The 72,089-nt window shown below is 36.0% G+C and overlaps 3 protein-coding genes and 4 pseudogenes across 4 annotated transcripts; 5 read left to right on the top strand and 2 right to left on the bottom strand.

The window, feature by feature from the left end:
• Positions 1–6,423: 6,423 nt before the first annotated feature.
• LOC104607328 (pectinesterase inhibitor 7-like) lies at positions 6,424–7,245 on the bottom strand (annotated as a pseudogene).
• Positions 7,246–13,700: 6,455 nt separating this feature from the next.
• Positions 13,701–16,806, top strand: LOC104607262 (purple acid phosphatase 8-like). The gene is made up of 7 exons (XM_010272864.2): positions 13,701–14,015; positions 14,566–14,722; positions 14,829–14,936; positions 15,554–15,681; positions 15,814–15,942; positions 16,042–16,109; positions 16,204–16,806. The coding sequence occupies exons 1-7, from the start codon at positions 13,818–13,820 to the stop codon at positions 16,415–16,417; spliced, it is 1,002 nt and encodes a 333-aa protein (XP_010271166.1). The 5' UTR covers positions 13,701–13,817; the 3' UTR covers positions 16,418–16,806.
• A 9,857-nt stretch (positions 16,807–26,663) lies between these two features.
• Positions 26,664–27,351, top strand: LOC148792205 (protein NEN4 pseudogene; annotated as a pseudogene).
• Positions 27,352–33,660: 6,309 nt separating this feature from the next.
• On the bottom strand, positions 33,661–34,296 carry LOC148792204 (kunitz trypsin inhibitor 5 pseudogene; annotated as a pseudogene).
• A 3,141-nt stretch (positions 34,297–37,437) lies between these two features.
• Positions 37,438–41,961, top strand: LOC104607330 (purple acid phosphatase 3-like). The gene is made up of 6 exons (XM_088903747.1): positions 37,438–37,594; positions 37,676–37,783; positions 37,890–38,023; positions 38,127–38,255; positions 41,597–41,679; positions 41,736–41,961. Exons 1-6 carry the CDS (start codon positions 37,438–37,440, stop codon positions 41,959–41,961), a joined length of 837 nt encoding a protein of 278 aa, XP_088759873.1.
• Positions 41,962–58,100: 16,139 nt separating this feature from the next.
• On the top strand, positions 58,101–62,045 carry LOC104607331 (purple acid phosphatase 3-like; annotated as a pseudogene). Its single transcript, XR_016085641.1, has 7 exons — positions 58,101–58,674; positions 60,545–60,701; positions 60,819–60,926; positions 61,012–61,139; positions 61,338–61,466; positions 61,541–61,608; positions 61,826–62,045. The product of XR_016085641.1 is annotated as a purple acid phosphatase 3-like (transcript).
• Positions 62,046–65,896: 3,851 nt separating this feature from the next.
• Positions 65,897–68,005, top strand: LOC104607263 (purple acid phosphatase 4-like). The gene is made up of 7 exons (XM_010272865.3): positions 65,897–66,180; positions 66,581–66,737; positions 66,836–66,943; positions 67,043–67,170; positions 67,265–67,393; positions 67,508–67,575; positions 67,668–68,005. The coding sequence occupies exons 1-7, from the start codon at positions 65,980–65,982 to the stop codon at positions 67,879–67,881; spliced, it is 1,005 nt and encodes a 334-aa protein (XP_010271167.1). The 5' UTR covers positions 65,897–65,979; the 3' UTR covers positions 67,882–68,005.
• The last annotated feature ends 4,084 nt before the right edge of the window (positions 68,006–72,089 follow it).

The following is a 72,089-nucleotide window of genomic DNA, read 5'->3' as shown; positions in this document are numbered from 1 at the left end:
GAGTGATGTGTCATGCATGCAAAATTGGTCAGTGAGAACGTCTCGCAGGTTGCCACTTGGACATCAATCAGGTCGGCAAGCCCTCGAGAGAGGTTGCTCCTCATATCGAGGTCACTTCGGCTAGTGACGAGGTGTTATAGGTCAGCCCTGGGCGAGGTGCTACTAGGTGCCCTAAGTTGTAGTCAAGGTCGCTAGATTGGTGGAGGAGGCAGGTCTTCACGTCGGCAGCAAAGGCAGGTGGCCAAGTCGGTGGTGAAGACGAATCACAATCTAGAATTCCATCACTTTAGCTAGGGAAAGTCATCGCTTAGGTGGTGCTTGGGTGTCATCCAGCTGTTCTGAGATACCATGTGTCATGATGTCACTGGAGGGCCAAATCAACCCTCATCAATTATCCCCCACTCCCGAGATGAGGGCAGCTCAGCGAAGGGAGTAACTTGTTTCTTTGGCTTGGAATGACTAATTCGATGAGCTTGAAGCCATAGATGTTGGTCCAATTTTTCTCCCCAGGTCAGAAGAGTCTAAGTGCTGAATGTAGCATTACGTAGGACCTCGCCGTTTTGATCGTTGGGGCACGAGAGCGAATTCATCTACTCGAGGAGAGGTGGAGCATGTACCTCGAGGACATCTAACTTATTAGGGATGCAACCGTCAAGGAGTTTTGCAATCCGGCTAAGTACCTCAAGAGCGAAGCTCATCATGCCATCCTCAAGAACAGCATGAATCACTCATCAGGTCACTCCACTCAGGTAGGCTACAATACAATATCTCTCGAGCTGGTTCTCGAAAGAGTAGGCGAGGTCGATGCGGAGCCTAAAACCGAGGTAGAGGTCGGCAATTTTGCGTATCTACAATGGTGTTGAAAGCGAACTGGTTTTCCCTTCCTTCGTTTCTTTTTCTCTCTCTCCTTTTTTTGGTTAGTGGCAAGATGTTGACATCCTTTGAGATCGACTTAAGCATGCTTCCAAGCTAGATAAATGGGGGGGGGGGGGAGGCCGACCTTGTGAGGCTGGTCTTCCTGTTGTTGATGTGCTTCAAGGTCAGTTTAAGGGCGCCTTAGCTAAAAAGCGGCATGGCTTTCCCTTAGAACTCAATTTGACTAGATCGTCAAGCGGATGGTTGTTTTGTAGTAGCCTTAAATGTGGTTTCTTCTATGTCGTCACTTGGGATTGGCTTCCCCAGGTAGGTGCCTGCGAGATCATGGCTTACATGTACCACCTACTCCTGAAACTGGTGGTTGCTCGCTCCTACTAGAGTCATGGGGAGGCTCACCTTGAGGGGGTGGCTCTATTGTCTGCGAACCGCCTACTCTCATGGGAACCACAAAGGGTTCGACCTGTGAGGCTGGTTCCACATCTAGTTCGCTTCCAACTCTCACAGGAGCCATACATAGCTTGATCAGTAGTGAGGCTTCACAGTTTGGGCTGGGAGACAATCTGGGCCAAATCGCTGAAGCTCGCCCACGCTAGTCGTTCATGTTTTGCCCCCTTGTAATGGCTACTGATATGTATGTTGCTGCTGACTTTGGCCGGTGGTTCAGTGCCGTGGCTACACTGGATCAGCCCTCAGAGACGCTAGTCGTCTACTCCTATGAGAAGCCATAGGGAGCTCAACATGCGGGGGCAACTCTACTAACTGTAGGTCGCCAACTTGCATAGGAGCCTTGAAAGGCTCGACCCGCAAGGGCGCTTACACAGTCCGTAGACCACTGACTCCCACAGGAGACGCGAAGGGCTCAACCTGTAGGGGAGACCTCGCGAAGAGGGATGACGAGGCTCATCCGGGCTGAATTGAGGTTGACAAAGCTGTTCAGTCTGTTGCCCATCAACTCCCATGGGAACTACGAAGGGCTCGACCTGCGGGGGTGGCCTTACTCCGAGGTGCTTGTTGCCAAATTGCTAGTCATTGAGGTCATTCTGTTGCTGATTATTCTGTGGTAGCATGAATGCACCAAAATTCTCCTCCCATGCCCACATCTGGAGATTCATACTTCAGCTCATAAAACTGCCTCACTTCAATCCCGATGGGAATCGCTGATGGCTCTACCATGGGGAGAGGGGCGTTCTCATGAGGTTGCGAGGTATTTGTCTGGGGTAGTCGAAGTGTTGGGTTCAACACGGTCGCTACTCTAGGAAGTGCTAGGGGCACTGAACTTACTTGATTGTCATGAAGTGGTTCCCAAGGTTCATCACGGATGCTCTTGCCCCCCAGTAACTGATACTTTGTTCTTGATGTTAGTGCTGCTCAAAAATATCATTGAGTTATAAAAGTGAAAACCAAAAGGTGAGAACTTAGCAAACTAGAAGGTGAGAACTTAGCTTTTTGTTGCATTCCCACAGATGGTGCCAATTGTTGCGTTCCCACAAAAGGTGAGAACTTAGCTTTCAGTAGCTCCCTGGCTGGCAGGGGACTTGGATGCCTAGTTGAACGGTTCCTACCTAGAAGATGGTCAGATGCCTGGCTGAATAGTTCCTACCTAGAAGGTGGTCGGATGCCTAGCTGAACAGTTCCTACTTGGAAGGTGGCGAGTTGCATGCTTATTGGGGAGACCTAAAAGAAAACAGTGTAAGAGTGCTCGGGCTTCTCTACCCGGGGCGGGCACTCCAATGCTTAAGTTAGCGAATGCGGAGATTTTTCGAGAGGGCTGAAAGTAAGAGATCTAGAGAGCTACGCTTCGCATCTCCCTTGTGAGGTTGGAGGTGAGGCCTTTATATAGGTATTGTTTGGCGTATGCTTCATGCATCACGTCCGAGATCTCCGGGAGGTCGTGCCTAACTGGCCTGAAGTCCTCGAAGGTATTCGTGCACGTAGACCAGTCTTCACACCTTGCTCGGTCTCCTCCGGAACATTTGGTATGGGGGCCAACTTTCGAGAGACCCGAGAGTGACGTGTCATACATGCAGAATTGGTCAATGAGCATGTCTCACAAGTCACCACATGGACCTTAATCAGGTTGGTAAGCCCTCGAGGGAGGTCACTCCTCACGTCGAGGTCACTTCAGTTGGTGACGAGGTGCTACAGGTCGGCCCTGGTCAATGTGCTGCTAGCCGCCCTAAGTTGTGGCCGAGGTCGCTAGGTCGGTAGAGGAGGCAGGTCGCTAGGTCGGCGGTAGAGGTAGGTCACCAGGTCGATGGCGAAGATGAATCACCATCTGGAATTCCATCACTTTGGCTAGGGCAAGTCATCGCCTAGGTGGTGCCTGGGTGTCATCCAGCTGTTCTGAGATGCCATGTGCCATGATGTCACTAAAGGGTTAAATCCGCCCTCATCACCCACCATCATGTCAAATTCAAAAATAATTTAGGAAAAACCAAAAAAGAGTATAGTAAAAAAGAAAAAAAAAGCCTTCCCCCGCCGAAGTGTTTCTTTAGTTTAGAGTAGTAATGGTAGTTTGGTTGTTGTTGTTGATGTTATAACTTGTAACTTGAATCTCATTGTCTCCTCTTGTTCTTGCTCCCCAACAACAATGCAAAGTAAAATAGAATCCTAAAGAAGAAGCACCGTGTAAAGGTCACAAACGAGCTCCCTATCCAAAAATCTCAAGAGGAAGGTCATGAACGAGCTCCCAACCCAGAACGTCCTAGCATAACCAGTGGGATCAAAGATCATCATGTAAAGCATTAGAGATGGACACAAAGCCAGAGATGTAGATGGAGCAGCGATCTTCTTCCTCATCTTCTTGAAATTTTTCATTAGCTGGGTTTTATTTTGAAAATTTGAGGAATAGTGGACGGAAAATTCGATATTTCGTCCTTCTCCACTAGTACTTACCGGCGACAACAATTGTTAGAAACCTTGAGGGTACTTCAAGATAATATGTAAATACTAATTAAGGGTAGAGTTAGGGGCCGTTTGCCTAGTCTTTTTTGAAAGATCTTCTGGAAGCTCTGACAATCTAAAGACTATGTGAGCTTTTGCATCAAGATCTTAACAGCTTGAAGACCGTTTGGTTAAGGTGCATCTTTTTGCACGAAGATGAGTTGAAAAAAGGCAAAAAACTCAATTTGGAGCTTCCTGAAAATAGCCTGAAATGGGCTTCCCGCATCTTTTCGAGGACGAGAAAAGACCAAAACACGGTCTGCCGAGCTTCTAAAAAGTTGACAGCCGGCGCAAAAAGACACACCATACGGGGCCTTAGTCAATTTCTTAAACCATATGTATAGGATAACAATTTTGAAATCAGACCTTCAAGGAAAAAGAAATCAAATGATGCTTATGATTACGAAACAAGGAGACTTGGAAATCAATCTAAAAAAAAGAGTGACTTGAAATTCAGACCGACACCAAAAACAATATAAGAATGAGGGTAAGAAAAAAAATATAAAAAAGTGTGACTAACAAGAACTATTTGTATTAATGATAGAAATAGAATACAAATTTCAAAATTTAAAAATACACTGAAAATGAAAATGTTTGTCTATTTAAGTGGCAAGTTAGTGATTCAACAATTCAGGTCAAATAGATCAACTTACGATATCAAAATTAAATAGAAAAATTAAAAAAATTGATAAAAATAAAAATTCAAAAACTTATTTGATATTATATGTTCATCATATTAAACAAAAATAAGTGTGATAAATAAGAATTATTTTTATTAATGATGGAGATGAAATATAAAACTTAAAACTTAATAAAATCAAGCATTTCTTTTTCATCCAATTTGTAGGTTAATGTTTCAATCGTCTAAGTTAAATGGATCTATCCATGATGTCATAATTCAAAAGTGAGCATTTAAAAAATAGATGAAATAAAAAATGTTATTCAAAATATAAAAAATTTGTAAAAATAATTTGGTGCATTTCTATTATTTTATATTCATCATAATAAACAAAAAGTGTGATAAATAAGAAATGCTTTTATTAGTTATAATTAAAAATAGAGTATAAAAAATGGATCAAAGCCTTTTTAGTGTTTGGCAATCTGTTATCCTAGGCTAAAGGCTTTTCTTTTGCTTTTCTTGTATACGTCTTGTATACCATCTTCTCATTAAATTATACTTTTCCTTTTTTCAAAAAAATAGGAGTATAAAATATAATAAAAAAAGACAGCTATTGTCTAAACTATGATCCTACAAATTGAGCCAAATGCTTAAATTGGCTAGGTCACCATCTTCTCATATTTGTACGTTGTCATTGATGGGGAGATGTTTCCAATATACTGTTGTAATGTACTATGGGTAGGGTTTGGATAATATCTTTTGGCTAGCAAATGTGGCCTCATAATGTTATTTGAGTTAAGTCTTTTTTTATTGCGCAAGCAGCTTGATGGGGAAATGAACTTGTAGCGGCTGGAGTGGACAAGGGGTGTAAGGGGTCTACCTTTTTTTTGCCAAAAATTATGAAAAAGAAAAAAAGAGAAAAAAATAAAAGTAGAAAAAAAGGAAAAAAAGGAAGAGGAAAAGGAATCTTTCAGAAGCATTTCTACAGAGAAAGAAGTTTTGATTTAAAAACAGCTAAGGCTGCGTTTAGAAAAGATGCATATAAGTGTAAATGCAAATATATATAGTGTAAAATGGTTCATATAAATTGCAAATTGGGTTAGTTTTGCACTGGCAAATTTATCTTTTTACCAAACAGACTTTTAGTTGTAATGAATGCAAACATGAATTCCAATAAAATATATATATATATTTTTTTATCAAAAACCCACTTGAATGCAAATTTACTTCTTTTTTATTGATGTAATTTTACATCTTACTATTAATGTAAATATGCATTAATCTATCATTTGTCAATGCATAAATGTGATATTGCCAAACACAGGTAAAAGTGAACCAGAATACAAATTTATCTTAAACCAGGATTTACACTCCATTTGCATCGTTTTCAAAGGCAGCCTAAATGACTCCAAACTATATCATCATGTGAGAACAACCTTTTTGAATTATTGTAATTTGTAATTATTTTTTGTGGATATTATTACTTTGAATCATTGTCCTTGAGTGTCCCTCGTTAGAAGCAGTAGCCAACTATATCAAAAGCTATTTTGAAAGCATTTATAATTGATAGCACCGTTTGATAAATATATATAGTTGAAATGGTGGCACATATGTGACATATGGCACAAGGTTGATCAGTTCTTCAAATTTTCACTGATTTAATTTTGTGTCTAAGTTTAAAAAGAGTATAAATACAAATATATAAAGTATAAATTATAAGATTTTGCAAACTACATATTTGTATTTATACTCCTTCCAAACTAAACCTTTATTTCACATATTCATAAATTAAGAAATGATACCAAAGAACGAGAGCGTGCAACTCTCGAATTCTTCGCCCTACAAATTTCCACTTGGTCCCACTTATATAATTGCATAGACTCATTGTGTACTCGCATTTATTAAGCGAGCCTTATCTTAGAATCGCCTTATCCTCTATAAACCTTATCCTTATCTCTTGTATGTTTTAGTTGTTCTTGATTTTGTTTTTCATTGTTTTTTTTAGGAGACTGTAATTACATTCCTAGTGGTGAGCCGAACTCTGCTCTGTATATAAATTCCCAGCGATCGTTTGCTGGAACAGGGATAGAAAGAAAACTTTTCCTTCAACTATAGTTTCTCATGGTATCAGAGCGGCACTCATCCACGTCTGCACATTGCTCATCTGGAATTTGAACGTCTCCTACGAGTTGATGTGCCGCATCTCGTTGATCGAACAGCGCATCTGGTCGACCGCATCTCCGAAGGTGGTGAAGCAGTCCTGCAGCACGGCCGCGGCTCCCTGGTCGGTGCCGGTTTCGGCTTCGCGCGAGAGGTTTGACAGGTAGGCGGCTGTGCGGTGGGCGTTGGAGAGGCTGACGGCGATGGCTAGGCACACCAGCTGGCCGGGGTCCTGTTGGACGGCGCTGCCGTAGCGGGAGAGCGAGGTGTAGTAGACGTCAGGATATAATGTTGTGCTGCAGCTTGAGCGGATGAAATCGGTGCCATTGCTGCTTGGATCAGTCAGATCGACGGCTGAGATTCCTAGGAGGAGGAAAAAAGCTATCGCGAGCAGAGGGGAGAGAAGGCGAAGGAGAGGAGTTGTCGCTGCCATTCCTTCCCGGTTTGGAGTTTCAAGGAGTTCGACCATCTTTGCCACCACTGGCACAAAGAGAGCCATCGGGCGAAACTGCAACAATGTTCACGTAACCTCCGTGACCGGTCAACATGCAGCACAATTTGCAATTGCATCCTGAATTGTGTACTTGCATTCTCCAAGTGTATTCTAAAGCTTGATAGTGCGGTCTCGAGGAGCAGAGACGATCTGGCGGTTGTCGATAGAGAAGGCAATGGAGAGGACATCCTTGGTGTGACCAACGAAGCGGGGAGTGGTAATGCCGGTATTAAGGTCCCAGAGACGGAGCTCGCTGTCCCAAGAGCCGGAGAGAGCGAACTGACCGTCGGTGGAGAGCACGACATCCTCCACGAAGTGAGAATGACCGGTGAGACGGCGGCGGGGGACACCATATGTTCTCTCTTCTTTGGTAAGATGCCAGACAAGGACGGACTTGTCACGGGAAGAAGAAACGATCATGTCAGAATTATCGATAGGAGTGGCGATGGCGGTCGTGGACGTGGAGGAGTACAGAGAGCAAATGCTGCGCAAGCGGTAGGGCAAACTTCTGAACCAATCCACGCAACAGAAGGAGATCGTACAACGTTCGGTGGATTGACTAATGAACAGTGGTCCATTTTTCTTAATCTCTTGAATTCTTGCAAACCCAGCACAAGTGAGAAGGTGACAGGTATGAATTGGATAATTGATACAGGAGCCTCACACCATATGACCAAGAACTTGAATCGCTTGCATGATACTGAGACCGTGACTGGTTGTCAGGTTGGATTGCCCGATGGAAAGCATGTCATGGCAATAAAGAAAGGGACCGTCATTTTAAATAAACACATGAAGCTTACTAATGTGCTTTATGTTCCTCGGTTGAATTGTAACCTGATATCTGTGTCGCAATTATTAGAGGAATCGAATTATAATATCCAATTCACTAATAAGTTGTGTTATACATGACTGCACTTCGAGGATGGTGATTGGTGCGGGTGAACTACGTGGAGGGCTCTACTGCTTCAAAGGTGCGTACTCAAGCAAGGTTCATAAAGCAGAAGTCGAAGCTTCACACGAGTTATGGCATAAGAGAATGGGTCATCCCTCCGAGAAAGTAATTAAGCTTTTTCCTGATGTGAACATTAGATGTGGTGGTGGAAATAGGATTTGTGGTGTTTGTTCAAAAGCCAAACAGACAAGAGGTACGTTTGATTCTAGTGAAAATAATGCTAAAGGGATTTCCGATTTGATTCATTGTGATTTATGGGGTCCGTACTCTGTACGAGCGTCTTGTGGTGCCTTGTACTTTTTGACTATTGTTGATGATTTCTCACGAGCTGTTTGGATTTTCTTACTTAATGACAAAAGTGAAGTGGGCAAAATGCTGCGGAACTTTTTCACTATGGTTAAACGCCAATATGAAAAGTTGGTAAAGATAGTTAGAAGTGATAATGGTACTGAATTTACTTGCTTGAAGGAATATTTTTCTGAGCAAGGTATAATACATCAGACCTCATGTGTTGAAACACCGCAACAAAATGAACGTGTCGAGAGAAAGAATAGACATATACTGAATGTTGCCAGAGCCCTTAGATTTCAGGCTAATCTCCCTATTGAGTTTTGGGGAGAGTGTGTTATGATGACTGGTTATCTGATCAACAGGACCCCCTCCACTCTCCTTTTGGGAAAAACACCGTATGAGATGTTGTATGGGTAGAAACCAAGCTACAAACATATACGGACGTTTGGGTGTTTGTGTTATGCGCGAAGCCTAAATCGTACCAGGGATAAGTTTGCTAGTAGAACCACACGTTGTCTTTGTTGGATACCCCTTTGGCAAGAAGGGGTGGAGAGTTTATGACTTAGAAAACAATGAATATTTTGTTTCCAAGGATGTGGTGTTTTCAGAAACTGAGTTTCCCTATGCTATTGAAGAAAAACAAGTTGAACACGGACACAATGATGGTAATCTTGATTATAACCAGGTGGAGACTGAAGTGTATGACGATGAAGATAATGAAAGTAAAAGAGATAGTACTTGTGAGGTCATAAGAGAGGGAGAACAAAGCGACAGGTGTGAAAATAATGAAGGGGAGCATGATGTAAGGGGGGTTCTGTGGAAGAAACGAATGCAGGGAATGAGCAACTTGAACGAGGCCATAGAGTGAAGCATCCTTCCAGTCGTCTCAAGGACTACGTCATACACACCACATGGTGTTCCAATCACAGTCTGAGCCCCTTTGCCAGTTCACCTCGCCGATCTCACTCCTCAGGTACTCCCTATCCTATAACACAATATGTGAATTGTGATAAATTTTCTTTGCGACACTGCTCTTTCTTAGCAGCTGTCACAGCTAGTCATGAGCCCCAGAGTTATTCAGAGGCTGTCAAGGACTCTCGTTGGAGAGAAGCAATGAGAAAGGAAATTGAAGCTTTAGAAAACAATAGAACCTGGACAGTGGAGAACTTGCCGCTAGGGAAGAAGGCTCTCGAAAGTAAATGGGTCTACAAGATAAAGTACAACTCAGATGGCACAATAGAATGGTACAAGGCGCGTTTGGTGATCTTTGAAAACAAACAGGTTAAAGGGATTGACTACAATGAAACGTTTGCACCTGTGGCAAAGATGGTTATAGTTTAGACATTCCTTGCAGTTGTTGCGACAAGAAACTGGAAGCTGCATCAGATGGATGTGCAGAATGCATTTCTCCATGGAGATCTGCAAGAAGAAGTGTATATGAAGATGCCTCCTGGATTTGCTTCAAGACTACCTGGAAAGGTGTGCAAGCTGCATAAGTCGCTTTATGGTTTGAAACAGGCCCATCGTTGTTGGTTTGCTAAACTCACGACAACCTTGAAACAGTATGGCTTTACCCAGTCACAATCTGATTACTCATTGTTTACGCTTCGACGGAAGCACGAACAATTAAATATTTTGGTTTACGTGGACGATCTTGTCATCTCTGGAAATAACGGCAATGCCATTTGGAGATTCAAGAAGTATCTCAGCCAATGCTTCCACATGAAGGACTTGGGAACTATGAAATATTTTTTAGGAGTGGAGGTCACCAGAAGCTAGAAAGTTATTTTTCTTTGTCAGCGGAAGTATGCGTTGGATATCATATAAGAAACTGGTTTGTTAGGCGCTAAGCCAGCTGGACTTCCCCTAGAACAAAATCATAAACTAGCTCTGGTAGATGGTCCTCTGATGATAAAGCCAAAGAGTTACAGAAGGCTAGTGGGTCATTTAATTTACTTGACCATTACCCGTCCTGAATTGTCCTATTGTGTTCATGTGCTCGCTCAATTTATGCAGAACCCCCATGAAGAACACTGGAAGGCGGCTTTGCGTGTGGTGCGATATTTGAAAGGTGACCCGGGATAGGGAATTTTCCTTCCAGCTGATAGTTATCTTCGATTGTATGCCTACTGTGACTCTGACTGGGCCGGGTGTCCACTGACACGACGCTCTCTCACAGGATACTTTGTTTTATTGGGCCGAACACCTATATCGTGGAAGACAGAAGCAACTTACAGTGTCCAGATCATCAGCTGAGGTGGAATACAGGTCTATGGCAACAACTGCATGTGAGTTGAAATGGTTAAAAGGGTTGTTGCATTCATTAGGAGTTGATCATCCTGACCCTATGTGATTATACTGTGATAGTCAAGCAGCCTTGCATATCGCTGCGAATCTGGTCTTCCATGAGAGGACTAAACACATTGAAGTAGACTATCACTTTGTCCACAGTGAAATCCAGAATGGGAATATACGGCCTTCCTACGTCCGGACTTCAGAGCAACTTGCCGATATGTTTACAAAGGCCCTGGGCAGGCAATAATTCGAACATCTTCTTGCCAAGTTGGGCATTTCCCATTTACATGCTCCAACTTGAGGGGGGGTATTAAGCGAGCCTTATCTTAGAATCGCCTTATCCTCTGTAAACCTTATCCTTATCTCTTGTATGTTTTAGTTGTTCTTGATTTTGTTTTTCATTATTCTTTTAGGAAACTGTAATTACATTTCTAGTGGTGAGCCGAACTCTGCTCTGTATATAAATTCCCAGCGATCGTTTGCTGGAATATGGAAAGAAAACTTTTCCTTCGACTGTAGTTTTTCAGCATTCCTCTCATACATCATATTCCAACCAAAATGTAATATTTAATTTGTGTTTCTTCTATACGCAAAATTGATTTCGTTCTCAATTGATATTGAAACTTCAAGCTTTCATAGCATTTGGATAAAGATGATTTGGTGAAGAAAAGAAGGGATATTCGCATTTTGTTCACATATGCTGATTCCATACTTTACCTTGTTTATATTCGGTTTTCTTTTTTTATTTTTGGAATGTTCTAATTTGGTTGGTATATTCTTATTAGGTCCTTTTCCTTTTAACAGATAAGCCCACGTCTGACCACTGATTTCTTTATACAAGGCTTTTCAACCTCAAACTTTATCTTGGCCCACCGTTTCTCAGGTCAAAATCTCCATCTCTCAATCTCTTGTGGGATTTCAGCAAGAATGTATCGAGGCATGCAAAAATCCAGTGACCTTGGATTCCAGTGGTCTCAGCTATTTTGGAGTATAGGAACTGTAGCCTCCCACAGAATTGGTTCTTTTGTATTGCATATATTTTATTAATTTAATTAAGAAGGAACTCATCTACATGAACAAACTAAGGGGGCGTTTTAAAGAATGAATATTTTTGTTTTCATTTGTTTTTTGGAATTTTTACATCAGAAAAAAAACAAAAAAAAATGTTCTTGAGCTCTTTTTATTTTCAAAGAGAAAAACAAGTTGGTCCTCTTTTAAATACATGTTTTTGGAATCAAGAAAATATTGTTTTTTAAAACAAAAAACAAACTTTCTAGTATAAAAATTATATGCTTTATGGAACATGATTCTGAATAATCAAATGTTTTTGGTTTAAAAACATGTTTTTGGTGTCATTACTTTTGAAAACAAAAAACACATACATAACCAAGACATGTTAATTTCTTGTGTTTTTATTTTAAGAATCAATCTGTTTTCAACTAAGATGGTTTTGATTTGTTTTTGGAACTAGCAACAAGAAAAACAATCTATGTTGTAGAATGCCCCCTAAAGTAATCCAATTAATTCATCATCACCTTCCATGTCTTATCCCAATTATATGGGGTCAGGTACATGAATCCTGTTTCGTCGATTCGTTTTATTTAAAGCCATATCCACCGTTAAATTATTAGTGCTTAAACTATTTTTTACTAATTATATACCCATGTCCTTATTGGTCTACCCTGAGTTCTTGTAGCCCCGTAAATGTGTAACAAATCACTTTTATCTGGTGTAGTCGGTGGTATTCTATGCACCTAGGTACCCAAACTATCACACTACTCTTTCTCATTTTATCACCTATTGGAGCAATTCCTAAGTTCTTATGAACATATTGTTTATTCTTGACTGCCCAAACACTAGCTCCACACAAAATGGCCTTACAATTATTTTATAGAATTTTCCTTTTAATCTAAGTGGTATACATTCACCTGATACATAAAACCCTATATGCACCCCTTCATTTACTTTGCCCATCCTATTCTAATTATTTGGATGGCATCCTCTTCAATCCCACTCTTATTATGAAGTATTAAAAGCCATAAATTAATTGCCAAGAACCACAAGGATGGAGACAGTAGTTTATATGTTTAAATGGCTGAGCTGTAGAGAGGTAGTTAACACTGCTTCATCTCTGGCTTCTACAACACACAGACATGGAAGGATCGACCAAAGGTCATAGAGACAAGACAAAGGTTGACATGGATGATGGATCCCACCGTGTCTGCAGTGATTAGAATTTGATGCATGGGAATTGTTGTGAGTACAAACTTAGTTGAAAATTGGCCTGAGAAGTTCAATGTTGTGTGCTACAAGCCTATGGATATCCCAAAGTAGCTAGTTACAACTTGCAGAGAAGGATTACAACCCAGAATCAACTAATCATCTCTCTCATTGTTGCGCCAAAGATAAAGTTCTTCTGGCCCACCAACACATGGATCTATTCTACCGAATACCCACTGTCTTTTTCTTCTTCTATACCATAAATAAGAAAAGATAAGATTCCTATCTTCGACAGCGGCACAGCGGCCGTTTGATAACAGTTAAAGTGGCTGAACTGAATTACTTACTGCTTTTTGTCTATTAGTGAAGAAGATATTCAGCTACGTACTTTCAGGCGTAGTAAAAGGACTCCAAGTTCCATTTGAGAAGGAAAAGGTTTGATGAACAAAGCCAAGATAACATTTTGAAGAGATCCCACCTCCATACATCTTCTCTTGAAAGCAATCGATCGATCGTCCTAACAGGTGGACCTAGGGAAGATAATAACCTCCACAGCCCACTTCCTGTGTATTCCCTCATCAACAGCTCCCTGTCCAAATCACTTTGTGGCTTTGTGCCTCAGATCACACTATTCGCGTGGATTCAACTTTCTGTGCCATTAATAAAATAACAAACTTCTTTTCCTTTATAATTGCTACGAGTTTTTATTTTTGTCTTCCTTTGATTTAATTTCTTCCCATTGTTTGGACGGCCAGAAATGAATATAATATGTTGCACATGGGTGTCCAGGTGTCCTCCTATATATAGGCTGTTGATGAACAAACCATGGGTGCGACCTGTTGCTTCACGTCAAGTAGTAGCTATAAATGAAGCACCCATCTTGCATTTCAAAGTTCAAACTGAGCTCTCTCTCTCTCTGGCTCATCTCTTCTTTGTTTTCACAGGTTCCTTGACCCTTGTAGTTAGTTATGGCTGCTGGTTTGTCATACAAATTCAAAGCTCAGTGCCTTATCTTCACAGTTATTCTGGGCTTAAGTTTCTTCTCCACGCTCGCCGAGCTTCAGCGATTTGAGCACCCAACGAACGCAGATGGATCACTTAACTTTCTCGTCGTCGGAGATTGGGGCAGAAAAGGAGCTTACAATCAATCTAAAGTTGCTCATCAGGTCCTTGAATTTTCTTTCTTTACACCAATTTCTTGGCTTGCTTGCATCTTCTTCCTTCTTTCTTGGCCTTCACTTTCGCATAATTTTTAAGTAGTTGTCTATTTGAGCAAGTAACCATTTCTGTGGAATATGCTTTCTAGCATCTATGGATTATTCCATGGTAACATATCCAGTCGTCCTTACTCTCATTATTGAATGGTCTGATTGATGTACGTAGAAGTAGAACCAATCAAAAGTCAACACAATCACAGCATCAAAGATAAGAATATAAAGATTGGCCTGACGTAATAACCGAGTTTTGTGGTTCGACCACTCATCATATCCTACCCTTAATCTCTCCTTCTTTGCGCATTTTTCACGATTTATCATTCCTGAATGTCTCATATATATCTAGTCCCCTACGCACCAACAAAAGGAGAGATTACGATCTTAGCATGCTTGTTTTTCCTTTTCCTGAATGTCTCATATCATGATCAACTCATCTTAGTATGCTTGTTTTTCCTTTTCCTTTTGTTGCTGCTACTTATGGATCTTTTATGTATTAATACAGATGGGAAGGGTTGGAGAAAAGCTTAATATAAATTTCATTATCTCAACTGGGGATAACTTTTACGAGGATGGATTGACAGGCATTGAAGATACGGCATTTGAGGAGTCATTTAGCAAATTATATACCGCTAAAAGCTTGCAAAAGCAATGGTACAATGGTGGGTTCAAATTGTAATAATGGGTACCGAATATATGATTCTAAAAGAGTTTTATTTTCTATCAATTTGAGGGTTTTTTTTTTCTTTTTGTTTTACTTTTGTACAGTTTTGGGCAACCATGACTACAGGGGCGATGTAGTGGCACAACTGAGTCCAATCCTTAAGATGATTGATAGCAGATGGTTGTGCTTGAGATCTTTCATTCTTAATGCTGGTGAGATAATTCTCCTTTTAAATTGACTTCTCTCTATAAGGGTGTTCATGGTCTGGTGTGGTTTAGAGAAGATCTCAGACCAAACCGGTAAATTACGATTTGAGAAATTCTCAATACAAATCAAACCGTTTTGCTGACATGGAAAACCAAACCAGACCAAACTGTGGTGCAGTTTCTAATATGGTTTGAGGAACTTTGGACAATTCTTTGATAATATTGGGCTTAGTCCAATTAAAAATCCCAAATAACACCCCTAAAAAATTGAAACTCAAAACTTTTATTTTATTATTTTATTATTTTATTATAAAATAAAAGAGCTTATTAAATATTTATAATTTTATACATTCAACTTATGGTTTACGGTTTGGTTCAGTTTATAAAGCCCATAAAACCAAACTAAAACCACAAATCAATTTAGCAAAATATGAAACCTAACCAAACTGTTTTCATGTGCTGACCGAATCATGCTACAAATTTGGTTTGGTTCAACTCGGTTTTGCGGTTTGAACCAAACCATGAACACCCCTACTTCTCCCTGATTAACTTGTCATGCTTGAATCAAAACCCAAGAAGCCTAATGAATAAGTTATCCTTTCAACTCCTCTCTTATTGGATAGATTTTGTGGAATTTTTCTTCGTCGACACAACTCCTTTCGTTGATAACTACTTCAATGATCCAAAGGACCATGTCTATGACTGGAGAGGTGTCCTCCCTAGAACGGACTACATCAGAAACCTTGTGAAGGTATAAGATTCTCATCTTCCACCACCATATATGATATGATTGAGACTCTTTTCCATGAGATCACACAAGAACCAGAAATTTAAGAAATGGGTTATCTGCCTGCATTAATTGAATTGATCTGTGAATATATAGGATGTTGATTCAGCATTAAAAGAATCAACTGCAAAGTGGAAGATTGTGGTGGGTCACCACACTATCAGAAGTATAGGTCATCATGGCGACACCCAAGAGCTTGTAGATCAACTTCTTCCAATCCTTGAGGTAATCAAGAGAAGCTAGATTAGAGAGGGTCTGTTATGAGCATTCAGACAGGAGAAGCTGTATTATTAGTAAATCACATGCATTATGAACAACATGCAGGCCAACAATGTCGATCTTTACGTGAACGGGCACGACCATTGCCTGGAGCACATCAGCAGTACTGTGAGGTACGTAATTAGTTCGTTTCAACTGTTTGATTATATTCGTCAACTGCTTCTTGAGAGCAATTAAGTGAAATTGGTTGCGTACTTGGGAGTGCAGTCCAATCCAATTTTTAACCAGTGGAGGCGGTTCGAAAGCTTGGAGAGGTGACATTCACATGGGTCAAGACGGAGTGAAATTCTACTACGACGGGCAAGGTTTCGTGTCTGCAGAAGTGACTGAGACTCATGCCAAGATAGTGTTCTATGATATTTCTGGCAAGGTTCTGCACAAATGGAGTGCGTCCAAGCAGGGCTCTTCTGCAGCCATGTAGAGCTAGGCTCTTATAGCTAGATAAGCAAATAGTTCTGTATTACAATCCTACACTTTGTGAAGAGAAATAGAAGATACTTGCCCAAGTTATGATACTTATAGTATTATGATAGATTAACCTGGCCTTTATGCCTCATGACTTTTTTATCTATAGGAAGACAAAGCAACAAGTCATTCAGTTAGGGGGTGTCGATTGGAATGGACTTGGTCCAATCCGATCCACTCCAATGTGAGTCCATTACAAATGGACTAGGTCCAATCCCATCCAATGAATAGTTTGGACCATTCAATTTGTTCAAATTCATTTTAATTTAGATTGGTTTCAACCCAAACCCGGTCCATTGACACCTATATTCTTATCTTATGTCAATGGACCGGATATTGGCTTAATCCAACCAAATCCAGTATAAATTTATTATGGATGGACCAGTCCAGTCCAATCTAATAAATACTTTGGACTAGATTGGTCCAATCCACTATGTCTTGTTGGTCCATCCAATCCGTCTAAATTGATTTTGGACTGTTACTTACTGTACTTAATTAATTATCAAAATCGGTCCATTGACACCCTTACATTCAGTTACTATTTGAGAAATTAATTATCAAACCACCCTTCAGAAAACAACAGGAAACAGCTACGTACTGTACTTAATTTGGTTACATGCATGTTATATAGGACCGTCAAGTTCTTTTTCTTTTTTTATGTATATGAGGTATCTCTCTATCTCTCTCTCTCCATATATATATATATATATATATATAAAGATAGATAGATAGATAGATAGATAGATATAGATAGATAGATAGATAGATATAGATAGATAGATAGATAGATAGACAGATATGGGCATGTAAGATTCTTGGGTCATCTAAATACCTTCTCTAAACTCTATTAGTTGGGTGAATGGAGAGCGTGAGAGACGTGCATGTAAGATTCTTTGGCTACCTATATGTGGCAATTAGTGGGGACCCGTGCAATGCATAGGAAAATCTGAAAGATTTAATTATTTTATTTACTATTAATTAAAATTAAATTAATAATCAAAATTTGTTGTTAATTAACTAAAAGTATTCAAAGTTATTATTAATATCTAAAATTTCAATAATTGTATTTTCATTTAATGTTGATTTTCAGAAAATAATTTTTCTAAATTTAATATGAAAAAAATATTTTTTAATAAATTTAGTTTTATTAATAATTTATAGTAATTTTAATAATTGTTATTATTTTTAAATGAAATTTTGATTAACTTTAAATAAATAAAAATAATTACAAAAGCTAACATTTTTATTAGTTTCACTAATAATTAAGAATTACATAGGAATGACAACGGGGTGGGTTCAGGGCAGGGCACCCCATCCCAGTCCCAACCCCATTGTCAAGACACTCTACCCCATCCCCACCCCGTCCATCCATTCACAACGTCAAAAGAAAACAGTTGCTTTATCTTATAAATTTATAGATCTAATAGTTGCTTTTGTCATAAATGATTTATTTCTTTATATTAATTATTAAAATATGTAATTATTAAATTACTGTATTTATTTAAAGTACAATAATTTCTAGAAATTATCATATTTTTAGAAATATTGCTAATTTATTGGCTAAAACTAATTAAACGTAATTTTCTAGTAATTAAGTATAAATTTTTGGTAATTCAATGTCATTTTCTACAACTTAGAGCTTAAATTATAACTACTATTAATTACAGTTTAAAAATAATTATTGTTAATTATATTACTATTACAAATTAAAATTCATTATTATTCAGTATTTTTTGCAATAAAATAAAATTAATTTATTTTTTAATTATGTTTAGTATATTAATTAAGCTTTAGGTTTTTCAGAATTTTTGGCTTTTTAGTTAATTTTTGGTGTTTCTTCATTATTATTCAGTCATTTTTGCACATGAATATTTTTCAATAATTTTCAGTATTTTCAACATTTATTTTTGCATATTAGTCACTACAAAATTAATTTGCATTTGCTTTCAGTAAAAATAAATTCAATAACTAAATAAATACCATAGTTAATAAAAAAATACAGCTAATTTTCAATATTTTTCAATAATTTATGGCTTGGGTATTTTTTAATAATTTTTGGTATTTTATAATAATAAAATATTATTAATTATACTTTTTAATTATTTTTTGTAAATACCCTTATTAACTCATAATTTGGTATTTTATCAATTTTAATGAGTTCATTATGCACAATAATGGTATCAACTCATAAAAATTATTAATTAATTAAAAAATGTATTAATACAAACTTATCTAATAATATTATTCAAATTATCAATTAATATTTTTATATCTAAATTTTTTATTTTTAAATAATTGTTGGCATTAATAACGGCTTTGGTTAAAAAATTCCCAATTCAACCAAGTTGGATCAGTTTCACTTTGGCCATTTGTAAACCAACCAAAATCGAACAACCTAACCAGGGATATATATTAATATTTTATATTTTAAATATAATTTTTAATATGAAAAGTGAGAAATTTCCCACATTTCCTAGTCTAAAATGTTTCATTTCATAAATCTAATTATTAAATTTATTTTTTAATAATTACACTATAATTTTAAAATTATATTTAATTTTTAAGTTTAAATCTTTTGAACCGACAAACCTTTTATGAAAACCGACTCAAACCGATACAACTTGAGTGGGTCATCTTTCACAAAAGGTCTATCAATTTCAACTAACCAACTCCCCAACTTGGCCAGGTCAATTTGGTTGGCCAAATAGCCTATGGCTGAATCGAACCAACTCATGAACACTCATAGTTTTAGCTAAATTAATAGTCTTATCTCCGATAAATAACAATAGTTTAATCTCCAATAATTATTGAAAATTTATTACAAAAATACACAATTATTAAAAATATATTGTTAATGATAAAAATGCAATAATTACAAAAATACAATAAGTACTAAAATAAAACTTTAATCTCTAATAAATATTAATTAATCAATAACTTATAACAAAAATACAATAAGTAAAATAAATTAAATTTAAAACATTCAATAATAATAGTTTAATCTCCAATAATTATTTAAAGTTTTCTGTTAAATAACAAAACAAAATAAATCTATACATAACCATTGAAAATGCATTTTTCACAAAAAATAATAATTACTGAAATACAATAAAAATTAATTTTATTATATATACTTATACAATAAATGCAGGTCAAGAGTTTAAAATTATTATTAATAAATATTTATTGTTTGGAAAATTATTATTTCGAATTATTACTTGATATAAGTGAAAATAGTTATTTATAATATTGTGTAAAATTATTAAATTATTATTAATTTCAATATTTTGTTATAATTTTTTTTCTACTTTTTAGATCTTTTGTTAAATTTATTACCTAATTTCTTTATTTTAACTATTTAAAATCTAGTTATGTTAAATATTTTGTTATTTAAAATATTTAGTTATTTAAATACTTAAATAGTATCTAAAATATTTAAATTTTAAAATATTAATTATTTATTGAATTTAATTATCCATAAAGTCATAATTTATTCTATTATTATATAATTTCATTATTAATTTTGTAATATATTAAATTATTATTAATTTCAATATTATGTTATAATTATTTTTCTACTTTGAAGACATTTTTAAATTTATTATATAATTCCGTTATTTTAACTATTTATTTAAAACTATTACGTATTATTAAATATTTGAAAAACATTTAAATTGATAATCTAGAAGAACATAATTTTAATTTTTAATACATAATTTTGTGATATGTTTTGTAAAAATATAAAATTATTCTTTGTGTTTTTGATAAATATTTTAAAGTTATTATATAATTTTGTTAGAATATTTAAATAATTCTTAGATTTTTTAATACAAACTTTCTTTAGATAGATATAGATAAAAAGTAGGGAAGAGGATAAATAGGAATTAAAGATAATTTAAGAGAGAAACTCTCTACTAAATTAGAGATAATTTTGAAGATAAATAGGAATTAGAGATAATTTTGAAGAAAGTGGGGGATAGTGGGTGAGGTAATTTAGGAGAAATTTTAGGAGAATAGATTATTTAGGTTCTGGGAAAGCGCATCTCATTGTGCAACCGTCTCAGGAACCAAATCAAGATGATTGAAATCGATCCTTGTTCTGCCGTGGTGACCCACATCATGGAATCGCAGTTGCAAACCATATAGCAATGTAATATGAAAATTTCAGTATTATAAATTCATAACTAATTCATAACTGTTCGGGTTGCTACTTAACCCAATCCGATATAACCATTTACATCGTCTTCTCTACCCAACAATTAACCATCATAGAACAACTGCTAGCATTCACAGTAAAAAAGAAAAAAAAAAACAATAAAGAGGACTTTTCTAATGTTAAGAACTCCGTAGACTTATTATCCAAAAGATGAACCACTTGGTTTATTTATTTATTTATTTTTATTTGATAATGAACCACCTGGTTTGTTTATTTATTTTTTGGTATTATCCAAATGAACCACTTAATTATATTGGTTTATACAGAGGGTTCCTAGAACCAATGTATGGCGTAAATTAAAAGAAACTTAGGAATGCGAGTGGATCCGATTAAGTGGTAAACCCATATTGACCTGACCCTACCGGGTTATGGTCGGATCAGCCTTAATTGGGTTGCAGGTCATTTGCGGGTTGAGGTTGCTCTTTGCCAAATCCGACCTGTTGACATGGGACACTGTAAATGATTAAATGTAGCCCTTGGTTGAGTATAGGTGTACTACAATTGTAGGGGTGGGTTAGAAAAAACTTTTAGGCCATGTTTGGGAGTGCTTATTTGGGCCATTAAGCACTTATTGGTATTTGGGAAATAAGTGCTTATTTTAAAAATAAGGGTTTATTTTTAAGCCCAAATTTACAGATTTTTTTAAGTGTTTATACAATAAGCACTTATTCAATTTTTTTATTCCAAAATTATTCCTAGTTGAATTTTAAAATACCACTTATAAAATTATCCCTAGTTGATTTTTATAAAAGTACTTTCGTAAAGTACTTTTATGAAAGCACTTTTACGAAAGCACTTTTATAAAAGAACTTTTATGAAAGTACTTTTACGAAAGCACTTTAATGAAAGTACTTTTACGGAAGCACTTTAATGAAAGTACTTTTACGAAAACACTTTAATGAAAGCACTTTTATAAAAGTACTTTTATGAAAGTACTTTTAAGAAATCACTTTTACGAAGCACTTTTGTAAAAGCACTTTTATGAAAGCACTTTTATAAAAGTACTTCTATGAAAGTACTTTTACGAAAGCACTATTACAAAAAGAACTTTTACGAATCACATGCCAGATCTTAAGGTTCTAATCAAAGGGGTGGTTACCAAACAAGCTTCCAGAGAAGGATGAAGGTAGAGCTCCCTCATTTTGATGGTACCAACTTGGACGAGTGGCTTCTCTTGATCAAGCAATACTTTGAGTCGTTGCATAAAGTCTCAGAAGAGTATTGGTTATCAGTGGCAAGTCTGGGATTTGAGGGAAAGGTTATTGAATGGTATTGCTAGTTGAAGACAGCTTCCACTTAGAGACAGTTTGTCACCGCCATTGATAGTAGGTTTAATAGGCCTATGGGGTTTACCATGCGATGAGGATGACTAAACTTACCTAATCATCTATTATACAAGACTATTTGGAAGAATTCTAAAGGTTGTCAAACAAACTTAAGGGGTTGTTGAAAGAGTTCTTACTGTGTTGCTTCTAGACCTGTTCATGGGCCAGGCCGGGCTAGGCTTTCACTCTGTATTAAAAGATTTTTCTAAGGCCCGAGCCTGAGCCTAGCCCAACCATCGGGCCTACAACTTGGGTCCGAGCCCGGCCCTCATAAAAATCCCAAAGCTCGGGCCTGGGCCCGAGCTCGAAATTTAGCCCATGCTATTACTACTACTAAAGCGGCTGAATAGAGAGAGAGAGAGAGAGGGAGAGAGAGAGAGAGAGAGAGAGAGAGAGAAATTATAAAGGAAAAAAATAAAAAATGTATTTATTAAATTATAAATTTATATATTTCAAAAAATATTATATTATTTATATATTTTACATAATATATAAAATACATATATTATGTATTTTATAAAATATATAATGTTGAGTCGGATCGGGCCGGGATTTTTTGACAAATCCTGAACTTGGCCTGAAACACAGTCGGGCTTACTGTGTTAGGCCCGAGGTCAAGCCCACGGGCCTAATTACATGACCAAGCCCGACCGGGGTGTGGGCAGGGCTGGGTTGGGCCATCGGGCTACTTGGCCCATGAACAGGTCTAGTTGCTTCGTAGTCAAGCTCTGGGTAAATCTAAGGGCAGCGGTGGAGAAATATGAACCCATGACATTAGCAAGGGTGACCAAATTGGCTCTCCTAGAAGAAGAGGAGTTGAATGCTCATAAGAAGATGGAACGGATAAAACCCGATAAACCTAGACAACCCTTAATGAGCACTACTCCTGCCAAGATGCTTGAAGTCAAGAGATGCGCCAAAGGCCTCTGTTACAGTTGTGATGACCAATGGCATGCACAACACAAGTGCAAGTTTCAAAAGTTACTATAGATGGTTGGATCATCAAGATGACAGAGACCATGTGGAAATCTAGGATGGTTTGGTTGTGACCAGTATTGAAGTTCATCCCTCGCCTAAAATTTCCTTACATGCATTATCCAATTCAAGTAGTGCATCTCACACCATGAGAATCAGAGGTAATATTCTAAACTATATAGTTTATATTCTTGTTGATAGTGGGTCAACAAATAAGTTTTAGACACACATTTTGCTGAGAAGGAAAATTTACCTATTGTGGTTGGGAAACCTTTTGATGTGGAGGTAGCCAATGGAGAGAAACTCCTTGGGGCTAGGAGATGTCAACAAGTGCCCATGTAAGTCTCGGGGGGCAAATGATAATAATTGTACTACCCTTAATGGAGTATGATGTTGTTCTTGGGGCCCAATGGTTGAGAACCCTTAGGCCAATGATCTAGAATTTCTCAATTCTATGCCTACAATACACTATCTCTAAGGGGACTTATAAATTCAAAGATTTGGGACATAGAGAACCTAGATATTTGGAACGTGGACCAACCAGTAAAATGCTACAAATTCATTCTCAGTACAGTGCTCTTGGTGAAGGAAAAGGATGGGGAGTGGAGGATGTGTACCGAGTATAGAGCCTTTAACAGAGCCACAATAAAGGACAGATTTCCTGCTTCAATTGTTAATGAGTTGTTAGATGAACTCCATGGAGATAGCATCTTCTCAAAGATGGACCTCTAATCGGGGTACCATCAAATAACAATTAAGGAAGAAGATGAATATAAAACAATGTTTAAAATGCATGAAGCCCACTACAAACAATGTTTAAAATCCAGGCTCTTATGAATGAAATATTCAAAAAAAAAACATTTGAGAAAGTTCATTTTGGTATTCTTTGATAAATGATATTTTGATTTATAGAAACGCCATTGATGAGCATGTAGTTCTTTTGAGAGTGGTGTTGACAACCTTAAAGGAGCATCACTTGTTCGCAAAATGAAGCAGGTGCATGTTTGTGGTGGAAAGCATAGACTACTTATGTCATATAATCTCTAAAAGAGTTAATGTGGATTAAGATAAAATCAAAAGTATGTTAGCATGGTCCAAGCATAGAAATAAAAGTAGTTGCATGGATTTTTGGGCCTCGTAGGCTATTATAGGAAATTTATTAAGAGCTACAGCCCCATTGAAAATCCTCTTTCCCAATTGGTAAAGAAAAATGGTTAGGGTTGGAATGACTAGGATAAACAAACCTTTCATACCCTCAAGAAGATGATGACTTGTGCACCCATTTTGGGCATGCTTGACTTTAATAACCCCTTCACCATTGAATGTGATGCAATTGGATAGGGTATGGGTGCAATATTATCTCAAGGAGGTCAGCCAATAGCCTACTACAAAAAAGCCTTAGCCCCGTTTGTTTTTCCGTAAGTTACTTACCCGGGTAAATGCAGTTACCTGGGTAAGTTTTTCCTAGGAAACACTTACTCGGGTAAGTGCATTTACCCATGTTCTTTTATTTTTCATGTAAATAAGGTAATGACCATTTTAGTCATAAAATTCCATTATTAAAAAAGGCATTTTTGTCCCATTCAAGTGTTGGCAATTTTCCCCTAAGTGGAAAAGTTATTCACCCACCTAGGAGGTGATACCCAGGAAAATTAAGTTTCCTTGTTCCTCACATAAATCTGAAAAAAGAACAAGGGATTCTTGGTCAATGGGAACCAAAATCCCATTGACCAACTTCCCCCCCCCCTCAAAATCTGAAAAAAAGAACGCCCCTTAAAGTAATTTGTACCTTTTTACTTATAATAAGGAATTATTAGTGGTGGTATTAGCAGTTCAAAAGTGGAGACCGTATATCATGGGCAATAAATTCACTATACTCATATTACAAGAGTTTGGGCCATCTATTGGAGTAGAAATTGTACACAAACCCATTAGAGAATGGTTAGTAAACTTCTTGGGTATGAGTTTGAACTCAAGTACAAGAAATGAAAAGATGACACAATTGTTGATGATCCCTCTAGAAGGGTTGAAGGGGAACAACATGTCATTTCCAGATCCATACTGAGTTAGATAAATGAACTTAGATAGATAAATAGATCATTAAGGCCATATAGGAGGAACATGGGCCAAAATCCAAGTACGAGTTTAAACAAGGTCTTCTATAGAGAAAAAGGGCGTGTCATCATCAGTTCAATGCCCCTATTCGAACTCAAACTGTTTGAAGAAAACCATGTATCTCCAAAGAGATGATACTTTGGATACCAAACACTATACATAGGCTAAGGAGGGTTTGCTATTGGAGTGTCTATAGAAAAGAGGTCAAACAATGGATCCAAGAATGTGGCACGCCCTAGAGTAATAAGACTGAAATTTTGCCAACTCTAGGTCTACTACAGCCTTTACAAATCCTTGAGAATGTGTGGACTAAAATATCAATGAATTTTATTGAAGGATTAATGACATTCAATAGGAAATTGGTTATTCTGGTAATGGTGGACCGCTTAACATAGTATGGCCATTTTCTAGCTATGGGCCACCCCTACATGGCCTAAGATGTGGCATAAGTATTCTTGGAGGGAATTTGCAAAGTTGTAAGCCTAGACAAACCTAAAGATGGGCTGCCATTTGTAGCTTGGAGAGAGGAGTGCTTGACTCCTTTTTCTCTTAGTCCAAATGAATTTAGAATCTCTTGGTCGAGTTCCTCATATATAGTTGGAGAAATGGAATCATTATATTTAAAATAAAATTAATTTTCCAAAGTTTATAGAGGACCCATTTCCTCTTAAATTAAATGGGTGGTGACTCTTTGTTTTGAGCCAATCATGAGCTTCTTGTAGCTCACAAGCGCTTTAGGTCTTTTCGGTTCAAGGTGGAAGTTCACTTATGTTTCCTCCTGATCTTGAGGTATGTCAAAGACCCATAAGATTTAAATCTTGATCCATAGACCCTAATTGGTGTATAGATCCATGCAAAGATCAAGATGGCAATTCAATCAAGTTAGCAAGATTGGATTTGAATTTTTCAAGTCATAATCAAATATTTGAGAATAAAACAAGATTTCAATCTATCTCTCAATTGAAGAAAAGCTATCATGTTGATTTGTCTCCAAAATAGTCTCTTAGAAGATTGTACCTTGTAACATATTCTTACTATTCTTTATTGGATTCTGTATAGCTATGTAATCAAGAGAAATATATAAATATATTATTTTTCTTTCTTTTCTCTCTCTGACAAAGACATTTTTTTTTTCGAAAAGTACATCCAAGCATCCATTAATAAAGAAGGAAGGTCATGTACAATAAGATCAAGAAGAAATTATGGTTCATATGACCAAGTACAAATGCCTTGAATGGAGCAAGATAGCTTTTCTAAATCGTGATTAAGAAACCATGTTAAAGTTCCTACTAGCGTGCCCAAAGTTGTAGATTGAGAAGAAAAGGGTTAAACTCATGCAGTCAGTAATGATGTTGGCTATGCATGCACCAAAAGGAGTCTAACAAGGGATAAACAATCACTTTCTATAAAGATACTATGGAGTTCTTTGGTAAAACTGCTCTGCCATAAAAAACATGAATGCAGTAGGGTTTATTTTCAATTTACATGGTAAAACTGTTAAACAGAGGTTTCTAGAGAAGCTTAAAGTTGTGTGAGAGAGAGAGAGATGATTGGGTTGAAGGAAATGCCACATGGTGGCCATCCATTACAAAACAATCCACCCCACCAAGATATTAAAATCCAATCAAATTGAACCTTTTAAGAAAAAAAGGATCTCAACAAAGATTGTGTTCTTTGACTTAGAAACAATAGTACCCGATAGAGCTCGACAATGGTTTTGGGTGCTAGAGTTTGGAGTAATTGTAGTCTGCCCATAGAAGCTCATTAAATTGGAAAGCTATTGTACTCTCATAAGACCTAGAGACCTCTTTGCGGATCCACTGAGGTTAGAGCAAAGCGATGGGATTACTTGCCAATCGGTGGTGGCTGCACCTACGTTTGAGGATGTTGCTGATAAGATATTTGGCATCTTGAATGGTAGAATATGGGTAGGGTATAACATTCATAGATTCGACTATGCTCGTATCAAGGAGGCTTTCATAGGCATTGGACGCTTTGCTTCTGTGCCCGTTGGTATGATGTATTCTTTAAGAGTCTTGACTCAAAAATTCGGCTTGAAAGTTGGTAACATGAAATCGGTATCAAACATGAGAAAATGGTTAATGATGATGGGACTAAAAACCAATTGAAAGCTGCATTGTGATCCTATTTATTAAATTCTAGATGCGGTAACTACCTTACAGGAGCCTCAAACATGTCCGGATGAACTTGGAAATCCTCAAACACTATGCAATTGTTTTGTTTTTGCTAAAGATATGAACAACTTTACTTCCTGTTTTTTTTTTGTCTATTTTCAATTATTTTGTATAGTAACTTAGAACAAGATAACTCTATTAATCTTAATATCACCCACCTAGTTCTATGGTGGTTCTAGATTGTGTCTGCGATGGAGAAAGATGGGTTTCTAGTGAAGATAGAAGAAAGAAAAGGTGGGTCGAATAAGCATTAAATTGTGAGGTGTGAGCTTCTTCAATGTTGAATATCAAATGCAAAATCAGATGATAATCTTTTTTGAAGCTAGGGAATGCTAACGGAGGGGGATCTTTGTCTAATGACCAAAGTTTAGGGGGTCTTTGTTACAAAAAAAAAAGTATCAGAGGATCATTTTCACTAACCCCATAGTTAGGGAGGTCCCTATAATTTACCCAATATATTATTGTTTCACCCATTATCACCAACTTGCCACGCCACCTTACATCACTACAGAGACTGCATATGCATCTTGGACTTTTAACATGATGGACCAAATGGATGATGCAGAAAGAGAATCTTTAGTAGTCTAGTAAGTATGGCCTCTTTTGATATATTTGGTATGTTAATGGAGGACCAAAGAGTGGGATTTTCTTTTACAAAGTTCTAACTCAATTTCATAATAACAACTCTCTTTTATCAAATTCATTTCTCGAAAACCCAAGCCACTTTCTTCAAGGGGTTTTAAAAACTGATTGTAACCCTTAAGTATAAATATGTTTTTTTATAAGAAGAGAAATAGTTATACAAGCCTGTGAGTAGCTCTTCCCCAAAGATCCCACTTACAAATGCACTGAAGAAGAGGAGGGTAGGAGGGGGAAAGAAATATTGGGGAGTTGATGTCGAAGGCTCTGCGAGCAATCCAACAAATCCTTTAGGTATAAATGTAAGTTGCTCCCATTTCTAACAAATTCTTTAGGTGGTTGCATTCTTCGATTATGGATCTGAGTCTCCACAGTGTCTTGATCTTTTTCTTAAGGCAAGATATGACTAAGAGAATCCCCTTCAATGCAGATCGCTTGACTCTTGTAATTTTGCACCATGTTGTGGGTTTCCCATGACGTCCAAGCTTCCGCCATGTTGATGGTGGTTGATCCTATTGGATATACCTTCACATCCAAAACTTCTCCCATATGATTCCTGGCTATACAACCAATAGCACACGACCAATCCTCTCTATAAGACACGCCAAAATTTATTTTTATGGTATCCTCTCTTGGTCTTTTTCACAAGATTGGTTTCCAACTCTTGTTGTAGTTTTGGCATGAAGAAGTGGTTTTAATTATCTTTAGTTTTGCTATCAAGGAGCGAGCTTGCTTCAAGATCAAAGGACTAAGCCCTTTGTTATTAAATATAATATTGGTTCTATTCTTCCACAAAAACCAAAGGATAATAGTTAAATTTTCCCTTTCTCCACCATTAAGATGATTAATGTAGTGGGTGGAGGGGGCACATCTTAAAAACCTGATCCACATTTTATTCATCTCCACAAGAACTACACCTGTCTTTGATTGGGATGCTCTCTTTTTCAGAAGATCCTTCATTGGGAGCTTATTATTTAATAATAAGTATAAGAATGTTTTGATTTTGGGGGGGACATTCATTCTCCACACCTTTTTTGTACCTTATCTAGTCCCAACTTGCCCTCTGTCCATCACACAAGCCTCCTTATAAGCCAATTTTAAAGAGAATGAACCTTTTAGGTACAAACTCCAAATAATTTTGTCATCTTTTGGATTTGAAGGGAGGAATATTGTTTTTATTTTATTCCAAGCATGACAGGGACTAAATTGCAGATTTTAACTTTCATTCCTTACCATTCTTTCTTGATCAATACAATCCCAAACTTTTAACTCCTCATTGGGGGATTGCTTTTCCAATTCCTTTATGGTGGCCCCCTCCACCCACTTGTCTTTCCAAAAGTTAATTGATTTGCCATTTCCAACAGTCCATCTTATTCCTCTAGTAAGACGGTCTTTGGATTGGAGGATTCCCCTCCATGCCCAAGAGATCCCCTTCTTTCTTTTACATTCCAAAAGTTCTCCTTCCCTAGATATTTGTGCCTAACCACTTTGAACCACAAATTTTCTTTATCAATAGTGATTTTCCATCCTAGTTTGGCAAGGTTTGCATTGTTAACCCATTGAAGATTTTTTAATCCCAAACCTCCCCAAGGTTTAGGCATGCACACTTTATTTTAACTCATTAGAATGATCGGGCATTTTCCATTGTTATTCACCTAAAGGGAGTTCCTTTGGCTTTTGTTTATCTCCTCCACATTCACCGCCAGAATTATGAATGATCTCAATAAAAACTGAGGCATTGAGCTGATAGTGGAGTTTAGTAATGTGGTTCTTCCCACCAGGGATAAATTTTTCTTTTCCCATCTGGAAAGTTTATTATTTTTCCTCTCCTTCAAGAGATCGAAAGTTTTCTTTGTGACCCTCCCTGTAATCAAAGGGGCTCCAAGATAAGACTCTATTTTAGAGTTCAAGGGGATTTTTATCCCTTTGGAAAGCATTCTTTGGAATCTATTTGGGATATTTTTTAGAAATAAAATCATCGATTTGTCAAAATTTGCGCATTAACCCAATTCCAATGCGAACTATGGTTGAGAATCTCTTTAACTTGATAATAGGATAGGATAATAGTTTTTGCAAAAATAAGACAATCATCAGCAAATTGGAGAATGGAGATACAAGGGCCACCCCTAGAAATCCTACAACCCATCGGGCTTTTGGGCTTTGAGACTTCAATTTCATTTTTTTTTAAGAGCCTCTACATAAAGTACAAAAATGTAGGGGGGACAGAGGACCCCCTATCTAATACCCTTGTTTGGAGTTAACCTTCTTGATGGCAATCCATTGATGAGAATCTTGTACTATACTGATTTTATATGGGCCATAGTCTAGTTTATCCCCATTTCTTGTGAACCCCCTCTATGAAATCCCATTCAAGCCTATCATAGGATTTTTCCATGTCAATCTTGCATGCCATGATTCCCCCTTCTATTTCTTCTTTCTCATTGAATGGCACATTTTGTGGGCAATGAGAATATTGTTTATTATTTGCCTGTTAAGGATGAATGCACTTTGGAAAGGGGAGACAATATCATCAAGGTAAGGTTTTACATAATTTACCAAGATCTTCGAAATAATCTTATAGATTATATTACATAAACTTATGAGCCTATAATTGTAAGTTGAATCAAAGTTCTTTGTTTTGGGAATCAACAGTATAAAGGTCTCATTGAAAATTAAATTGATTTTCCCCGAGTGAAAAATGCTTTTTATAGCCTCACATATTGAGTTCCCTATGATATGCCAAATTTAAAAAAAAAATGTGTGTTTAAACCATCCAGGCCCAGAGCTTTGAGGTCTTTAATTGATTTGAGAGCATCATAGATTTCAGCATTCAATACATCTCTTACAATTTGGTTATTTTGCTCTTTTGTGATGCTTTTGCGAGTGTCCTCAATTGCCCTATCAATTCCCCTAGGGCCATCCAAATTAAATCTTTCCTTACATTTTTCATGAAGGAAGTTTACAATTTTAGTCAAGTCATTTATCAAGTTTCCATTGTCATTTTTGATTCTGAAGATTATACTTTTACTCTTAATAGTCACCATAGTATGAAAGAAAGAAGTATTTTTTATCTCCAAAGTTTAGCCAATCAATTTTGGCTTTCTATGTCCAAAAAGTTTTTTCTTTCTTCAAAATGTTTTCTAATTGAATTTGGAGAACTCTTTCCAACATAATGAGAGGACGATTATTTGGATTTCCAATAATTATTCCCTTGGTTTCTTCAATTCGTTTTAAGATGTTTTCCTTTTTTCTGAAAATGTTCCCAAATGATCTTTATTCCGCTTTTTCAATTTGTAGACCAAGGGGGCGTTTTTTTTTTCAGATTTTGAGAGGGGGGAAAGTTGGTCAATGGGATTTTGGTTCCCATTTGACCAAGAATCCCATGTTCTTTTTTCAGATTTATGTGGGGACCAAGGAAAGTTTATTTTCCCGGGTATCATTTACCTGGGTAATTGATACACATCTCCTAGGTGGGTAAATAACTTTCCCACCTAAGGGAAAGTTGCCAACACTTGAATGAGACAAAAATGCCCATTTTAATACTGGCATTTTATGGCTAAAATGGCCATTGTCTTATTTACATGAGAAATAAAAAACATGGGTAAATGCACTTACCCGAGTAAGTGTTTCCCAAGAAAAACTTACCCAGGTAGTAGCATTTACCTGTGTAATTAGCTTACCGAATGGTGAACGGCCCAAGTGATTTCTTTTTTTTTTTTATGAATTTCATCATTCTTGATCCTTGAGTGTTAATGTTCCATGCGTTATTTACAACATTTTCCAGCCTTGGGTCTTGGCACCACATACATGGCTTCAAAGCAAAATGGTCTAGGATCGGGGTGACCATTTCAGCATGGCCCGGCCCAGAAATTCTGGGCTTGGGCCTGGGTTTTGTGTTCAGGCCCAGCCTCGGCCTGGGCCCACATCAGGCCCGTAAATTTTAGGGTCGGGCATGGGCTTAATATTTCAAGCCCATCCCGGGCCCGAGCTGACCTGCATATATTTAAACTTATACATTTTGTGTATAATGTATACATATGTATACATGTTATTTTACATTAGATTATATATTTTATATGTAAATATTATAATATAACATGTATAATTTATATTATATGTAATATAATATTATATAATGTATAAAATAAGTTTATATGCATGTTATGTCATTTAATATAAAATATTATAGATAAATAATGTTTTATATATGAAAGATATTGGCCCAAAATCAAGCCTAACCTGGACCGGGCCCATGTAGACCTGGGCTAGGGCTTATGTTTTAGGATTGGAACTCTAGGCCAAACCGGGCCCGGGCCTAAGCTATAGCCCTTACCATAAGTGCAAAGCCCATCCCCGGCTCGGCCCAGCCGATGATCACCCCTAGTCTATGACCAAAATTGATTGGTCTGGAAGTATCCAGGAGAAGCGGAGAATGGGAGATTAGTCAGAGTTTCTTCTTGAAATTCCCTTCTCCAAGTGTTGTTTATAAGAATGTAGTCATGGCGCTCCCAGGTAGACCCATTTTTTCCATGTAAATTGGGGACCAAGCATGTTCATTTCAAGTAAACTGTAGTCATTGATCATGCTGTTAAAATCTCAAGTTTGGTATGGACATACAGGTCTCCCACCACGTTTGTTTTCACTTGCACGAATGGAGTTTTAGTCCCCAATAAGGATCCATACATTATCTCTATTTTCTGCAATAAATCTAAACCAATCCATGATTTGTTGCTCTGGTTTAGAGGGAGGGGCATACGAATTAAATGGTATAGAACCATGACTTGCTATTGGTTTTATTCGTGATGTGGGTATGTACAAATCTCTCATTTTACCATGGTTTTCAAAATCGGATTGGACCTAACGGTAAGACCAAAAAATCCAGGAATCGGTCCGTTTTACCCTATAACTGTTATTTCGCCAAAAATCGTTGATTTGGTCAGCAAACCATTGACCCAGGCGATCAAACTGTTCAAACTGTTCAAATCATTTGAACCGTCCAACAATTTTGGCCATTTTTATTTTTTTAATTTTTTGTTAAAATAAGCCATCCGTTTCATTTGAACAATCGGATCGTTCGACCCGAGAACCAAACCCTTAACTGGTTCATTATCCGGTTCAGTTTTAAAAACCTTGCATTTAACAAAATAATGTCGATTAAGAACGCTTTCCATCTGAGGACCTGTGTTGTCCTTGTAACGCTTTCTTCATTTTATTGTTCATCCAAGAGGTCATCGTTTCGCAGGTTGTCAAAGTCTTCCTCTCCGACTTGGCCATCCCAGTCACCCATGCCTTCGTTCCCATTGATTTCTCCTTTTTCATTGATTGGTTCACCGAATTCATCACTGTCGTGTTGCTTCAATTCCTTGTGGTTTGTCTTTAAGAAAGGCAAGCCTTACTTTGAGCTGTGTGTTCATGATATTTCTGGACCCATTATTGCTGCTTTGATTTTGTGGGTACTTTGGGAAAAGCAGCAGAAAGGATTATGGGGATGTTTGGAACTGTGGCTGTTTTTCAGAATCACGTTGGATTTATATAAAAGTTTAAACAAATGTCCTTATATTTCATTGTTTGGTTCAAGAGTTTATTGAAAAATTGGACATGCCTCGTAAATCGGGACCCTGCTGATGCGTTTTATGGATGGTGAACCGTTGCCCCCAACAGTTAACTGAGTTGACAAATAGTGTATCCTACATGGCGCTTATGTATAGTCTGAATTGACACTAGTGGGAATGTTCTAGTGCTTCTCGGCCCTCTTGAACTTGATCTTCAATGGTTGAATCCAGAATGCAGAGCCAAGTGTCTGAATCCATCCTGGATAACAATGCCCAGTTCTCCGCATACTAGTCTGCAGAAATCGCAGGTAGTAGGGCATAAAACAAGCTTCTAATCGTCACCGTATCTCTCAATTGTGAACCAATTGCTTAGCGTTCCATGGCCTGGGTTTCCTACAGACCCACATGTGTATACAGAATACGTATTGGTTGATTCGTCCAAGACTCTGAGGCTCCACACGGTTGGTTGTAGGAGAATTGTCTAGATGGCAAACCTGATGCTGTGATCTGTGGACACACGGATGATCTCCTCCATGGGGTTCACCGGGCGAGAACGAGAGTGGGAGACTGCCGGACTCCTCGCCTTCATCTTGGATGACATCAAATGGACATGTGCCGTTCTGGGTGCTCTCAAAGTTCAGCCCACCAGCCATACCCGAGATGGCAGGCAAGATGTAGTACGTGGCTGTTGAATATAGCTGGCGACCCATTGTGTCAAGTACAGCTTCCGGTTCATCTTGGGCCATCACCGGCGACCATTTTGCGGCCAGAGCCAAGAGGAAGAGAGAAAGCAGCAGAAACAGCAAAGGAATCTTCATTGTTCACTCGGCATTTTCCATGTCTGATCACAGCTAAAAGAGGATGAATGGAATGATGCAAAGATTACATGGAGAAGGTTCTCATAAATATAGAGAAATATTGCAAACTTGTATTAGATAAGATGAATTAGAAGAAGTTTAACTTCTGCTTTTGAAAATAAGCTCCACTATATACATTTGAAAAGTCCTGCCAGAAATTATAAAACAACCATCCAATTAATCTGGACGATTTGATAAACACCGTTATATAATTTGGTATGATATTGGCGTGCATCATCTTATAGGGTATAAGATAATGTGTGTACATACATGAAAAACAATGATGAAAATCATCTTACCAAACAACATAGTATTGCTCACTCCCTACTTAGCAGAAACACTCCCAAACAAAAATAAGGCATTTTTTTTCCAAAAAAAGGGTCTTAGAAGCATGGGCGTTTTTTCTTGAAATCGATCCCAAAAACGCCCACGCTTCCAAACACCATGTATTGTAGCATGATTAACGTTGAAAATTTTTGCTCTAGGAAAGATGATAGAGACTTTTGATTTTGTAGGACACACACTCCTTTCTCCATGATTCAGAACAATCAACCCCAACAAAAGTCTCTAATAATAAGCGCATTCATGCGGTGAGAAAGAGATGTAGGCAATAAAGATGTAGTCATGATGAAATAAGTGGTTAAGGCTCCATTCGGAAGGAGTACGAGTGCAAAATCATGTATTTTGTATTATTTTATATATATTTGTATTTGTACTCCTTCCATACTGAGCCTAAGGAGAAAGTGTAGATTTTAATTTATTAACATTGATCTCCCCTGCATGAGAAAGAGGCAGGTAACTTTCCATCCCTGACTGCAACTTTTCAAAGATAAAATAGAAACCACCGCTATTATTATATTGAAATTAATGGATCTTAAGATGCTATTGTTACGTGGCTATTATTATATTGAAATTAATGGATCTTAAAATAGAAACCACCGCTATTGTTACGTTACGTGGCTCCATTTTATAGAGGTTTTGAGAAAAGTTATTTGAATGACAAAAATTGATCCAACTTGGGGTGTTCTACAGTGTAGATGAGAAATTGGGTGTGCTTGTGATGTGGATGTAAAGACATCATATCTCAATAGGGTGGTTGTTCTGAATCATGTACAAAGAAGTGTGGATTGAACCACACCATACCCCCATAGGCATTCTTCAATTGCGTGGTGCATTATCTACACCTTGTGTTTTGATTCCATGTATCCCATCCTATAACATGTGAGGTGATCTATGTTGTTAATTAGAAAAAAATAATATTTTATTTTTTAGCAAATTGATAAGAGTTTATGAAGTTATTAATATTCTAAACTTAAATACAATTTAAAAATTAATAAACATTATAAAAAGCAAAAAAATCATTAGGTTACCAAGAGCACTAATTTTATACAAAAATAATAATTAATAGAATATATACACATATTCAATTAAGAAATGTACATAACATTAAATATTATATAACAGGAAAAAAACAATATTTTATTTTTAGGATAATTTGCATGGAATCACTGATCACTCTTGGTAAGAAATTCCACAATAGTGTGGATCAATCCATGATAAAAACCCATGGACGAAAAATTAGGCTGTGGGTGTAGACCAATCCACATGCATTTCAAAACACAATATATCATGGTCAGACCAAGATACCAAACACCACCTTGGTCACTCTACATATAGACAACAAATGGGCAATTTCGTAATTGCCCACTCAATTGTTGATAACATGGGGGTGTGGAAAGTTGTGTTTTTATAGGGTAATCTGAGGCAAAATAAAAAATAAAAAATTAAACAAAAATGTAGGGAAGTAAGTGGTAGATCCCCTCTCGGCAACCATGGATCGGGGGTATGTGGAATTTACCTTATAAATTATGCCGGAAATAAAGGATTTCTTAATTGGGTTAATAAGTTGGGACGTTTCCTACACCACCAACCCTTTTTAAGCCAAGGAACAGGAAACATTGTAGATTAGCCACATATTGGAAATCTCAACTAACAATCTTATTTCTTTTAATATTGTAATATTGTCCATTAGAGAGGGCTCATCCTAGCTAGACACATGGCTGAGAGTTTTTACCCCAAATTTTCTCATGAGTTCTGATTGTAGGAAGGAAAATATGTGGTTAATTTGGGGAAAAACCAACTTCCCACACTAAAGATTTCCGGTGGTTCAGCCTTCTTCACCATACTACCTGATTAATATAACAAACTGATTACTGAATTTATGATATTTTATTTCTGTTCCTTAAAAATAAGCTGTTTCATATGTGAAATCCTGTGGGCGTGGAACTCAGAAGTAGGTGGCCTTCGTCCATCCATTGGAATTATTTATTCCCATCCCTGTCACCTTAGAAGTTTTTAATGTACATTTTATGGATGTTATCCTGTTCTGAGTTGGTGTTAAATGTATAATATGTTGATTTCAACTCAGTAGACTTATCTAAGGACCACCATTGAAACGCTTCTCTCTATATAGAACTGCATTTCATCTCATCTCTTGTTTGCTTTCTTTCATCCCTCATCAGAGTCATGTCTGGTTTCTCCTACAAATCCATGGCTTTATTCCTTACCTTGATGATTATTTTGGGCTTATGTTTAATATCTACACTTGCCGAGCTCCAGCGTCTTGAACACTCACCAAACGCAGATGGGTCACTTAGCTTTTTGGTCGTAGGAGATTGGGGCAGAAAAGGGGCTCATAATCAATCTGAAGTTGCTCACCAGGTCATTGAATTTTAATTTCTTTCTCTATTTCAATTTGTTGAACGTAAATATTTGGATGATTTATTGCTTTCTTTTCTTCTTCTAGAGTTCTTTTTGGGTACTTCTACGTTATTTTGAAGGACTTGTCTACTAAGTAAGAATTCATTTCCCTGTTATATATATGCTTTTCAATATCTGTTCATATCCTAAACAATTTAGTAACATATTTCCACTGAGAAAAGAGGATGATCGACTCCCTTTGCATTCATTTCTATTTTCTTTGTTTCTATCTTCCTTACTTTCTTATATGTGAAGTTATGGTTCCGTTTAGTCCTTCCTAGATGGTTATTACCAAGTATTAATTTCATGTGCTACGACATAACTTCTATTTATTGGCTATTGATGGGAAGGGTTGGATCAAAGCTCAACATAAATTTTGTTATCTCAACTGGGGATAATTTTTACGAAGAAGGGCTGAAGGGTGTTGAAGATACAGCTTTTGAAGAGTCATTTACCAAGATATACACTGATAAAAGCTTACAGAAACAATGGTACAGTGGTGAGTTTAAATTGTAATAGGTTAAGAACATTATCTTTTGAAAAGGTTTATTGTTTATAAGAACAGAAATTCTTTATGCAGTTTTGGGGAACCATGACTACATGGGCGATGCGGAGGCAGAACTGAGCTCAAACCTTACACTCAAAGATACCAGATGGCTGTGCTTGAGATCTTACATTGTTAATGCTAGTGAGATAACTCTCCTGTGTAGAGCTTTTTCTGTAATTCCTCTCTTTGATAAAAATCTAAGAAGCCAACTGAGGTTATTATTTTTTTTTTCTTTCCTATTCGACAGAAATTGCAGAGTTTTTCTTCATCGACACAACCCCTTTTGCTGATGAATATTTTACTATCGACCCATCAGAAGATCAGGTCTTTGATTGGAGAGGTGTTCTCCCTAGAAAAAACTATACTTCAAACCTTCTTAAGGTACATAAATAATTGTGTATGGGGCCCATTTCCATGACAGAGGAAAACCAGTCAGGTAAAGAATTGATTATGTATCATTCAATGGGTTTTAATTTGTGGATAGGATGTAGAGTCAGCTTTGAGAGCTTCAGCCGCAAAGTGGAAGATCGTCATTGGTCACCACCCTATTAGAAGCTTCGGGACTCATGGCGACACCCAAGAGCTTGTAGAGCAGCTTCTTCCCATTCTTCAGGTATGTAAAATCTCAGAGGAGGTAGAAAGAATGCATTAATAGATTATTATCTCTGAGAATTACATCATAAGAATAAACTAAGAAGAATAAAAAACAATTCAAATCAAACTCTGTCTTAATTTATCGCAAGCACTTCATCTCAATCTTATCATAACTTGACCACTTTATTTTAATGGATCTTATTCCCTAACATGTAAAATCTCATAGAAGGTAGAAAGAATTCATTGATTATCAAATTTGAGAATTACATCGATTTCTTTTTTTTGTACATAAATTACTCCGATTGAGAAAGATAGAATCAATTCAAATCAAACTCTATGGGAATCAAATATCTTAATGTGTTTGATCAAGGGAGTGTTCTATAGTGTGATTGAGAAATTGGGTGGTGTGGTCTCAACCACACCAAACCATAGCAGAATAGGCATTCTTTACTGTGGTCAAAATTTGGTAATCTGAACCACACGACACTTATATAGGTGTTCTGCAAGATGTTGTGTGGTTCAGGTCGCACCCTGTATTTTGTTTCGGTGTATTTCACATACACAATGTAAAGTGATCTACACTGCCAATCAATTAAAAGTAATATTTGTCTGTGTTTTTAAGCAAAGTGCAAATCAATAGTATGAATTAATTTAACATGTGATAAAAAAATATAAACAAATTTAAAATTAATATTGATTAAAAAAATAAAACATTAATAAGAATAAAATTAATAAAATAAAAATACTAATAATAAATTAAAAAAGAGGAGGGTTTTAGCAAAAATAGCGGGGCAAGGCGCCTACAGCATCTTGGGACGCATAGATTTCAAAAAGTTACCCAAAAGAAAAAAAAAATCACCACAATCAGACATCAGAGTGCAAAATTATGGCCTCACAAAGTTTGCATACACAGTTAGTGTGCAACCTATGACCTGATCATCATGTCAAATGGCTCAACGGTCCAATCGTCTAGGTTGGACAGTTTTAACCAAGTTAACAGTTTCCAACCGTCCACCGGATCGAATGGGTCAATGGTCCAACCGTCTGGGTCAAATGGTTTTTGACTAAGTCAACGGTTTTCAACTATCCACTAGGTTTTACTAAAATCGGATCAGGAATCTTGACCGAGTGATGGTTCAAATGGTTCAATCGACATGGTCAACAACAAATTGAAAACACTTCATAAGAGAACTAATAAAATATAATTGATTAATTATAATTTAAAATATTAAAAATGAGTCTACGAAGCACCATAACCAGTGTTGGGGTTATAGTACCCCGCGGCATGGTTGAGGCTACGAGAAAAACCTATGGCCGATATCTGAGATCAAATCAGCCCTTCACAATGTCCCACAGCACATCCCCGCCATGCATTGGAAACACTACTCTGTTTGAAGAATGCAAACACTACTTCAATGCATATATATACCCTGCAGATTCAATTTTGCAGGCATTTTTACGTTATGCAAGAGTGAACCAGCTAATATACCAACGAACCACCCCTCATCAGTTGGTACAACTTTGTACGTAGGCATTTGATAATAATGCATTTGTGTATTAAAAATAACAAAAATTATAAATTTCAATACATGTTTACACTCAAAGTTGATCAATTTTGAAAATGTTTGTTTCTAATCTTGGAATTTGTATTTATTCCTATCAAAACTAAAACTAAAAATTATTTGGCAAGAGTTCAAATTTATTTTTGCAAAATTAAACCAACTTTACATTTTTATGAACCAAACATAGGCAAATAGATCAAGAACAAACATAGGCAAGGCCAATGGACTTTTTCTAGCCGAAAAGATGATAAATGGGCCTCAGCGGGCCAAATAGAGAAGCACAATACCCCATGTATTTACCATAGAATTCATTACAAATATACGCTTGTTATTGGGGTTGAAGCTGCAGTACAGAGAGACTAACAAGCAAACTGTAAAATCTGTAGTATTATTACAAATATGTAGAGTGCAAAACCTTGTGTTTTATATTATTTTGTATCTATATATATTTATACTATTTCCAAATTGAGCCTTAAGTTGAAAGCTGCAGACAAATCAAAGTTTCAACCTTCTGACAGAGAAGGTAGAAAGAATGCATTAACTTGATAATTATATAAATCGAGAAGGATTAAATCAACTCAAGTCAGAATCTATACCAATCAATCCTAATCCAACTCATCTCAATCTTATAATAATTCAACCACTTTATTATTATCTTATTCCCTAATAAGGCAATCAAGAGAACGAGACAGAGAGAGAATTAAAATAATTAATTAGTACCATAGCTATATATAATAAATTTTCTTAGTTAATCACATTATCAGTACACAGGCCAACAATGTTGATATGTACATGAATGGGCACGACCATTGCCTGATGCGCATCAGTAGCCCAGTAAGGTAAACTTGTTTATAACTGTTGAGTTAATTAATATGTGCCAAGGTCAATTTTACAAAGTGAAATTGGGGTGTGGAATGCAGTCCAATCCAATTTTTGACTAGTGGGGCTGGTTCAGAAGCGTGGATTTGTGATGCTGTCTTGAACAGAGATGGAGTGAAATTCCACTACCCCGGCCAAGGTTTCATCTCTGTGGAGATGACTCAGACTCATGCCAAGGTCGTGTTCTATGATGTCTTCGGCAAAGTTTTGCACAGTTGGAGTGCATCCAAGAAGGTCTGTTCAGTCATGGGCTTCAACCTATAATAATTAAATTCACCTCAACTCTGCCTTAATTACAATTCATTAATTGAGGTCTGAATCGTCTCTGATAAAACTTTGCTTTATAGTTTGGTATGCATTTCATCGCAATACTGATATCGAAAACAGCAAGAAAACTTTAAACTTTGCCTCATTAAAATAGCAAGAAAAAGACAAATTATTTTTTTTGCATGACATTAATTAATCAAAATGAGTTCTACTATACTAATCACAAATATATAATTCAATGGGGTTAAAATTCTTAATCATTATCAACGTAAAAATTGTGGAATTATTTGTTAGTGATATTGGTTATATCAAATATAAGTGACCTATTATATAAAACTAATCAATCATGAATTATATTTAATATTAAAATGAGTGAGAAGGGATGGCAACCAGGTGGATTTAGGGATGGCAAACCCTATACGCACATGAAAAATAAAAAATTCAAAACCCTATCAAAGGGAGTTATGTCGCTTTTTGTGTTAACAATTGATTTGGTTTCACTTTATCCGGTTTGTTTTCTTGAATGATGGAACCCTAATTCATTTTTAGTACTTTTATAATTTATAATTAATGATAAAAACATAGAAATTAAGATCAGATTGGCGATTTATTTAGTTTTTTTTTTTTTGAATTAATTGTTCATTTTTGTCAGGAGAGGGGCTCCAACTGCATCTATTCTGTCTGCTTTGTATTTTTCTGTTATTACCTTAGGAGAGCGATGGGAAAATGTAACAGGTTAGGTTTTGTTTTTTGTTTTGTATTTCTTTCTTTCCTGCGATATATATGTTCAGATATGATGTGCTGAAACCTTTCCACCAGGAACGAGATTCTTCTCAACTTCCCTCCTCGCAGAGTCTCGAAACATCCCCAGTTCATCATCTCTTCTCGCCCTCTAATCTCCTCTCGCCCTCGTCGTCTTCCTTCTACTTCACCTTTGTAAGTTCTTATCCATATATTCCCATTGAAGAAACCAGTCATGGAATTTTACGAGAAGAAAAGACAACTGATGCCTATTGATCTGCTTCATTCATGCTATTTTGTGAAGACAAACTCTTTCTACTTTTCCTTTATTTATACCTTTGTAAATTCTGTAATGCTTATTTATGCTTTCGTAAGTCCAAAATTTCGTCCACTCTATTCACCTATCTCACGTGCAAATGCCTATAATGAAAAACCCTTTTGGTTTTTCATTTGTATGCTAAAACTAGAAATAAGAGGTCAACCCTTTTTTTGTGGGGTTCAAATGAACAGAGTGGGTGCTTCTTCTTCACCCTCTATTTGTGATCGGAAATTTTTTTTCATCTCAAATTAATGGCTGTGATGAACTAGGTAGAACTCCAGACTTGTATATTCAAGGGTTCAGCGTGAGAAAGAAAAACCAAAAAACTAAATTGAATTGAAAATTCGGTTAACCAAACTGGTTAGTTCAGTTTCAGTTTGATATTTTGAAAAAATCAAAGGTACTGGTTTGATTTCAGTTAACCAATATAGAAAACCGACGGTTAATTGAACAATGAACAGACCGGTATACATATATCTTATATTATATATATATATGTATATTATATATATTTTTATATTTTTTATATATTATAAAATAATAAATGTATTATATATATATATATTTATAATATATAACATATTATTTATTATTTAAAATATAATATTATATATTTATATATTTTTTATAATATATATTGTAAAAACAAAATAAAATGACAAACAGACAAACCGAACCACCAATTAATCAAACTGGTCAACTTGCTAATCGATCGGCTTCTATTCAGTTTTGATTACCAGCTTTCCATAAACCAGTAGTACCAATTTGGTCTCAAAAATAGGCCCATGGTTCAGTTAACCGAATCGTAAACACCCTTAATCAAGACCAATCTTTATATTATCTCATTTACAAGGTACAAAGTTGTGGAATGAAAAAACCAGCATAATGGGATGACTTTTAACCATATTATTATATATCTTTGAAAACTAGTTTTCTGATATAATGTATAACATCAATATATCTATACATCTATATTATTTATATAAAGCTGATATTCTCCTTAGTTTTGGTGCAGGTCATAAAAGCTAAATCAAGAATATCGTATAGGTTAACCTATATTTCTACCCTTTCATCTCATCTTTACTCGTGCCTATCACATGCCAATGAAATAGTAAATATAATCAGTGTGCATTTCCCACCATCTCAAAGAGACATGAGATGATGGAAATTCAAAAACGATTGTTTTATGTTTTTCTTTTTTTAAAGTTTAAAACATATGGGGAGGGCACTTTGGTAATTATAGCTCAACTAAAAAGGTTGAAATGAAAATGGTAATAGAGAAAATAGAGCTCTCTTTATCTCATGGGGTTTTAGAAGAGTTCAATGCACCAAGGAGACCAAAAAGAACCTTCACCAATCTCTCTTCAAGTCTTCATTCTTGGTCAGATCAAGTGGGATTTTTCTCTTAAAATTGTACACTTTTGGTTGGTTAGATATCTAGCATCCTAATTTTGTCATTTCTTTTCTATTTTTGATTTTTGCTACAAGAAAAATACTATCTAGCCTATTTTTATCTCTCAATTCTCTCTTTTAATTTTTTGTTTTTTATAGATTAAACTAATTAATTTATTTTCCTTCTTCTAAACTCCTTGGTAACCAAAAATCTAGTATCAATTAATGGATGACTGATTATAAGATTGGTAAAATAATCTAAAACATATGATTGGTCATTTGATCAAGTTGAAAAATATTAATTTTGAAATTTAGACAACAAAAGGTTTATGGTTGTTATTTAATTAACTATTATTTTGTTGAATGCTAACTAATTATGTGCCACCCTTTTTGAGCCATTACACCTCAACTATGTCTCTAGTCTTTTTAAAAACTTGGAATAGATAGCATTGATGATGCACAATCTGACTACTCCCAGTTCTAGGATGATCTGGTTTCTAATTGGGCAGCGAGCTGGATAAATCTGCAAGATAGTGAATCAGAGAACCCGGGGTGGTGAACCCGGGGTGGCTAACCCGGCGAGGTCACTCCGATGCTTAAGTTAGTATATGCGAGTTGAATGCTTTGAGAATTCGAGAGTTTGAGAGTTAGAGAGTAGAGTGATCACACGTACCTGGGCCCTGGAGGGGTTGTTGCTCTTATATAGATGAGCTGACGTGGGTCTTACGAAACGGTTCTGGGATCTTCGGCCTGTGTGGATGAGAACCGTTTCCTCTTTAGTCGAGGAATAACGTATCAGTCAATGCAGTCTATCGTTTCCACCCGATCCGGGCGGGGAGAGGATAAGGCCTGCCGTTACGTGGCGTGATCCCGTGAGGTTCGGAGTCTGTTGGAGAAACTTATGGAGTCATTACGTGGCAATTCGGGTTGTTAGCCCCGAGCTGATACTCCGGTTCTTTAGTTCCGAACTGGATTGAATGCCGAGGTGCCCCAACGCCAAGGCGAGTTTTGGGCCGAGGTGGCCGAATACCCGAGGTCAAACGTTGTGAACTAAGCTTGCTAGGCTGAGCTATTATCCCTTAGTCAGGTCGTGTCCATGTGTCCCCTTCTCGCTAGGTCGGGCCAAATCACCCTTCATCAAGTATGATTATATATTTAGACTTTTCCTTATTAAAGTAATATTATTGAATTAGATGTCAAAAATCATTTTAGGAGAAAAATAAAGGAAAGATTTTTATTGTTTTCTTTTTATTTAGGTTTCCAATTTGTTTCTACCTAAAACATTGAAACATTTCTGTTTTTTTTCTTTTGGAAAAAGGATGAAAGAAGTCTATACAAGTTTGGACTTTGGAGGTAGGGTGTCAATAGAATTGGATTTGGTCCAATCCATTCCAGTCCAATATGAATCCATTACAGATGGACCAGGTCTAGTCCAATCCGATGAATACTTTGGACCATTTTGGATCGGTCCAATTCAACTCAGTACCATCCAATTTATTCAAATTGGTTTTAATTTAGATTGGCTCCAAATTTAAGTCCATTGAAACGTTAGCAATATTTAATCCTTAAGTCCATTGAAACCTGTATTCTTATCTTCTATCAATGAAGCAGATATTGGTTCAATCCAACCCAATCTAATATAAATTCATCACAAATGGACCAGGTCCAGTCCAATCCAATCCAATAAATATTATTTGAACCATTAACTCTAGACTAGTCAAACTCAATGTCTTATTTGTCTGTCCAATCCATCCAAATTGATTTTGATTTGGATGTGATCCAACCCAAAACTGATCCATTGACATCCCTATCTGGAGGTAGCCCTACCCCAGAAACATAAATAATTTTTGTCATGTTCATCTAGTTGTTTTTCACTTAATCGAAGAAGTTCATTCTCCAAATCCAAATTATGGAAAATCCAATCTAGTACATTTACAACAAAATTACAATCTGATCTAATCCAAATTAATATATGTCAATATCAATATATTATCCGGACATAATATTTGGATTTTAGGACTTATTCAAATGCTTTATTCAAAGCAAACTAGATTATTCTAGAGAATTACATGGCATTTGTTTTGGTAGAACCGGTATGCATCTAAACCACATTCTCTTTGCTGATGATTTATTAATCTTTGGTAAATGTTCCTTTTGATCATGAAGTTGATTGTATTAAAAATCAATTAGATACTTTCTGTAAGTGGTCGGGGCAAGAAGTTAATTATCAAAAGTCAGCCATCTACTTCAGCTCAAACACATACAGACGCATGACATCGATTGAGAATTGCTTCAAACCTTGGGGTTAGAGTTATGGGCTCAACCGAGAAATATCTTGGAAGCCCAATTTTTGTTGATAGATCCAAAAGTATTGGGTGGAATTTTCTTGTTGATAAAATCAAAAGTAAACTTTAGAGTTGGAAAGCAAATACTCTTTCACAAGCTGGGCATACAGTATTAATAAAATCAACTTTGGAAGCCATATCTACGTATCATATGCAAACTCAACTCATGCCAAAAACTGTGTGCAGAGATAAAAACATTGTGTAGAGATTTTTGGTGGAAAGGGCATACTAGGCCAAGACCAATCTATCTCAAGTCCTAGAGCTCTATTTTACGTTGAAAAGATATGGGTGGTTTGGGTCTGACAGATGTTGAGTGGAAGAACAAAGCACTTTTGGGTAAATTTTGTTGGCGTTTTTGCAATACTGAAGAGACTCTTTAGGTTAGACTTCTAAAAGTAAAGTATCTAACAAATCATTCATTTTGGAATGTGAATGAGAAGGGCCAAATTTCCCACACTTGGCTTGTATTATCAATTCACAGAAGTTACTTCTCAAAGGGTTGTAAGTGGATTGTGGGGGATGGCTAGAAAATTAGTATACTTCATGATCCATGGCTTTCTACTGAGGTACATGTCTCTTCTGAAGCTCGATCACCGGGATCTCATCTCCAATTGGAGGGTTGCAAACTTCATTAACTACATGCAAATGACTTGGAGAGAACTTATTAGACATTTCTTTTCCTCATCTGCTGCAGATTCAATCATACAATGTAAGCTCCGCTCCCTACATCATGCTTTTTGTTTTATTGTGGCATTGCATTCATCGAATCTTACCTACCAAGGTATGTCTCTATCGTTATATCAGTGACATTGATCCAGCCTGTCAACTTTGTGTAGAGAATGCTGAAACCATAGAACACATCATTTCTCTATTGTCCAGCGGTCCAACCAATTTGGTTTGGTTCTATTTTAATTTGAGTGGTTGATGTCTTGGTGGAAGGTAGAGAGAAATTTAGATACCCCCGTCTTTCTTCATGGTGCCACTATCCTATGAGGTAGAGGAATAACACCATCTTTAATAATAAACCTTTCAATCAAGAAGCTATTATAAAACATTCTCAAGGTTTATGTGATTTTTACTCGAAGAATGGAAAAAATTGTTACTCTTCCACTACTGAGACTACATTTCCTAGTGAGAACCACTGCTAGCTGAAAATAAATATTGATGGTGCGGTAAGAGAAAATAAAGCTAAAGCTAGTATTTTTATCAAAAATCATAGGGGTGTTCATATTTATTCCTGCCCCAGTTGGTTCCCCTCTTCAAAACCGAAGTTGTTGCATTCCTCATGGGTATCAAATTTGTTGTTGAGTTGCAACTTGACAATATGGCTTTTGCTCTTATTGGTGGATTCCTCAAACCCCCAACCTGGTGTGTTAAAACTATTATTGAAGAGTATGGGTTTGTAACAGTTTGTATTAGTTGATGAATACAGTTATTAATAGTTGAGTATGGATTTATAATGGCTTGTAATAGTTGAGTATGGGTTTGATGGTTTGTAACAGTTAAATATGGCTTTTCTAACAATTTGTAGCAGTTACATATGGATTTGTAATAGTTGGCAGTTAACTGATATCGACACAGCATGTATGTGGTGATGGGTGAACACAGTAAAATTTATTCAGGCTTGTGATTTCCTACCATACTATATATCAATATTATCAAAAACTTATATGTATAAAACTTTTTAAACCTTGGATTTAAAATCCAATCCAATAATGTAAAGGTTTAATTTATTTGGTGTGGTCCAATCCGGCCAGTATGCATAACAGATTATCTGGATCAAATTTAATTGGATTGGATTCTCATCCATTTACAGCCCTACCACAAATTTCCCCCATGATCGCCTTCTAGGTATATGCAATTATTCTAATAACTATAATAAAATTAATTTTTTTATATAGCTATAACAAGGATTAAAATATCGATATTTCTAATGCTGAAACATAATATCAGTGCACATCAATATGATCGATACTTATGTTTTTTTATTTTTATTTTATAATAATTTAGTAGTTGGAAGTAGCCCTGTAAATGGAGCGAATTCGAATCGAACTAGACTACGTTCAAATTTGATTTGGATTGTAGAAGTGATGATTCTAATTCAATTAAATATTCAACAGATGTGAAAAGTTACCAACTGAATTCGAATTTGACCAGTTAATTGAATATTCGAATTGACATAAAAAACCTAAGTCTTGAAGAGTAAAAACGAGCCTCTATTCACCGTAAACGAACGACTCAGGCAAATGAAAAAAGAAAGAAAACAAAACACCAAAAAAAACTAAAGCAAAACGAAGAACAACAAACGAAAAAGAAAACAAAACACCTAAAAAATCTAAAGAAAGCAACTAAGCCTCTAGTCATAGTAACAAATCCCTTTACCACCAGTAACATGAATAAAGAGAACAGAGTGAGAGCAAGAGAGATAGAAAGCGGGGTCATTCATCAAAAGAGAAACAAAGAGAGAACATTGAAAAGATGCATCAGAGAACTTGAAAACCCCAAACCTTCACCTAATTTTTCTGCAACAATGCCTCCAGCTACTGAAGTCTAGATGTCTCATGTGAACGACCACCTTCATACCGTAGAGAGATGGAGGGATATGGGGGAGAACCAGGAAAGATGAGATGAGTGGCAGAGATGGGGGAGATGAGATGAACATTAACATGGGATTACCCACTCACCACTATTGGTAATTAGAAAAGTAAAACTGAGTGGTCTTGTCACTCAAATGATAATCGAAGCCCGGTTTGATTTCACCTTTAAAAACTATTTATTTCAATAAGTACTTCTTTTAAGACATGGGACCATACATTAAGTAGTTTTTAAGTACTTCTTGTTAAAAGAAGCACTTCTTAAAAAAGTGACCTAGATGTAGTTTTTTTTTAGCTCTTTTAGAAGAAGTGTTTCTTCATTCGAATGGGACAAACCTGTCCATGTTTTTTAATGACAAAAATACCCCTGCACGTGATTATCATCCTCCTCCTCCATTTGAAACCTTACAACATACTAGATAGCGACGGCATTAGTTGTAGGTCCACCAGCAGCGTTCGATGGTGAGCAAAAAATGGCCGACAGACCTGTCATTTTGCTCTTATCTTTGTTTTTCTGTAGTATTCCATCGATTTGAGGCTATTTTTTGCATTTCTCTAAAGTTAGAAACTTCCCTTTTCTCTCTGGTCAAATATCTATGTTTGGGTGACTTCAGCAGCGATATCCCACCATCTAGCCGCTAACGACTAGAAGGTGAGTTTGCCAAAACTCCTCCCCTCCATGTTTGGTTTTTTTGGGTTTTATGGATGATAATTTTTTTTATTTGATTCTTTTGTGTTCATATGAGAAATCAAAAATTCTTTTGGACGTTTTTTTGTTAGAAACCATGCAAATATTTTGCTTAAGTTGGATGAATATTTGTAAATATTTGTGTGAATATATTCTTCAATTGTGATTGAATTTTTTCTTTATTTAATATGAATATTTGTGTGAATATATTCTTAAAGTGTGAATATTTGTGAATGTTTTTTATGAATTTTTTTTATAAAGTACTTTCTAGAAAGAATTTGTAAAAACTGCTCTCTAAAAGCACTTTCGAGCAGTATTTTATGAAAACTATGCCTTGAAAGTGTTTTTTGGAAGGAATTTATGAAAATTGATCCTTAAAAATGTTTTCTAGAAGTAATTTGTGAAAACTTCTCCATAAGAGCACTTTCTGGAAGTATGTTGTGAAATTTGGTCCTTAAAAGTGCTTTCTACAAGTAACTTGTGAAAATTGCACCATAAAAACATTTTCTGAAAGTATTTTGTGAAAACTGTGCATTGAAAGTGCTTTGTAGAAGTAGTTTGTAAAAATTATTATTATTATTATTATTGTTGTTGTTGTTGTTGTTGTTGTTGTTGTTGTTGTTATTATTATTATTATCATCCATGTGGCACTCCATGTGTGAGCCCATGTGGGCTCACATGTGTCATGATATAGTGATGTGGTGATTTTTCATTGAAATGTATATTATAATGATATGGAAAGCATTGTTTATAAGTATGTATGGAGTGAAGGCTAAAAGTGTCATTTAAACCAATATAAACACTTGTGAGGAAAGTAGGTCACCAAACATCCCCACCCCAATAAGTGGTTGGCAAGTGGGTCACCAAATAGCCTTTAGGCTCTATTAAAAGAAGCACTTTGAAAAAGTAACTTGTGCAACAAGTACGTCTTTTCCAAACCTCTTATTCACCAAACATAGCCCAAGTGTTTTTGTATTTTGTAAGACATGTAATTAAATGTCAAAAAGCATTAAAAGGAGAATATATATATGATAAAAATATATTATATAATATTATATTTATATTTTATATAACATTATATTTATAATATAATCGAATTAGAATATATATTGAATCGAATCAATATACATCCGAATTCGATTCGGTTATATCAAATCTCGATTTCAAAATCGGATTTTTGGATACCATTGTCACCTTTGGGGAAGAGGTCCAAAACCTTTTAACTATTTTAATTAAAAAAATTGAATAGTATCAAATGTATCATATCAATATTTTAATCCTTGATCTACACAACCGGGTGAGAGGAGAAGATAGTCCATCCCTCAAACCCAAAACCCCTCATCCCTAGAGAAGATAATCTTCCAGAATCACTGAAGAAGAGAGCTCTTCTCAAACCAGAAGCTTTGGCCCATTTTAAAGCACTGAGTATGACTCATTCTTCTTCTTGTTCCGGGCTTTGGACCATACAACTTTGACCCACTGCTGAAACAAAATTTTTATCCAGAAACAAGACAACAAAGCCTATTGCAGAAAGAAGGCTAGAGGAAAAAAATCCATCAGAAATTACAATGTGCAAATCTCTTGAACAGATAGAACATGGATGATGTGTGCACCCACATTGTGCTGTACAGAACTCATGTACCTGATTTCTTTTTGCCCTTAATTTAGGTGGTGTTTGGCACATCTTTCTAGTGTGTCTTTCGGTCTGTGGAAAGCTTAAAAGATAAAAGATGATTTTTTCACGTGGAAAGACTGAAAAAGCTGAAAATCGAGAAGCTTCAATGAAAGATCTACCTGGAAAGACAAGATCGTGATGTGAACCAAACGGTCTTGATCTGTAAAAATAATACCCCAAAAGCTAAGTGTGTCTTCCTGTCTATTGAGCTGCTGAAGATCTACCTAATAAAACTTGGGCCAATCTGAAAAAAGAAAACCATTCAGTTAACTTTAGGTTGCATTTGGAAATTATGCAAATGGAGTGTAAATCCCGGTTCAGGGCAAATTTTCACTCTGGTTCACTTTGCCTATGTTTGGCAACATTACATTTATGCATTGACAAATGACAGACCAATGCATTGATAATAAGATGTAAAAGTACATCAATAAAAAAGAAATAAATTTGCATTCAAGTGGGCTTTTGATAAAAAAAACCATAGGCTTTATTGAAATTCATCTTTGCATCCATTATAGCTAAAATTCTGTTTGATAAGAAGGTAAATTTGTCAGTGTAAAACTAACCCAACTTTGCAATTTATATGAACCACTTTACACTCTATATATTCGCATTCACTCTTATTTGTATCATTTCCAAACACAGCCTTAGTAACAAATAAGAACATTTCAGAAAAAAAAAGGAAATGAAAATTATTGGGCCAACCTCAACCCAACCCCAATCCAAGGATTGCTCTCAACCCAACCTAACCCTGCCCAACTTGAATCCCTAATCCTGGGAATTCATTCATTCAAATACGAAGCCTCATCCCAACATATTTAAGACTTCACTTCTAAGATATGGCATTTAGAAACTTTAAGTAGGGATGATCATGGCTAGGCCGGGTCGGGCTTTGCACTTATGATAAGGGATATAGCTTAGGCCTGGGCCAGGGGTTCCGGGCCTGTAACATAAGCCCTAGCCCAGGTCTACACGGGTCCGGGCCAAGCCGGGCCTGATTCCGAGCCAATGTCTTTCATATATAAAGCATTACATATCTATAATATTTTATGTTAAATGACATAACATGCATATAAACTTTTATTTTATATATTTTATAATATAAATTATACATGTCATGTTATAATATTTATATATAAAATATATAATATAATGTAAAATAACATGTATACATTATACACAAAATGTGTAAGTTTAAATATATGTAGGCTGACCTGGGCCTGGACTGGGCTTGAAGTATTAAGCCCAAATCCAACCCTAAAATTTGTAAGCCTGATGTGGGCCCAGGCCAAACCCGGAATTTCCGGGCTGGGTTGACATGATCACCCCTAATTTTAAATAATGGTTCAATTTGGATGAATTCGGGTTGGGCTTTTGCCAAAATTTAAATTGGCCTAAACTGAAGACCTGAGCCAAAACAGTTACAAATGCTAATTCGGACCAACCCTTAGATGGAATTGGGAAAATCTGCAACACTCTGCCCAATTGCGCATTTGGAAGGTTCTTGTAAGGTCTTTGGCTAGTATCGAATCCTGCCTTTGGTCGGGGTTGGTAGGGGTGCAACTTGGGTCGAGTGGGTTCAGATTAAAATTTGAATGAACCCAGCCGAGGACCCAGGCCCAATTATGTGTGAATTCTTCAAATTGGGTACCCGATTTGCACCACATTGAACAGTTTGTGATCCTTCAATTTGAGCAAATTGAGCAGTTGAAGTGGACAGCCCGACCCTTCAATATGTGATCCAGTGGAGACTTGGCCTACATTATCTCCAAGTGGGACCCATCAAATGGAAATGGGGCCATAATCACTTTACAGCCTCTTCTAGCACCTGCAGACCCAGATTTTTCCAAACTCGTTGATTAAGGCCGGACCTCCTCTTCTGAAGAAGACAACAATGGGCAATGACTGAACTATATGGGCCATAAATAAATTTCAATGTATTGGGCCCACTGGAAAATTCAAAATTGCCAAAGCCCGCCATTCACCATGGCCCACAAACAGTGAGCTACAGTTAGTAAATTGAGTTCATTTCCCTTCCTGTGTCACATCTCACGCAGAATATAATATGATAAATTTATCTGTGACCAATACAGCCTATCTCTCTCTCCATTCATAAGCTTGTTTGTGGAACCCACATTATCCTATCTCGTCCAATGGCCACATCATTTGCTTGGTCAATAATGGATTTGAAATCAGGGAAATTGTCTAAAACTCACCATGAGTTTTCAGCATTTCTCTTAAATTCACCACAACTTTTCAAAACATCTAAACCTTATCATGTCAATAAGTTTTTATTTTTAAAACTCACCTTCCGTTAGTGCACTGCTAATGTTTCTTAACAGAGGTGTCCATGTTAGCAAAAATAATAATTTTTATAACCAAATCACCCTTGAATGACAAGTTAGAGGAAAAGGGTCTTTTTCATTTTTCAATTTTCTTTTTTTTTTACATTTTTATTGTTTTGTTATAATTTCTATTGTTTTTTACATTTTTCTATTTTCTACAATCTATAAAATTTCTTGTATTTTTTGTTATTTATTTGTAATTTCTGTGTTTTCTCTATAATTTTTAGTGTTTTTTCTACAATTTTTATTTTCTGATTTGTTTTTCAATTTTTATAATTTCTATAATTTGAAAATAATTTTTTATTTTGTGTACAATTTCTATAATTTTTTTATATTTTTTGTAATTTCTATGTTTTTATATTTAAAATTATTTTTTAAACTTTTTCCTTATTTTCATGTCTAAATATTAAAGCATATATATATATATATATTTTATATTTTTCTATAAAAATTAAAATGGTAATATATTAACAGCCATTAATCTCTTTGACGTCAATTTAGTGACATAGTGAATTTTTGACAATTTCCCTTGAAATCATGATAGTGCAACATAGTATTGTATATTTGTATGCTTCTTTTTCTGAGCAATATCACACTAGTGTATATATGTATGTTTAGGAATATTAATAAGTAACCAATAGAACCATTATCAATATCCTTTAGGTGGGACCCACGATCCTCAGCCATTCGCATGGAATTATTTGTTATGGCATGCTTTGTCTCGCATATGATGTCAATATGTCATCAGTGACACCATTGCATTATGTCTTCTTCTTTTTAATCCTAAATTTTTTCTATTGATCATTATTGTTAAACCTTTTCCTATAAATAAATTGCAGCCCATTTTCTTGAAATACATTGTTTTCATTTTTTGTATCGGTTTTTTAATGGTTAAAACCCTTTTATAGCCTTTTATTATAAACAAAGGTATAATGGACAATCAAATACAGAAAACTTACAATATACAATCAACAGTGATTTCAGGGTAGTATAGTAAAATATATTTTACAAGCTAATTTGGAATTATGTTTTTTTTTTCTTTTTTGTATTTTTTGAGAGATTTGAACAAGTGGACCGAATGGTTCTATCATTGAACCAGGGAAGGAACCAGAATTTTTTTATGAGGGACTAAACCTAAAGTTGATTGAGAGAGGGGCCTAGGGGGTAATAAATATGGATGGGGCCCATAGAGGGGGCAACCCGTTTTGGCTCCACTCCTGTTGAACCCATTACCCAATGATCAGAGTTTGGATTTCCTCCTTACACCCAGTTCACAGCATGTGCAGTCACACATTGGGAACATTTCCCATACTTGTTTGTTTTCATTCATATGAGAAGTTCTCAATGCAAGACTGTGAGATGGGTGTGAGGAGGATTCTATGTGGAGAAAATCCAAATTCATGACAAAAATGTTTATCCAGTCCATGTCTGATAATACTGATATTTCATAAAATTGGTCGGTGACAACAAAAATTATTAATTTGATTCTTAATTCAATGAGGGCATGATAGTGATTCTATAATATATATTAATGGTATATTTCGTTTCCAGGAATAGGTGTCTAGAATTGGAATTGGAATGTCCCATTCTGATTTTTATTGTTTGTTTAGATGGAATGGGATTAATGCCCCCCTCCCCCGGGAGACGGGAATGGGATTCCCATTCTAGAGTCTATCAAGAAGTAAAGAACTCGTGGCAAGAAGCCCCCCAAATCTTAATATTCATAAAATAATAAAATCATAATAATAATAAAAAATAGTATGAAAGTAATAATAAAATGATAATAAAATAAGAGTATATTAATAATTAAAATAATAATAAAATATTAGTAAAGTATTCATAAATTAATAATACTATAATAAAATATTAATAAATTAATGATACAAACTAAGATATTATTTATTAATAATAACAAAATAATAAAAAGCAAAAATATTATTTGTTAAACAATAATAATAACTAAGTAGAAATAAAATGTTAATATAATATAAGTAAAGTAATAATAATAATAATAATAATAGTTAAAAACTTTTCATTACGATTTATACTTTTCAATGTTACCTTTTATATTATTTATTATACACAAATATTAAATTGAATAAAAATGATCGAATTACTTATGTGACTAAATGGCAGTGTTTTTAAACCTTCATTGACCCGGATGGTCGGATCGTTCACCCCAGAAACCATCCAAGCAACCAGTTAAGTTTCACTCTTAACCCGGTCCTTGCCCAAAAACCACCGATTTGGTCAGTGACCCGTTGACGCAAGTGATCAAACCGTCAACCAATTCAATGGTTTTAGTCATTTTTTTATTTTAATTTTTTTAAGTTGGAATGGGTTGTCCATTCAAACTGGACAATCAAACTATTGACCTAGAAACCAATGGCCATAATGGTTCCAATCCCAAGTCAGTTTTTAAAACCTTGCTAAATGATCAAGTGTTGCTTAGTTTTTGTAACCATGAGTGCTTAGGTTCAAAACTTCACATCCTCATAGTTTTATGGTATTTTTTTCAATGCAATTTCAGTTCCAATGCCGGTTCTTCCAAAGTCAACCAAGGCCAAACAAGGTTAGTTTTCTTGGTTAGTTTAAGTAGGGTAAACTCCTAGGCTCTAGAACCAACATGGCGTAGGGGTTGGTTCCAAAATTTGGAACCAAAGACTACCCGGTAATAGATTGAGTAGGGTCAATTCAAGGCCATTTTAAGGTTGGTTTCATTCCATTCTAGGTAGAACCTACCCATTTACTCACCCCTACAAAAAATGTCAGTAATTAATAACTAAAAAAGTAAAAAATTTCTTAGACTAATTTTATCAGCAGTGCAAATCTAAACCTACTCCAAATTTCGTATCCATTTGTTTTGGACTATGATTTACACTTGTAATCGATACAAAAATATTACTAAGTATTGAATAAAATATCAGTATGATACACCCGGTATGGCAGTACACACACACACACACACACACACACACACACATATATATATATATATATAACCTCTCTCCTTTCTCCCTTACCCCTTCCCAACCCTTCCATGTAGCCACTTGGCAGCTCTCTCTACTTTATTAGAGTCCCACTCCAACTCTCTCTCTCTCTCTCTCTCTCTCTCTCTCATGTTCCTAAACCGTTAGCAATTCCTTCCTGAAATGTCTCCTAAGCTATCTCTCCCACCTAAAATTCCTCCTAATCTATATTGCTACATGGCAGCCCTCTCTTCTTCACTAGAATTCCACTCTCTCTCTCTCTCTCTCTCTTTCATCTAACCAATCGGCTCAACCCCTCCTTAAATTTCTCCTAAACAATTTCTTCCATCTAAAATTCCTAACACCTCTTTATCTATGGGGATGTTTGGAACAGTGATCGTTTTTTAAAAAAACGGTGCCACGTCGAATCCACATAAGCATTTCAACGAACGCCCATGTATCCCATTGTTTGGTTCAGCCGATTATTAAAAAAATCAGGCATGCCTCAAAAATCGGGACCCACCAATGCATGAAATGCCAAACCGTTTCCCCCAACGGTTGACTGATGTGTATCCTATGTGGTGCTTACCTGTCAGCACATACATGAAAACGGTGATGAAAATCACCTTACAAAACAGCATAGTGTTGCTCACTGCCTACGTGGCAGAAGCGTTTTTTTTTTTTTTTTGTGAAAAACGAGTCTTGGAAGCATGGGCGTTTTTTCTTGAAAATCGATTCCAAAAAGCACCCACGCTTCCAAACACCATGTATTATAAACCATATAAAAACCAAAAACGTGGGTAAATTAATTTGTGAAATATATTTTATATTTTCAATAATTACTAATATTATTGGATATTATTTAGTAAATATCAACACCTAAACTATAATTTTTCGTAATTTTGGTAAATTGAAAATTTTAATCACTAAGAATTACTTGCTGAAAATCACTGATATTGGTGATTTAATTTCAGAACTTTTTGAAAATTAATTATTGAAATCAATATTTACTAAAAAATTAATAATTAATTAAAATATTAATAAATACAAGCTTAATAATTAAAATTTATCAATAATTTTTAGCAATAAGTAATTATTGATATTTTCAGTAATTTTGGTCGATTTATTAATATTTAATGATATTATCAAACAATAATTAAAAATTTTCAGTAATTTTTTAGTGAAAAAATAATTTCAATAAATATAAATTTCTTTTTTATATTTTCAGTAATTTTGATATTTACTATACTTTTTGAGCAATAATTGGTGATTTTGTTAATTTAGTGAAACTTAAATTATAAGTTTTCCTATTTTTCAAATAAATAATTGAAAATTTTTAATAATTTCCATAAGTATTGGATACTACATTCATAATTACCATAATTAATGGAACTATATTTATGGGTTTGGGGGTGTTATAGGTTTAGGGGGTGACCCCATGCTAGGAATGAGAATGGGCGGGTTCGGGGTGGAGATCATACTCCCCATCCCGACCTCGAGTTTTAAATTAGTCCTTGTCTAAAATTTTAGCCTGCAACCTTGGTCCTCGATAGAGAGGGCTTCCCTATTGGGGACCTAAATCCCTAAATTTTTTAATTAAAATTTTGTTTTTAGAAAGATATTTATTTAAGATAACGGAAAAATTAAAATGTAAATAATATTTTAAATGCATTTTGATATATATAATATAAAAGTATTATAAATAACATAAATAATATTATATATATACACATATATTTAATATATATAATCGGGGTTGGGGTGGGATGTAGACTTCACTCCCCATCCCCAATCAGGTATTCCTATTAATTCCATCCCCACCCTATCCCTGATAAGGCAATCTCCATCCCATCCTTGCCTGATTGGGAAGGCCGAATACTTGACAAGGATGGAGAAAATTATCATCCCTACCTCTACATTGTGTAGCTCAATAGAACAATAAATTTTAAATCCAACTCCGTACATCACACACCCCCGTAGTATATATATAAAAGAATAGTTTTAAAAACTTGGGATGGCAAATGGCAACCCCAAGTGAGTCACTTGGGAGTTGGGGCATGAGCAAAGGCAAACCCAGACGAATAACACAACTAAGCTAAGCATCTTACAGCCAGTTGCTCTCCATTATTGGCCCCAAGAATATATACCCGCTACGCTCAATGGACCATACCTTTTGGGTTATTCCACGTACCACTGCGCTCCACACACTTCGGATTGAGATTGAGGTCTGTAAGTCTGTTGATGATGAGAGAGCTCAATGTCTTCTGCATAGCTTTTGAAAACCCCACTCCCCCATCCTTTCTGTAATTGCATTATTGAGATTCAGATCTCTCTCTCTGAAACCAATTGACCCAGCAATCAGTCTTGAGTGGTCTTCCTTTGTCCACACAGAAATATTTATAACAATGCGTCTCCTCGATCTATTTACTCTTTTCTTTTGTTTCCTCCTTCCCCCAGAACCAGAGTCACCATGGCTGCACCTGCATGTTCCTCCTTGAAATCTCTGGCTCTTTCCAAGGCAATTTTGGGCCTTTGGTTGGTGTCTACAATTGCCGAGCTGCAGAGGTATGAACACCCCTCAAATGTTGACGGGTCGCTCAGCTTTTTGATTATCGGAGATTGGGGAAGAAGAGGGACTTACAATCAAACAGAAGTTGCACTTCAGGTCTTTTAAATCTTCTTTTGCCATCACTTCTTATATAAGAAATATTATTTGGGTAATTTATGCTGCCGTACGTTCTACAATGTGAATTGTTTTTCTTGTTGTAGTCTCACAAACAAATCAAAACAATTAATCCGGTTTGACAACAGATTGCTTCTCAAAACAAAAATACAAAAACCATGTTTTTGGTTGTATGTGTTTTTTGTTTTCAAAACTGAAAGCTCTTGAATTTCTAGTTTCATAAACATGTTTTCGTCTTGTTATTTAATATTATGTTCCATAAATCGTTTAATTTATATATTAAAATATTTGCTTATATATTAAACAAAACTAATTTGGTTTTTTTTTTCTTTAAAAACAAAATATAGCTCAAGAACATATCTTTGTTTTCTTTGCTGCTGATGTGATGATGTAACGATTATAAAAATAAATGAAAACAAAAGCATTCCTATTATAGAATGTCCCCTTATTTTATGATTTCTTATTTTTCTTCTTTCCTTTATAATCCCCATTTCATGGAAAGGATTCTTTTCATTATTCTTTTCTCATTTGTTATTATGTGAGTCCCATTGTTTGGTTAGCATTTATCAGGTCTGGTCTATTAACATAACCAACTAATAAATGATAATTAAATGGCTAGTCCTTTTCTTTGCTCCAATGGACCCTTCGGTAACAGTTGAAATGGCTAAACTAAAAAAAAAGTTTTTTTGCTTTTTGATAAGGAAAGCTGATGAAAAAAAAAAGAAAAGAAAAAATAGGAACATGAGAGAAGTTGGGAACGGAAAAGAATTATCAAACCGGGAATTTGTATACAAGTACATGCGTATTAACTTACACACAAAACTTTGGACACCATTCATTTTCATTTCTTTTATCATTCCAATGTGACAAATTTGGACAAGATGTCAACAACCATACTAGCTTGTGGATGAATATGAACAAAAAGAAAGCCCATAAAAAAGGGGCTGTAAGGAAATTTTCAAGAAGGTTGGAACCCTGAAGTTGGCCTCCAATATTTTATTTACTAGAAAACAAAATCAATAAGCCTTTCAACTCAACAACTTTTTAGGTGGGCCAAAAGCTAGTAAATATGGATTAGGGCGGGGGGGGGTAAAAGTTAATAAGAGAGAAATGTTGACCAATCAAAACCACCCTGATTGGTTGCTAAACCATTGTCACTATTTTACACTATATATTAGAGAGAAATATATAAAACCCTAAGTCACTATTTTACACTATTCTATCATATCCACTTTTAAATAATTGCTTTTATCTTAGCTCTTTTTGGTCCCTTTCAACTTCTAATAGGTCACTGCTTAAATGGAGCCCAGATCTCCTAAAAGAAAAAACTATGCGAAACTCTGTCCCCATTTGCTTTTTCGAAAGGTATTTATCTAAATGCACTTACTCAAGTAAGTATTTTCCAAGAAACACTTATTAGGGTAAGTTTATTTACCCATGTTCTTTTATTTCTCAAATAAACAATCTAACAATGATTATTTTAGCCATAAAAATCCATTATTAAAAGGGACAATTTTGTCCCATCCAAGTGTTGACAAATTTTCCCCCAAGTGGGAAAATTACTTACTACTCAGTGGGAGATGATTATCACTTAGCCGGGTAATTGATACCTAGGGAAAATAAATTTTCCATGGACCCCACATAAATCTGAAAAAGGAGCATAGGTATCTTGGTCAATGAGAACCAAAATCCAATTGACCAACTTTCCCCCTTTCAAAATCCAAAAAAATGAACATAGGTACCATGCTTATATATATATATATACTATAGATTCTATCATTACACCAAGAAATGACTCCCTTTTTTCATTTATTTACTTTTTTTTACTAATGATAAATGCCTCTGATTATAGATGGGAAGGATCGGAGAAAAGCTCAGCATAAACTTTGTTATCTCGACTGGTGATAATTTTTATGATAACGGATAAACAGGCATTGAAGATACATCATTTGAGGAGTCGTTTACCAAAATATATAATGCTAAAAGCTTACAAAAGCAATGGTACTCTGGTGGGTATACACTCTGAATTGAATAATTAGAAACAAACAGTTTAACTTTTAATGTTTTTTCTAAACTGAAAGCATAACATCTTTTATCATTTTTTTTTCTCAAATGAATTCATGCAGTTCTAGGAAATCATGATTATAGAGGTGATGTTGAAGAACAATTGAGCCCAATCCTGAGGAAGATTGACAGTAGATGGTTGTGCTTGAGATCTTTCATTGTTGATGCAGGTGATGATACAATTCTTCTATTCTCCTACATAAACTGAAACCGAAGAGGCCAACTGATGTCGTATATGTTTCTCTTATTTAAAAGAAATCGCGGAAATTTTCTTTGTTGACACTACTCCATTTGTGGACAAATACTTTGCTACCCAAAAGGATCATGTCTATGACTGGAAAGGTGCGTCTCCAAGGGAGGAATACATTGCAAACCTTCTAAAGGTAGGTCAATTATGTCAGGAGGTGTTTGTCAAAAACAATATGATTTTGCTGATGTGGTACTTGTTTTTCCTTTGAATGACGAATTCTTAGGTTTTGGCAAATACCCCCTTAATCTTCCCTTTTTATTTGGAATTCATTTCTAAGAGATGACAATGGATTAAACACTCAAAAATGGATTATTATTGATTTTTTTATTAGGATGTTGATTCGGCGTTGAGAGAGTCGACCGCAAGATGGAAAATCGTCGTTGGACACCATGCAATCAGAAGTGTTGGACACCATGGCGACACCAAGGAGCTTGTAAAGCAGCTTCTTCCAATACTTGAGGTACTATAGAGAATTAAAAGATAAATTAGAAGAAAAATATAAGAAATTATTGTTATATATTATTATTATTATAGGCCAACAATATCGATCTCTACATGAACGGCCACGACCACTGCTTGGAGCACATCAGTAGCAGTGTTAGGTAAATTTGTTCGAACCATTTATTTTTTAAGTCTTAGTTTGGTAAGAGTACAAATACATACTAGTATAGCACAAAGTCTTGTATTTTGTATTTCTAAATCTGTATTTACACTGTACACATTTGTATCTGTACTCTTTCCAAACTGAGGAGTTGCTTCAAAAGAAGAGTGGATCTTTATTACAATGATGACTTGGGTGAATTTGAAATTGAAATGCAGTCCCATCCAGTTTCTAACGAGTGGAGGTGGTTCAAAGGCTTGGAGGGGTGATGTGAAGGGAATGAAGCAGATGGATGGAGTGAAATTCTACTATGATGACCAAGGCTTCATCTCTGTACAAGTGACTCAGACCAATGCCAAGATCGCTTTCTATGATGTTTTTGGCAATGTAATTCACAAATGGAGTGTGTCCAAGTAATTCTGTTACTCAGCCCTCTAGAGAGGGGCTGAACAGAAGAAGAAGAAGAAGAAGAAGGAAATGAGATTTGTAATTAGACAAAAAGAATTTATTGGACAGCTAGCTAATGCATCAAATTCATGAATCTCCTTGATTTATTAGGCAAAAAGAAGGACCGGTTGGGGTTTGGCAGGTGCAATTAGGGAGGACTCGGGTTGGGATTTGGTTAAATTTTGAATGGGCCCAACCTGAAAACCCAGGCCCAATGTAGTGTAAAACCTTCAAACCCGGTACTTGATTAGAACCCCTAGTTTGGCTAGGTCCAGATCTTCACAGGAGGGCCTAAGTTGGCAATCAACTCAACACAATCCACGCAAGTTGAACTTTTTTCTTTTCTTCATGGGGATACACAACGAGGGTAGCAGGTATCCCATAATCCCCTTAACCCTGGTAACTAAAGTATGAATCGAGTATTTCTTTAGGCTGTGTTTGGTTTGAAAGAAAAAGGAAAGGAAAGGAGGGCAAAATAAGTAAATTAAGGAAGACATTTCCCTTCCTTTGCTTTCTACCAAACACAGCCTTACTTTTTGTTCTTTCTTTCTTCTCAATTAGAAATTGGAAAAGGAAATTAGAGGCTAGTGCCCCCTCTTTAGGACTACGTTCACACCTTTTCAAAGCTTGAGTTGGCCAGCCCAATCTCTACCCTAACTAAACTGAACTCTACTCAGGGCTGGGCTCAGAACTGAGGAGGATAAGGTAGGGGTAGGTAGGTTGGAGGTCATATCCTGAGCCTGCCCATAAAAACCTTGACTTGGAATAACTCGGGTTTGGGTTGGCCCTTGTCAAGCCATAGCCCTAGAGTAACTTGGGCAGTCCCAAATGGAGTTCTCAAAATTTTAATGGGCCCAACCCAAGCTTCCGGGCCTGACACGGTGTAAATTCTTGGACTCAGATACCCAATTTCCAGCCTGAATTGGGCCCCAGAGGACAATTGGGCTTATCAGGTAAAAACAGGTTTTCTACACTTCCTGCACTAACCAGACAATTATCGGGATTTGTCTAACTCTCAGTTACTCTCACGTGTAAAGGCTTATAGACACGTGCAATAAAATACATGTCACACAGTGGTTGGTTAGTCTGAGAAGTGTAAAAAATAAATGTAGTAGAACCTTGCAGTTATTCTGCTTCAACTGTTTTGAAGTGCACCCCTATTCAAAGAGGCTGAAACAAACAGCCCTTCAAATGACTTATAGACATCAGATCTGGGCTCTTCAGGTTTTTCTCCAATAGCCAATAGGCTGTCTGCGTAGGCTCCACCTCAGAAAACTGGAAGCTGTTGCACTTCAGCCCTCACAATTTCCCAAACAAGTAGATTTGTGTATGGGACTACTGGGTATTGACTATTGAGTATTAGCGATTTGGGTCCGTGGTTGAACCTTTAGGTTGTATTTGGTTTGAAGAAAAAAGTAGGAAAATGAAAGAAAAGATAAGAAAATTTATACAAAGTTTGTAAAAATTTTCTTACTTTATAGGTTTGGATATCCCCTCTCTCCCTACTCAGATTTTCGGATCAGATTGGATCAAATAATATGATCCGATTAAAATTCAGGTCATCCCATATGATAAAAATAGTTGGAAAAACTGCTTGTATTTTTATTTTTCTAGATTGTTATGTTTTTTTGTTTAAATAATTTACTAAATTTTACACAAACTAAATTGGACCGGATTAGATTCAGATATCCAACCTCAATGGATTCAAATTCGAATTGACCTTTGTAAAATCCTATTGAATCATCGAATCAGATCAGACATAAGATTTACATTACCAAGTCAGAGTCAAATACACCCGGATTCGAATCCCATCCGATCTACTTACATCCTTTTAAATGTATGGACCCGAGTTGGACCCAATTCTGATTAAGACATTTGCAGACCTAACTTTGCTAGCAAAGGATTTTTGTTCCAGGGTCAGGAATGTTAGGTACTCCCTCTTTATTGCTTGATTTGGGAGGGCTGAAGTGTAACAGCTTCTACCTTTCCAAGGTGGGCCCTACAGAAACAATTTATAAGAGCCAAAATTAGTTGTCAGTCAGTTATAGACATAGGCCATGCTTGGGAGTGCTTAAAAATAAGTGTTTATTTAGGCTGATATCACCATTTAACACATACTGATGTTTGGGAAATAAGCCAGAAATAAGTGGTTATTTTAAAAATGAGGGCTTATTTTTTAATCCCAAAATTTCAGTTTTTTTTTTAAGTGCTCATACAATAATCACTTATTCAATTTGTTTCTCCCAGACTTGTCCCCGATAAATTTTTAAAATACCAAATATACCCTTTCAATATTGTTACTTTTAGCAATAATATTGTTACTTTTATGAAAGCACATTTACAAAAGTACTTTATAAAAGTATTTTTACAAAAGTACTTTTATAAAAGTACTTTTATAAAAGTATTTTTATAAAAGTACTTTTACATAAAAGCACTTTTATGAAAGTACTTTTATATGAAAGCACTTTTATGAAAGTACTTTTATATGAAAGCACTTTTACGAAAGCACCTTGAAAGTACTTCTATAAGAGCATTTTTATGAAAGTACTTTAATAAAAGCACTTTTGTGAAAGCACTTCTATCAAAGTACTTTTATTCATTCACTTTGGATTAGATTTTTTGAAAATTTGAAAGAAAATGAAAGGCAAAAGAGTCACAAGTGCTTATTAGAGAAAAAAACCACCAAACACCTAATCTAAAAATAAGCACTTGAAAAAATTGGGTGCCAAATGCAAATAGGTGCTTATTCAAATAAGAACTTGTTTTTAAGCACTTATTTTTAACATGAACACTCCCAAACATGGCCTTATAGGGGTGCAATTCAGGTGGGCCCAAATTAACATTTTAGACTGTTTTGTGCTTGAGACCCAGCCCATTTAAATTTTGACAAAATTCCACCTCAGCCTCTGAAAGGCTTAATGGGAGCACTACAAAGCGGTTTAACCAGCTTAGCTGAAGATTCATTTCAGCCCTCCCAAACAGGGCTTAAATCACAAGGACAGAGCAAATCATACTTCTCAAAGCTGTGTGCATATAGAGAATTAGAGATCTAACCCCTCAGATCATAGTTCTCCAACGAAGGGTCATATTTTCTATGTGCGACCATCACATCCAGAAGACTGAGATCCCTGGATGTAAAGATATGGGTGAGGGGTCGTCTTGAGGTAGGTAGAAAATAGAAATTAGGGCTCACTCTATTCTATTGTACTCTTTCCAAACTGAGCCTAGGCAATACTTGTTAACACCGATAATTGAAACACTAGATGCCTATATCTAGATGTGTATAGGAGGATCCCAAAATCAGACCCATATGGAAAAAGTACAAACAAATGAAAGGCGTGTGAGGTTTCGGTTTCCCCATTCTTCTCCAACTCACTTTCTAGCTATTCTATGTTTCTAACCAACTTTCCTCGACAAGAAAAAACTAACCAACTTTCTTACCTAGCCTCTTCCTTGGTGGGAGTGGGACCCATCTCTCTCTCTCTCTCTCTCTCTAAATCACTCACCCACCCAATGTCATTATCTCAATATTATTTGGAAGGATGGACCCAATAAATATTATCAAGATTATGTGATCAAGGATCTATTGATGGGACCCACAATTGGCTGGCCTGATCCGTTCACGTAGAATTATTTATGCCACTCCCTGCCTCTTGATTGATTACAGCCTGATTTTAATATTTGTATACGTTTCGTACCCAAATATGTTCATCTAATTTATATAAAAAATAAAAATGACAGTTCGATCAGGTTTCACGCGCCTTACTTGCGTGATTCTTTAATACTTCAATCGATTGCTTTTCTGGGTCAAGTTCTATACGGCTATAAAAGGCTGCATTGATGAAGCACATTTTGAATCTTGAAGACTTATAGCTCCTCTCTCGTTTGTTCTCAACTTCTGTCCTCTATTCCCTCCCTCTGAGCCATGGCTGGCTTCTCCTACAAATACAAATCCAAGGCTTTGTGCCTTGTCTTGGCCTTTACTCTTGGCTCATGTTTGTTCTCCACACTTGCCAAGCTTCAACGGTTTGAGCACCCCTCAAATGCTGATGGGTCGCTTAGCTTTTTGGTCATTGGAGACTGGGGGAGAAGAGGAGCTTACAATCAATCTCAAGTTGCCTTTCAGGTTATCATATACATTCACTCTTCTATATCACTTCTTTTTCTTCTTCTTCTTCCTCCTCTTCATCCTGTTAGGTGGGTCAAGTTGCCTTTCAGGTTATTATATACATTAACTCTTCTATATCACTTCTTTTCCTCCTTCCTCCTTTTTCTATTTCTTTACAGCCTCTTCAAGTTGCTCTGTGGTTGCATTAAATTTTTAAAATTACAGTTTGTAAAAATGTTTTTATAGTTTCTTCCAAGTGTTCACAGTTGCTCCTCTTTTTACTACTCACAAGTTACGACGTGTAGAAAAATGGCACTTATTTGTTTTATTTGTAGCGTGACTGCGTGAGGTGAGACTACAGAATGCAATGAGTCATTAAATCATGAACCTGATTTGTATCTCTTTGTTCATTATATAGATGGGGAGGATCGGAGAAGAGCTCGATATAAATTTCATTATCTCTACTGGGGATAATTTCTACGAGAACGGATTGACGGGCATCGATGATACAGCATTTGAAGAATCATTTACCAATGTATACACTGCTAAGAGCTTGCAGAAGCAATGGTACTCTGGTGGGTATAGACTGAAATGGGTTAGAAACGAATGAACTTTCTTTATTTATCTTGAAATTTAACTTTTTTTTTTCTGCTTTTGAACTGAAAATATGCAGTTTTGGGCAACCATGACTATAGGGGTGATGTAGAAGCACAACTGAGCCCTGTTCTTAGGAAGATAGACGGCAGATGGCTGTGTTTAAGATCTTTTGTTCTCAATGCAGGTGACATAATTCTCCTTCTAAGATTTTCTCTTAACTTCATCTGCTAGGATCAAAATTAAAGAAGCCAGATGATACATTATTTTCCTTGTTATTTGATAGAAATCGCCGAGTTTTTCTTCGTCGACACAACCCCCTTTGTAGAGAAGTATTTTAGCAATCCAGAGGATCATACCTATGATTGGAATGGTATTTCTCCTCAAAAGGACTATGTTGCAGACCTTCTTAAGGTAATTCAATTATAACCTTCCTCCCTATATATTGTATATGGAACTCATTTTCATGTAAACAACAGACCAAATGTTCAATTAACTCTGTAACTAGGACGTCGAATTGGCACTGAGAGAATCAACTGCCAAGTGGAAGATCGTCATTGGTCACCATGGGATCAGAAGTATTGGATATCATGGTGATACCCAGGAGCTAGTCAAGAAGCTTCTTCCAATCCTTGAGGTAAGTAATCAAAAGAAGAATGGGAGGGTTAAAACTTGAAAACAGAGAAGAAAGAAGAATTCATGGTTATGACTTCATTTAGTTAAACACATAATGAATTTCCCGAATTTCCAGGCCAACAATGTTGATTTCTACATGAATGGGCATGACCATTGCTTGGAGCACATTAGCAGCACAGTCAGGTAAGATTGTTCAAACTAATTGATATGATGAGGAGTTGCTTGTGAAGAAGAGAAGTTGGTTTTAAGACTAAGTAAATGAGCTTTCTATGCAGTCCAATCCAATTTTTGACCAGTGGAGGAGGGTCAAGAGCATGGAGGGGTGATTTTGGTGGATTGAACCAAGATGGGGTGAAGTTCTACTATGATGGGCAAGGGTTCATGTCTGTGCAACTCACTCAGAGTGATGCCAAAATTATGTTTTATGATGTATTTGGCAATGTTTTGCACAAATTGAGTGTGGCTAAGCAGGCTTACTCAGCCATGTAGAGAATTAATTGAAACACAAAACACTTTGCTAGATTAGCCTAGCAAATTGAAATTGTAATTGAAGCTTTGGAAATCATTTTCAAAGAATACAATCATAATGATACGGATTAAGAAAAGTAGCAAATATTCTTCCATTGTTCCTAACTAGAACCAGAGGTTCCATTTGGAGGGGCCAATTATTGACCCAATTCAATTTTGTCCACCAAACAAAGAAACAAGACCCAGAGGGTCATTCTCCCCTTTAATAGACAAGAATCCATACTAGAGAGTTGGCATCTGCTGTGGCCACTGTAGCAGCATTTTGTTGTGCCCATCCAATGAATTGTGGAAGCAGTAGTGCCTTAATAAAAAGAAAATGAGTAGATCACAGTGCGTTGAATTTAAAATGAAGGGGATTTTGTTGTCAACTTGTCATTGGTGTGATTAGAGTTTGTTTATCAAAACTATGGGATGTGCATTAAAAGATGGGTGGATCATAGATCCTGTGTCAGGGTTGGGCCACAATATCCAAATTGTGGTCTGGACCATCATAACCCTATTTACATCTACAGTTCTACACCAAAAATCAGCAAGATAATTATAAGATTTCTAATGAAATTTTATCTATACTCCGTCGGTCTGTCCTAATTATGCAGCGGTCTATTTTCTAATTTTTGTACTTGGTCCAACTCATTTCCATTTTGGGAGTATAGACCCACTGAATTACGTGTACAGACCTTCTGAATATGTGACAAGTGGCAAGCTGAGAAGCGGCAGACCAGTCCCGATACAGAATTTGTGATGAATTAGACCACCCACCCAGAATTGGTAGGAATAGGGATTTGGAACGTGGATGCATTTTCATTTGGTTGGGCAGAACTGGAATCCCACGATGGAATGGCATTTCTCAATTTCAATTTCCATCTGAACCAAACAGGTGGGAAATAAGCTATTCAGTTCCAATTCCAACCACAAATCAAATGGATCCTAAATTAATTCATTTCTTAGTTCCAATTACAATTCCTACTAAGTGAGGTATACCGGATTGGATTGAATTGGGTCTCTATCTCAATCAACAAATCAATCAAACATTGCCATTGCCACGTTAATACGTATCCTACCAATCAAGTGCTTCACTCATAAATAAAAGACAAATTGGCATCTCTTTAATTAAAGGAGTCCTTGACCATTCCTGCATCCACCACCACATATTAAAGATGCCTGAAAAAGAAAGAATCGATCATCCTCTGAACATGCGTGAAGAGAATTGCAAGCCAATGAGAGGCTAGGGGTACCCGATTACCCGAATACCCGACATTGGATCTGGGTCCAACTCATAAATAAAAGGCATTGCCACCTTACTACGTATCCTACCAATCAAAGTGCTTCACTCATAAATAAAAGACAAATTGGCATCTCTTTAATTAAAGGAGTCCTTTCCTGCATCCACCACCACATATTAAAGATGCCTGAAAAAGAAAGAATCGATCATCCTCTGAACATGCGTGAACAGGAATGCAAGCCAATGGGTGGCAGGGGGTACCTGAATACCCGACATTGGATCTGGGTCCAACTCAGCTCTATAAATTAAAGACCCAGTAAGAATAATGTGGGATTCTGGGTCCAATTTACAAAGACCCAGTAAGACCCATAAATATTTTTTTTAATTATATGAATTATTCAAATAAAAGGGTAAATTCTTTTTTTCTTTTTCTATCACTAATTTTTATACAAATGTTCAAGGTTTCCTTATACCCAATTGGCTCTGATCATTTGACAGATCTGGTTCTGGAGCCAACTCTGTCAAACCTGGTAGACCCGGAACCTTTAACCCCCCCCCCCCGTTTGCAAGAGTTTGGTTTAGTCAACCAACCCAAGCAAAAATAATCATATAATATGACCAAGATCCAACTGACCATCTATCAGAACAACCATCATGGAGCTGATTTTCAAGATTCCTTGTCGTATGAACTATCTTTAGTGGGTCTATTATCTTCTCTTTTATTATCTCTTGAAAAACACCATTAACTTTTCCTTTAAAAAAAAGGACCTTATCCCTTATCTGAACAACCCATTTATTAATGATGAGTCCATTCCCATAATAATTTTTGTTTTGTCCAACCCTATTATCATTTCAACTCTAGATCCTCTAATAATTTCATACTATCCCCCAATTTCAATGGACATGTTTATCAAACCCAAATCCACTGAAAATTTTTGGAGGAGGCCCATTAGATGTTTGAGGGCCCATCTTTTTGCCAATTTTGTAACTGGATGAGTGAGCTTGCTGCTTCTCACACCATCTTACAATATGTTGCAGTCATGCATTAGGAACATCTTCTCATGAATGACAATATACAAATATCGGAGATGTTCTCAATGTGCAGTTGCAAGTGCTGTGAAGTTAGTGTGAAGGTCGCTCTATGAGGAACAAATCCACAAAAGTGGAACAAGATTTATGTCATTATTCTAAAAACTGATCCAAATATAGAACCATTTTTTGCCTCCGGGTTCTGGGTCAGTGGTTCAATCATCCAGTTTGAACAGATTGGCCCATGGTGTCCTCACAAACATATTAAAATGTTTAAATTATAAAAAAAATAGTTATCATCCCACGAACCGTTGTTTGAGTTTAATGGTTTGATGATTGGACCATCTGGGTCAACAGTTCGTTAATCAAACCAAGGGTTTTTTTGTAAAATAACAGACCAGATGGTAAATAGACCTGGAAAGGTGACCAATTCCTGAGTCCAATGGTTCAGCCGCCTAGATCAACAACATTTTGAAAACATTGATTTATGTAGTATCGAAGGATTAAATGATTATTATTATTATCATAACTCGCAATGGACCTGTCCTCTGGACAGGTAAAATAGATGGAGCTTTATCTTGACAAGTGGGTAGAACAGTGCACCTCCCAGCCCAATGTTTAGGTTCATAACCAGGCCACTCCTCCCAAGCATGGTTTTTAAAATCGATTTGGAGACTGAATCGGTCAGAGGTCTGGTTACTGGGTCAAATGATTCGATTTTGACAAAAAAAATAAAAAATTAAAAACAATAAAAACCAATTAAAACCGTTCGAACAGTTTGAACAATTAACCACCCGGATCAGCGATTTGTTGATCAAATCAATGATTTTAATAAAAAATCTGGTTTTGAAAAAACCAAAATCATTCACCTGACCAATCCCCAGTTTTTCCGGTCCGACCGTCCGATCTAATCTGATTTTAAAACCATGCTCCCAAGACCCATAGCCACGAGGCCCACGACTAATATTGGCTAATGAAGAGAAGGGATAGAAGTTGAATTATAGAATTCCATTGTACAAAAGGGAATGTTGGATGAAATGTATAGGACTGCACTTAGGTGGGCTTGAGATGTATAGGACTGCACTTAGGTCGGCTACGGGGTGGCAATGGATACCCGATCAGTAGCCCGTTACTAGATACACCAGCTGGGTCTGATTAACAGGGTCTGAGTAAACATGGACCAAATGAAAATCGGGTCCAACTCAGTTTCTTAGATTTTTGACCCATGGATGGCCGGGTTCAACTCCAGTTACCCAATAAACACTTGGGTGCAATCTTTCTAGGTAGAATTTGGATTCGACCCTGAAATTCGGATTTATCAGTCATGAATCTCTATATCTTGCTCTTTGGATATACTTTCAAGCATCATGAAATTGAAGAAAAAATGGATTTTTCAGTTTTTTAAATTATGGAATTTAGGTCATGTTTGGGAGTGTTTAACTTAAAAATAAATTATTATTTGAATAAGCATTTATTTGCATTTGGTAGTCTTTTTCTCCAATAAGCACTTAAATAAGCATTTGTGACTGTCTTTCATTTTCTTTCAAATTTTCAAAATATACCCTTATGAAAATACTTTTATTAAATTATTTTTATAAAAACATTTTTTGTGAAAGTATTTTTTCAAAAGCATTTTTACAAAAGTACTTTTAAAAAAATAATTTATGAAAACACTTTTATAAAAGTACTTTTATGAGAGTACTTTTAGAAAAGTATTTTAATAAAAGCACTTTTACGAAAGTACTTATATAAAAATACTTTTATAATAAAAAAGTTAAAAATTTGGACTTAAAATAAACCCTTATTTTAAAATAAACATTTATTTTAAATTTATTTTCCAAACACTAATAACACAAATAAGCACTTATTTCTATTTAGCTGTTTAACACTAATAACCCTTAAGTTTTTTAACAATTGT

Source organism: Nelumbo nucifera, chromosome 4 (genome assembly GCF_055504915.1).
Source record: "Nelumbo nucifera cultivar China Antique chromosome 4, China Antique-T2T, whole genome shotgun sequence".
Classification (NCBI taxonomy): Eukaryota; Viridiplantae; Streptophyta; class Magnoliopsida; order Proteales; family Nelumbonaceae; genus Nelumbo; species Nelumbo nucifera.
This window is presented reverse-complemented; position numbering and strand designations above follow the sequence as displayed.

Excerpts from the sequence above, each read along its gene's own strand:
- LOC104607330 (XM_088903747.1), top strand. The coding sequence starts at position 37,438 with ATGGGAAGGGTTGGATCAAAGCTCAACATAAATTTTGTTATCTCAACT. Across the intron at positions 38,256-41,596 it reads AGCTTCTTCCCATTCTTCAG|GAGAGGGGCTCCAACTGCAT; the intron begins GTATGTAAAATC and ends CATTTTTGTCAG. Across the intron at positions 41,680-41,735 it reads GCGATGGGAAAATGTAACAG|ATATGATGTGCTGAAACCTT; the intron begins GTTAGGTTTTGT and ends ATATATGTTCAG.
- LOC104607263 (XM_010272865.3), top strand. The coding sequence starts at position 65,980 with ATGGCTGGCTTCTCCTACAAATACAAATCCAAGGCTTTGTGCCTTGTC. Across the intron at positions 66,738-66,835 it reads GCAGAAGCAATGGTACTCTG|TTTTGGGCAACCATGACTAT; the intron begins GTGGGTATAGAC and ends GAAAATATGCAG. Across the intron at positions 67,171-67,264 it reads ATGTTGCAGACCTTCTTAAG|GACGTCGAATTGGCACTGAG; the intron begins GTAATTCAATTA and ends CTCTGTAACTAG.
- LOC104607262 (XM_010272864.2), top strand. The coding sequence starts at position 13,818 with ATGGCTGCTGGTTTGTCATACAAATTCAAAGCTCAGTGCCTTATCTTC. Across the intron at positions 14,016-14,565 it reads AATCTAAAGTTGCTCATCAG|ATGGGAAGGGTTGGAGAAAA; the intron begins GTCCTTGAATTT and ends GTATTAATACAG. Across the intron at positions 16,110-16,203 it reads CACATCAGCAGTACTGTGAG|TCCAATCCAATTTTTAACCA; the intron begins GTACGTAATTAG and ends TTGGGAGTGCAG.